Consider the following 70,486-nt stretch of genomic DNA (forward strand, 5'->3'; position numbering starts at 1 on the left):
AGGTAGCCAGCTGCATGTATGTGAACACATGTGGGCAGACACAGAGATCCACATTGAATCACACAGCGATGGACAGGATTAAACTGCCTTCAGAGAGGAATGTAAACAGAAAGCTCTCCACAACACTGATGGCCAGCCCATCTATTTTGCGCAGGAAACTCCCACTACCTCCCCCCTAAACAAACAAACAATCAAACAAACAAACAAATAAATAAAAGGGCGTGCTTGCAAATAGAGACTCAGCTTATAGCCTTGGAACACGCACCAGGTGGTCTGGTGTGTGTGTGTGTGTGTGTGTGTGTGTGTGTGTGTGTGTGTGTGTGTGTGTGAATGAGTGTGTGTCCCCTCAGCCACCTTCCAGTGCACCCCTATGGGCTGTGCTTGTTTGTGTATGTGCTACCCCCCTTTTCCTCCTCCGTTGCCCCCCCCCCCACCCCCAGTCTCCCCGCGCCTCCTGTAATTGTAACACTGGGAGGCGAAGGAGAGATGAAGAGGAAAGACAGAGAGGAATGAGAGACAGGCAAAGGGGTGGGAGGAGAGAGCAGGGAGGAGGAAGGGAGAGGAGGAGGAGGAGGGATCCAGGGAGGGGAAGGAGGAGGGAGGAGGGAAGGCAGAGGAGGCGGCTGAGGCAGAGCAGCAGCGGGGACAACACAGACAAGGAGCCGGGAGCTCAGCTGGGCAGCCGGAGAGGAGGCGCTGCAGCCTAGCCGGGGCCCCGACTCATACACACCGGCCTGGCTGGCCTTAGCCAGCCGCAGGTGGGAAGAGGGGCGGGGGGGGGCGGGTAGGAGGCGGGGGGGGGGTGAGAGGGTATTACCGGGGCGGGGAGTCGAGCCCGGGTCTGAGGCGCTCTCCATCCGTCCTTCCTTGCTTCCTCCCTCCCTCCTTCCCGCAGCGGCTGAGCTGAGCATGGAGCTGTCCCCGGGCAGTCCCCAGGAGATGCTGGAGCCCGATTGTCCGTCGCCGCTGGAGCTCAAATCAGCCCCCAGCAAGAAAATGTGGATTAAGCTTCGGTCCCTGTGAGTGCACCCCCCCCTCCCCCGTCCCCGGTGCAGAGCATCCCCCCCCCAACCTGGAACAGAGGCTGGGTCGGGGGAGGGGGACGGGATGCACCTCTGGAGCCATCCCAGGGTAAGGGGAGCTTGGGGGAGGACCGGTGGCCACACGTATTGGCAGGTACAAGGTGACATGGCCCTGACATGCTTGGTCACTCACACATGTGAGTCGTGTGCAAGTGGAAGGGGGTAATAGAGTTATAAAGTGAAAGATGAGGGAGACAGGAGTGCTTGTCTCTGGGGGCATGAGTGACACATGTAGCAGGGAGCGAGGTCCTGGTATGTACCTGTGACAAACAGCAACAGTGAGGAAGACCCTCTGTTGATATGGTATAATCAGGGATGGCTAGATGTGAGACAAATGTGTATATGTGTCTATACATGCTAGTGGACAGGGGAAATGTATGGCTGCACTGTGGACCCACAGTGACATACCCAAGGCATGCCAACCTGTGGGTAATATGTAGTTGCTTGGAATTTGACTTCCAGCTATCTCACCCCGGGGTAGGGGAAGTTGGGAATTGGGTAGGGAGAGCTCCATACTGGACCCCTCCTCTTTCCTCAGGGTTCACGGCCTGGGGTGTCAAGGGCAGAAATAGAAGTATTTAGTATGTGTGGGGTCGGATGAATGGAGTTACCCTTCAGATTCATGAAAGAGGCTATCAGGGAGGAGGGGAGGGGTAAAACCCTCCTCAGAGATGAAGGGAAAAGAGATAAATCATCTCAAAGTTCTGTTTTGATGATCCTCAAGCACTTCCAAACCTCTCGCCTTATTGTGGCAGGGTCATCAAAGGGTGGAAAGATGTGAATGGAGCAAGGCAGAACCCAGGTGTCCTCAATGTGGCCAGAGATTCACTCTTTTTTGCCCCTGGGGGGTGGGGGAGGAGGTGGATGACATTAGACTAAAGCAAAGCCATTCTGTGTATTAATCCACCAGCTGATAATCACAGCATCCTGAAATGATTCCCCATGGTTTGTGAAGGGGAATGACTGGTGGAAAAGGTGAGGCAGCTCCACGTAAACATAACTCCTCACTCTCTTTTTGCCTGAAAGCACCAAGTGGATTTAAAATGAGAGGATGTGGGTTCAAATTCCAGCTGCTACTATTACTTATGGGCAATTCATCTTTTGGACCTGACTTTTTCAGCTGTAAAATGAGGGAATTGCCTTAGATGATCTCTAAGGTTCTCTTCAGCTCTAAATTCCATGATCTTACAAAACTCTGGCTCCCCTGGGGGGGATTAAGTTAGACACATACCGGGTACTTACCAACTTTCAGGGCTGGGTAGACACACACAATTTCTGGGTCCGGGCTCTAAATATGTTGACTGTGACTATATTGCCCCCAAGCATCCGTTTTTATCAGTCGTCTGTAGGAAATCTTGTAGGGAAAACTGAGGCACAGATGGGTAACATGTGAATGAGAGAACCTGGGACTTATCCATCCCTCCCCATCTCCTCTTCCTAACTGCCTCAGGCCAAAGCAATTTTCTAGACTCAATGGAGCACAGCCCTGGCTGGAATGAGGTTTGGGACAGAGAAATGGCAAGCAGGATTAAATTGATTTGGGGTGGGGAGGAACATTGGAGAATTCTTAATGGAAAATGAAATTCAGTTGATGAGAACCAAGGGTGAGAGAGGTGGATTAGAGAGGATAGAGAGTAATCTGAAACACTGCAGGTTGGAGGATCCAGGTATCTTAGGTTGGTCTACCCCATCTTTCCAAGGATATCAATTCCTTCTTCCTGTCCTGATTCAAAACGATCTTTCCTTCAGTCTGGAGCAGAAATATCTTTACCTGTTTCTATCTAGCCATCAGGAAGTCTTACCTGAGTTCATATTTCCTGCTATATTCTCATCAAGGGGAGCATTACCTCCAGCCTGCTTAGAGGTAGCATGAGGAGGAGTTGGGGTCTCTGGTAGCATGTGATTGAGCTCGGGGGAGCAATGGGATTGGAAGGAGTGGTCCTTAGAGAGATGATGGCTTAGGTGACATCAAACTATCATTGTGTCATCACTAATCATAGTGATTTTTATTGTGAAAGCTATTCTAGCCTTTCTGTTGTAACACAGTTTCAAAGGGGAAATACTATCCCATAACCAAGGCTGGGCTCCTGCAGGTGCTATCCCAAACAGAGGCCAGTCCTACTTTAGTGACATATTGTTATAAGTGAAATCTCCTGATGACATGGCAGCTATCCAGAAAAGGACCTTGATTATTAGCCAAGATTCAAATCTCAATTTTTCGAAAAGGTAAAAAATTCTTAGAGGGAGGAGGGATTGGGGATGAAAATAATTACCTTTTCTCAACAGCAGAGAAGGAGCTGGGTGTCCTAGTGGATTCTAGACTTGATTTGCTTCAGAGCCTGGACACTAGTTGGTGTTTTGTGTATTAAAAGTGTTGGGGAGGCTTTGGAGAGCCATGATGGGAGAAAGCCAATATAGAATTACAGAGAGAAAGAAAATGGGGTTCTCACCAACTTTCAGGGTTGGGTGGATGCTGAATTGGTAACAAATAGAGCCATTTCTTTTGGAATCATAGAATGTCAGAGGTGGAAGAAACCTTAGGAACCATCTAGCTTGATCTCTCCATTTTCCAGATGAAAAAACTGAGGTGCAGATGAGTGACATGATGTGTGTTGGGTTGTGCAGCCAATTAGTGGCAGAGCCCAAACTGGGACTCATATCTCCTCACTTGTTAATAAATATTCTTTCTACCATAGTGCTTCTTTAAAGGGGGAACTTTGTCCCATAGGCTAGGCTGGAATTCTGGAGGGGTGATGTCCTGTGAGGAAGAAGCCATAACCTTGGAGTGCTAGACATGGATAATGAGGACCAAGACAAATGGGCTGGACAGTAATGAGCAAAGGCCTTGGCTCCTGGAGCCCTCCTCTCCTCTACCATCACTACTATTTGACCTGGTTGGGAGTGGGGTTGGGGGGGACAGTGATAGCTGTAACACAGGACACTTGTATCTTCTTCTAAGGGGTTTGGGGTTGGTGTCTCCTCTGATGGAAAAATCCCATTTCCTAGTGTAATGTTGCAGGAGGGATTTTGGTTGGGAAGGGGAACTAGGTGTCCTGGTTCCCAATATAGGGAGGGCTCTGCTGGGATCATAGGGGTGCATAAGAGGGAGTCTGGATAGACAGCAGAGCCAGGGCAACGATGCTATGGGGCTTTAAACCCCGAAGAATTTCTCTACTATTCCACAGAAGAGATTGTAGTTAAACATCGCAAAGGCTTTCCTAACTGAGAAGGCTGGGAGACTGTAGATGAGGGAGAGTAGAATTGTCCAGCTTGGACACAGGAGACTGGCTAAGATGGCCTCTGGAGTCTGTGACGCTGAAGTGGAAGGAGTTGGGTTGCCACCTACTTTATCCTGATACTACATGGGCATAGTGGTATGGGACGTTTTTATATGGTGAGGTTTTTGCTTTTTGCTTTTTCTGGTTAAGCAGTGAGTAAATGAGCAGTGGTAAATTGATCCAGCTCAGGCCTGGGGCAGGGGCAGGGGCAGGTCACTGTGCCTTCTCTATTTCTCCAACCTTTTCTCCACCTCTACCAAGTGGTGAAATTCCATCAGGCCATTATTTCTGCTTTCAAATTCTGCCTAATTTGACCCAGGGGATTTGGGGCAGACTACCCCTACACCTGTGGAAACAGCACTAGATGATTCTACTAAATTCCTTCCTCAGGGCCAAGTACACAGTAGTCTTCTCTGACCCAAGATTGTTTAGGTTTAGCTTCTCTCTCTTCCAAGGACAGCGTAGGCATGGTTCCTCTCTTCCCTGCAGTCTGGCGTAGACACAGTTCCCATAGCTCTCAGGGGAAAGTAACATAGCCCCTTGCTCCCCTCAGGAAATTATGGACACAGTTCTCTTTTCTCTTTCTCTCTAACCCAAGTATAATGAGAGATTCTTTTTTTTTTTCCTTAAAGAGGTGGGAGACTAGTGGAGGGTGTCTGGGCTCAAGGTCATGGACTCGGGCTCAAGGTCATTGCAAAGGGGGGTTGGGACATGGAATCAGGTACCTGGGAGTCCAGTACTATTCCTAACCCTGGGGCAGATTGAGGGCAAGAGGATTGCTTTGGTGGGGTGGGTCATGAGAACTTTGAGTAAGTGATATCTGAGGGGCTTTGAGGGACAGACGCTGTTTTCCTAACACCGTGATCTCAAGACAGAGCCAAAAAGGGCAGGAGGTGCCCAGGGGAAATGAAAAGACTTGGAGTGTATTCATGTGTGTGATCATACATGTGACTATGTCACCATGGTGGGCGTAAGTGGTGTGCATCTGTGCTAAGTGTTGTGTGTGTATGTGTGTCTAGGTGGGTGGGAGGAGGTGTAAATGTGTGTGATTATATGTGTATGTTTTGAATGTTAGAGACAACACCGGGAGAGCGTGTTGGATGAGGTATATGTTGTTCTACGTGGCTCTGTGTGACTATCATTCTCTGTGTGTATGTGTGTGTGTGTGTGTGTGTGTGTGTTTTGACTGTAAGGGGGAGAGTTGACAGAAAATTCAGAAGTCCAATTGTTATAGCGTCTTCTCCTGTTTTTGAACATAGAAGGATTTAGAGGCACCAGAAGCCAAAGGGATAGGTGCCTCCTTAATGACAAATTCTTTGGACCTAGCAAACTAGAGCTGGATAGCACTGTAGAAGAGCCACTTGGGGTGGCCACCTATGATGCTCCTGCTGGTGGCTGGGAAGCAGGGGAGCAGTTCCCAGTTGTTTTAGAAAGCCGGAGTGTCTTCTTCATTCTCTCTCCTCCCTCCTCCCCCCTCCCCTATGGCTCTGGCATTGCTGCGGTACTGACAGAATGAACTCATTGCTTCCTGGTCCTCTGGCCGCATCCCTTTGTTTAGACAATGGTGGGAAGAAACATCAGAGTCCCTTTCTCTTGACTTGACTCCTTTCCTTTTATTCTCACCTATGGATGACCCCTTTTGTGGCTCTGAAAGGGCTCTGTTCTCTTCCAATCCTTCCTTTCACCTAGTAACTGTGTACAGTGGCTCTTATAGTCAATAAACTTGGGTTCAAATCCTGATTCTGACATATACCAGCAGTGGGCCCCGCTATGACACTTTGCCTTTTTTTTTTTTAGCCTCAGTTTTTTCATCTGTAAAATGGGCTAATGACACCCTACTTATTTCATCGTTTTTAGAAAGGAAGGCATTTTGTAAAACTGAACTATGGAGCAGCAGCATGGTGCCAGGATGAAGCTTTTCACCCAGAAGTGAGAGGAGTGGGCACCTACTATCACTCCAGGAGATGCTGAAGTCAGATCTCAGGGAATCCTTCCTGATCATGGGGGTTGTTGAATGCCAGGGACAAGTAACCAAAGGAGATGAGGGAACTTCATTCTCTGGAGAGTTCTTTGCACTGGAGGGATGAGACACTTGGAATAGAGGCATAGGAATGGGCAGATGGGATGACATTTAGCAGGGATAGAAGCTGTTGGGAGATAGGAAAGCCACAGGCATTGCTGTGGCACCTGCAGGATGAACTTACTGCTTCTTGGTTCCCCTGGAAGCATGATCCTTACATTCAAGCATATCCAGAAAAGGTCCAGAAATTGGGGAATTTAGTGGATGGAGTACCCTGGGGATAGTGAAGGAGCAGGGGCGAAGGGATAATGGAGGAAAGGGGATTCAGGTACCTTATGTCTCATTTCAGACCCTCACTGGATCCCAGGGAGATACAGTATAGTGGAAAGAGCACTAGTTTGTGAGCTGGAGGGCCTGGGTTCAAATCTGGATTCTGCTACATACTCCCTTTATGACCTTGGGATAAGTCACAACCTCTCAGGGTTTCCATTTCTTCATCTCTAAAATGAGGGGATTGGCATAGAGGGTCTCACCAAGCTCTAAATGTAGGATGCTACAGAGCTGATTTTCTCTGGATGGGAATGAGGGAGAGATCAGAGAAGCCCCTGATGAGTCTCCATCTTGCTCATTCCATGATCCTCAAAGAGACCACACAGTGGTTTCTACAACGGGAGAGAGGAAATGGGCTGGTGAATGAGATCTGTTGTTGCTTAATTAAGCTATAAGGGGAGGGACTGAGGTTGGCTATAATAACAGCTCCCCCGTATACAAAGCTTTAGGGTCTCCAGAGCACTTTCCTTGGAAGAGCCCCGTTCAAGCATGCGTGTTGGTGCTCACTCTCTATTCCACTTTGTGCAAATTAATCTGTTCTCTCCGGACTCCAGTTTCCTCATCTGTAAGATGAGAAGGTTGGACGGGTTGATCTGGAAGGGCTCGTCCTGCTCTGGATCTTCTAGATCTACAAAGGTAATAAAAAGAATTGTTAACCCCATTTTACAAGTTAAGAAGCTGAGGCCCAGGGAGTTTGTGACTTACCTGTAGTCATATACAGCTAGCAAGTGGCAGTGCCAATATTTGAGCCACGTTGGCTCAGTGGAGAGAGAGAGAGAGGGTCGGGCCTGGAGTCAGGAAGACCTGAGTTCAAATCTAGCCTCTGACACTTTCTAGCCGTGTGACTTTGGGTGAGTCACTTTAACCCTGCTTGCCTCAGTTTCCTCTTCTGTAAAATGAGCTGGAGAAGGAATGGCAACCACTCTAATATTTTTGTCAAGAAAACCATAAATGGGGTCATGAAATGACTGAACAACAAACAAAACCCACCCTTATTCAAGGCACAGTGCTCTTAAAAACATACATATATATAATATATGTATATATTATATGCATACATATATACATGCATACATGGTAGCATATAATACACACATAAAATATATACACATATATTTCTATATATGTAGATGTACACATATATAATATGTAATTCTTTCTTTTCTTTCCCCATATTATTCTGAACTTAACAAACATCCACAAACACGAACATTTCCATATACAAAGAACAGGAGAAAAGGACTGTGTGTGAAACCAGTGGTCTTTCTATTGCATTGCAGAAGGAAAGGACTGGCCAGCATTGAATGGGTATGACTGAGAAGATGGTGGAGACTCCTCCTTCTTGAGGATTCTCCAACACAAGAGAGAATTGAGGCTCAAAGAAGGAGCGCTGTCACTGAAGTCAAAGGATCTGGTTTCAAATCCCTGCTTTGAGGCTTTCTACCCTTGTGACTTTAGACAAGTCATCTCAGTTTCCTCATCTGTAAAGCGAGGAGGGGACTTCCAGTTCTAGATCTCTGATCTTATGAGATAAAGGTGGGCTAAGGATGAGATTGTCCTCAGTGTCTGGGACTTGTTGTTCCCCTCCTTGAAACCATGAGAGGCACCATAGATTGGATTCTTCTCCCAATTCTGTTCTGAAGTTAGTTCTATGTGAGATTAGGTTTTTCCATTGACCTATTTGGAAATATTTTATTCTTCTCATCCCTAATACATCTTTAGTTCTACTCTCTTTGCTTTGTGAATGATTCAGGGCTGTTCTCTCTCCCATTCTTAATTTTTTTTTTTTTTTTTTGCGGGGCAACGAGGGTTAAGTGATTTACCCAGGGTCACACAGCTAGTGTCAAGTGTCTGAGGCCAGATTTGAACTCAGGTCCTTCTGAATCCAGGGCGGGTGCTTTATCCACTGTACCACCTAGCTGCCCCTCTCTCCCATTCTTTATCCAACCTCTGTCTCTCCCAAGGCCCAAACTGGAAGAGACAGCTGCCGGTGCAGCAGGTGGGATGGAGGTTAAACATTGGGTGGGGCAGCTAGGTGGTGCAATGGAGAGAGCACCAGCCCTGGAGTCAGGAGGACCTGAGTTCAAATCTGGCCTCAGACACTTGACAGTTACTAGCTGTGTGACCCTGTGTGACTAAACCCCAATTGCCTCACCAAAACAAACAAACAACCCCCAAAAAACAAAAACAAAAAAATTAGGAGGAACTTATGGGGTGGCTAGTCACTAAAATAGACTCCTGAAGAATTTAATGACCTCTTTTCCTTGGAGATCTTTTAACATAGGAAAGACTTGGTGTTTGGGGTAGGGAAAGGGTTGGGAAGGAAGTAGAATATGAAAAGGTTATCAAATACCAATTGCTTGGGTTGAAGGAGTAAGTGGGTTTGGAAAGGTCTAAAAGGCAAGAGAAATTCTCTCTTTCATGATACTGAAATCCACCCAATATCTTCCAGTCCTTGCCTCTTTCCTCTAGTGTTCCTCCCTCCTCTCCACTTTGTGCTTTCCCACCCTAGCCCCTATTTCATCCTGTGAACTCAACTCTCACTAGGGAAAGTCACATTTGGTCCTCCCTCAGCTTCCCTGGCCAGACAGCAAACCACTGGGGGAAAGTTGGGAGCACGAGGGAGTGGAGTGGAGGGGTTTGCTTCAATAGGGTCAATCAGAGCTGGTTAGCCTTGGGAGGGCTTTGGGAGAGCAGGGCTGTCAGAAGAGCCAAGAAAGAGGCCCCTGGGGTGATGGTAATAAACACAGTCAAGCTCTGGGATGGTGAATTGTGCAATTGCAGCAAATTATGAGAGGGGTTTGCAAAGAATTCTTTTCTCTGCAAATGTGGAAGGGGGTAGTGAGTGCTCTGTAGCTTCTTGCCTTGGTGAGTGGAAGCTGAGTTATCTTCCCCTGTGCTCTTTTATCTTTCTGCTCCCAGCCCCGGGGAGCATCCACAATGACTCCCCTGCCCCTCCATACTTGTCCAGGTTGGCATCAGTCCTCTGGGAGGAGAATGGCTGACACTTACATGGTGTTTTATAGTTTACAAAGCGCTGGATTTGGAGTCAGGAAGCTATGGGGTTCAAATCATTTCTTTGATACTTAGCTCTGTGTCCATGATCAAGTCATTTAACCTCTCCAAGTCTCAGTTTCCTCATCTAAGAAACGGTAATGGTGAGTGATGGTGGTGGTGGTGGTGGTGATGTCATGGGGCCAATGAGACAATGTAAGTAAAGTGACTTCTGTGTTTAAAGCTAAATATGTGAACCTTAGTTCAAATGTGGCCTTAGATACTTACTAACAGTCATTTAACCTCTGTTTGCCTCAGTTTCCTCATCTGTAAAATGAGAATAATTGAATCTGCCACCCAGGGTTGTGAAGATAAAAGGAGATAATATATGTAAAACATCTTGCAAACTTTAAAGTGCCATTTAAATGCTAGCTATTATTACTATTGCTATTGTTATTATAATGATCATAAATGTCAGTTATTTTATTTCAGATCTTCACAGAAGCCCCATGGGGTAGGCAGGTAGGGATGAATATGCTAAAAGAGAGGCTCTTATCCTTCTCCTTGGCACTTCCCTGGTTTTAGTAATTCTAGGGGAAAAGGCTAACCGATACTTGGCCCAGCCTGGAAAGCTTCCCTCTCCCCCATTCTTTTAACAGTTTGCTTTCTCTTCCTGTCTCTGTTTGCCAAGGAAATTTGCTGGGATCATGATTTTAGAACAACTAATTGAGACTAGACTGTGAAGTGAACTTCTTGGCATTAAACCCCAACATTTATTGAATTGATATGTATTTGCAATATGTGCAAGGCACCTTAGGCTGGACAGGGAAGTTAGAGGTGGCTTTAACCCTAATTAACTCAATCTCTACCTTCTTTGGTTTAGGTCTATGGGCAGAAAGTCAAATGGGAGGAATAAACTTTGTAGCTTAGGAAAAGGGACCCAAGCAACCTAATCCCCAGTCAGGAGCTCTCTATGCCCACATGAGCTACTTTTCACCCAGGTGCTTTTCTACCTTGCCCAGAGAGAGGTAGGATCTCTTCCCCCCATTTCCTCCTTCTGCTCCTGTCCAGGATTGCCCTCTCAATGTCTGCTGGGCCCCCTGGGTCCTGGGCATCTGTTAGAAACATCTGCTAGGGATGAGGTATCACCAGCTGGGGGGGGGGGATAGTCTATGGGGAGGGTGGCTTAACAAGCGGTTAATTAGTAGCGGGGAAGAAGGAGAAGGGGCAACACAGGTGAGGATGTGAGCTGGAGGCAGATTTCCTCTTCTCTCTTGGCTCCTGAGGATCTGGTTGTTCTCCACACATCTTCCCTCGGCTCCCGGCCCCATCTCCCTTCTTCTAACTATCTTCTCCCCACTCCCTTCTCTCTCTAGCCCAGGCAAGGCCTTGAGCCCCTGCATGTGGTGGGTTCTCATCGCCCTGGGGCCTGTCCCAGGAGGCCGTAATTAATTGTTCTGCTCCCTAGCTCTTTAGCTGGCCAGCTCTCCGTCCTCATCTGGCCGAGCAGAGGAGAGATAGCGCTGAAGCCTGAGCCAGGGGACACTTGTCGGAAGCATGTTCTTGTCAAGAGGTAGATAACGGAGCTTGGAGGGCAGGGTGTAGCAGCGGGGAGAGGGTGAGAGGATCGCAGCTTAAAGCTGCTCTCATGGCTTGAATAGTTCCTTTTAGCTCTTGATCGATCTTTAGACTGGACTGCCCATATCTCCCAATATCCCCATAGCCCCTGCTCTTCTCCCCTCTTTCCCCCCTTTCCTTCAAGCCCCTCTCCCCCAGCCCCTGACCCATTCCTTCAATCTCCCTCCCACTGCAACCCCTACCTGGTGTTATCTTAGACCATGAGCGGTTCCCCGTGCTTACTCCCCCTCTCCCCCCCCATTACTGTGTTAACACTCACTACTGGGCCCTGCTGACTCTCAGGATGGCTCTCCTAGCTCTGCCACCAGGGGGGTTATTTTTATCTCTTAGTGCCGCCCCCGCCACTCTGCCCAACCAGCTGCCAGAGCTGGGGATGTGGGCACAGCTACGGAAAGTTAGGGAGTTAGGGCACTGTGTGTAGTGGTGGTGGTGGTAGGAATGGGAATCTTGGGCCCAGCTCCCAGCACCCCAACCCCAGATCTTAGCTCTGCCCACCTTCTAATGGACCACCGACACTGTCTTATTTTCTCTCCCCCCTCAATCCCATCAGGACAGGGAAGGACAGTATAGAGAGTAGAAAAGGAAGTCATGGGTGGGTGGGTGGGGTGGGCTGGCTTTATAGTTCTGCCATTAAGCACCAGTGTGCAAATAAAATGCAAACAGATCAGCTTGGGAGGGGACTCTCCACTCTCCAGGCTGTGTCCCACCTTCCTTCATCTTCCCCTTCTTAGCTTTGTTCACGCACCCTTGTCATCTGCAGTTTGGGGAACCCCTAGCTCCTCTCACTAACCAAGACTGCTTGCTTTCTTTTTAAACCCCTTCTGCATCTGAATTTAGCTGTTTAATCTCTCTGAAAGTCTTGGCTTTCTCAGCTGTTAAAATGACAATAACAATGCAAACCTTGCCTTCTTCACCTTTATTTGCTGTTTAAAAAATCATCTATTATTATTATAATCATTGCTATTAATAATAATAATAATAATAGCATGTATATAGCACTTTACAAATATCCCCTTTTATCTTCTTAATAACCTGGGGAGTTAGGTGTTAATATTATCCCCATTTAACAGATGAGTATACTGAGGTGGACAGAAGCTGACTTGCCCAGCATCAAACTGGTAATAAGAGTCTGAGGACAGATTTGAACCCTGGTCTTATTTATTTATTTGGTAGGGCAATGAGGGTTAAGTGGCTTTCCCAGGGTCACACAGATAGTAAGTGTCAAGTGTCTGAGGTCAGATTTGAACTCGGGTCCTCCAGAATCCTGGGCCAGTGCTTTATCCACTGCACCACCTAGCTGCCTCCAAACCACATCTTCTTGACTCCAATTCCAGGGCTCTACCCACTAGGCCACCTAACTGCCTCTATTCTCAGGTCTCCCACAGGTGGAGGATTTTGGTTTTGGCTATAATGAGGAAGACACCCCTAGGTCCATCTCTAACTTTAGGGACTGGAAAAAAGTAGTATATTTGACTTTGTCTAGGGTTACCATATCTATCCCCCTGCCTGTAGGCCAGATGGCATTTTCCTTAGTACAAACAGAACTAGACATCCTAGATTCAAGTCAACAAACATTTATTAAACACCTACTGTATAAGACCCTTCTTTTTTGAGGTTTTATTGAATTGTTTTTTTTGTTTTGTTTTTTGCGGGGCAATGGAGGTTAAGTGACTTGCCCAGGGTCACACAGCTAGTAAGTGTCAAGTGTCTGAGGCCGGATTTGAACTCAGGTACTCCTGAATCAAGGGCTGGTGCTTTATCCACTGCACCACCTAGCCGCCCCCAGTTTTATTGAAATGAATGGAGCTAATGTTACCCTACTCTAGGTATGAAGAGAGATCAACAACAGTGTTATCAGCAGCCTAGATAATAGCATTACGTTGGCTAAGCAGATTGTTTGCTCTGGGAGCCATGGATGGGGTAACTACTGGGGTGGGGGGGGGAACCTAATACTTGATAATTACAGCAGGGCAGATTTAAGCCAGATATAAGGAGGAACTTTCTAGCAGCAGCAGGCTTTAGGATCATAGATTTAGAGCTGTAAGGCACCTGAGCAGCCATCAAATCCACCCTCTGTGTTGTACAGATGAGAAAACTGAGCCAAATTCACACAATTAGTGATTGACTGTGGCAGAATTTGAATTTGGGTCTTCTCAACTCCAAGTCTAGTGTTCTCTATCCCCTACCCTAATCCATTTCTGGGCCTACCAGGTAAAATCAACATCTTGCAGGATTAAAAAAATTTTTTTTAAGTGGGGCAGTGAGGGTTAAGTGACTTGCCCAGGGTCACACAGCTAGTAAGTGTCACGTGTCTGAGGTTGGATTCAAACTCAGGTACTCCTGAATCCAGGGCGGGTGCTTTATCCACTGTGCCACCTAGCTGCCCAGGATTTTTTAAAATATGATATCTCATCTTATGGGAATTATCTGGGCATGTCAGCAGAAGGTTGGACAGGATGATCTAAGTCTCTTCTAGACCTTCTGGGCCTTGCTGCCTCACACCTGGAGGGCTGGAGGTTAGCTGCCTCCCTTGGTGGTTTAGGAATAAAGGAGCAGGTTGGGGGCTGGCCTGGCCTGGTCATGTTTCTGGAGAGGCCCAGGTGGGTCTCTGTAGTTAGGATGCTGTCAGTGGCAGAAGCCAAGAAAGGCCGTTTTGTTTTCCTCAGGGCTTCCTACCTTCCTAGGCCTTCATTTACCTCCTAAGTAAGCATTTTGGTTATAGCAAAAGGTAAGTCCTAGAAAGGTCCTGGATCTCTGGCAAGCTGATTACCTTCATAGCTCTTCCTAAGGGATCCTTTGGTGTGTGTGAGTGTGTGCTCTCCTGCTTTCATCACTGAAAGGGAGCTCCTGCTGTGGAAGGTCTCTCCAAAGATATAAAGCCGCCAGGTTCTATAACTTACAGAGACTTCCCTGGGGAGTGGGCCTGGGGGTGGGTTGGGGGGAGGACTGAGAGACTGAATGACAGTGTCACATAGCTAGGATGAATGAGAGGCATGATGTGAACCCAGGCCTTCTGAACTCCGAGGCTGGCCTCTTTTCGACAAGGCTATTTACCCCAGGAGCATCCTCTGGCCAGGCATTCTGTCCTTCATAATGTTCTATGTTTCTTCATTGGAGCCAGTTCCTGCCTCCACCCCAGACCAAAGAACCAATCAAAGCATCTTATTATTCAGAATTAGAGATCTTTATTCCAATTGCCTCAATGAGAAATTGATGAGAAAACTGATGCCCACGGTTGTTTGGGATTTGTCCAAAGTCCAAGGTCCCAACAGGTAGTTAGGTAGCCGAGTCTGGATTGGAATTTAGGTCCTGACTCTAAATCTAATGCCTTGATAAGGTCACACAGTGTACCCTGAACATAACTGATACTTTGTGTGTATGTATATATATGAATGAGTGAGTGAAGGGGCAGAGAGGGAAAGGGGGTTTTCTTTTTCTTTCTTTTTTTTTGAGGCAATCGAGGTTAAGTGACTTGTCCAGGGTCACACAGCTAGTAAGTGTCTGAGACCTAATTTGAACCTGGCTCTTACTGACTCCAAGGCTGGTGCTCTAACCACTGTGCCACCTAGCTGCTCCTCTTCTTTATTTTAAAACCTTTCTGAGCCCGACCTCCTGTTACCAGTTGACCAAAAAGAAATTCTCCCTAAGGTCCAAATGTAATCTCTCTTGCCTCCCTTCTGTATTACTATCTGGTTCTTGCATGCAGCTAGGTAAATGCACTCCTTACCCTGTCCCCATCTCTCTCACCCTCCATTCGCTGCTTACAGCTCTTTGCCCCTTCCCTGTCATCTGAAATGAACACTTAACCCCTCTCTCCATTTCAGTTCCTACACTAAAAATCACCCCTGCATCTAGTTTAGTTTCCCTCGTCACTCTATCCTGGCCCCTCCCATGCCACGGACAAACCAATCGTAGACAACATCTTGGTTCCTAATAATGATGTCATCTCACAGACAACCAGAGGATGGGCGGGGCTTGAACCCCTCAGCCAATTAGAAGACAGACTGGGATTCCGGGCTAAACCGGCTCACAATGGGTCTCTGATGCGGTGCGTACTTCGCTGTACCCCCCTCCCCCAACACCTCGCTCCGGCTTCAGAAAAGACCTTAGGTTAAGGCTACAAAGCGTCCTGGCTCCACGTCCGCTGTATCCCCCTTCTCGAAATCATTCTGTTCATCCATTTGCCTTTGGCTGAACAAACGCTACTGTAGCCAAATGTATCTTCTTCCCTACCTCTTTTTCCCCCCTAGGTTACAGGGGAGGGGAGGAAACACTCTGGCTACTTCTAATTTCACTCCTCCCGCACTCTACCAGTTTTTGCTAATCTCAGCTGGGATGGGGTGGAGTGGGGGAAGTTCACCCTCAAGTCTCATCTTCTCCCTTCTAGCTGCTAACAAAGCCTATTTCTATGTCTCCAAACACAAAAGGCTGGCATTCGGGGCTTGAACCAAGTAAAGGAGTGGGTAGGATCGGTTGAACTATAGCTGATCACTAACAACTGGAAGCTGGGATACCCGGGTCTTCAGTCAGACATTCTGGGCGACACTTCCCCACCCTGCACCTTGATTCCTTGGGCTTCTCTAATCTCTGACTCTTAGACCTTCCCTGCTCTTCCCCCTGCTCCCTAAAGAAGAGCGATCCCCTGTCTCTGCAGTTGGGCTGGGCTGGGCTATTTTTGTCCTTTCTGGGATTCTTCTGAGAACAGTTTTCTTGTTTTTGGTCTGATTCAGATGTGAAACTCTCCTCTCATCCCAAGCCTCTCACCCAGTTCCTGTGGGTTGGGTCTCAATAGCCCTTACTCCCTACCTCCCCACCCCCTTGTAGCCTGGCCTTTTTCTCTTCCCAACCCCCGAGTTCTCCTCTGTCTCAGCAAAGCCTTGTTGAGGAGGGGACTCCGAAAGGAAGCCAGGGGGCTGAACAGGAGCCACTTCCCTTAGGGGCTGATGGCCCCAGAGGCAGTGTTTTGACCTCCAGAGAAGGGATTTGACTCCCATGGCCACCCCTATACCTGTGCAGAGGAGTCATCTCCAGGGCCCCATTCTCAGGTAGGAGCTGGGAAGGAGAATAATTGGGGGGCTGCAAGTCCCCTGTGAGCCAGACCAGTGATGTAGTTTGGGTGAGATCCAAGGTCTAACAGCTTCTAGCAGCTGGGGGAAAACATACAGAGAATCTGGCAGTGATTTTATCCAGACTCCTGTCTTTGTCCTTCCTGCCTCTCAACTTTTTCCCACTTTTCCCTTTCCCCCTCTGTCTCTCTCTCACTGGCACTATGAAAACTGACTCTCACTATTCTTCTTAGCAATCCTTTCTCATCTGGCTTGTAGAACTCCAGAGGAACCCCAAAGTTTCCCTAACCTAAGACAATCCTGACCCACATCAAACAATCCTTTGTTGGTTTATAGCTGTACTCTTCACCCACAATGACCTGACTTAGTAGGGGCTTAACTTTAGTTCAACTGTTTAGTTCAAACATACAACAAATATTTATTAATCATTTACTACAATAACTTAGGAGAGTTTAGATAGTAGAGGATTCAGAGAAATGGAGGACTTGGGGCTAGGGGAAAGATCCCCTAAGGAACAAGTGGTATTCTCTAAGGGATAGGGTTTTCAGAACTTTATGTCCTGTCCTCCCTTCTTTTGGGTCTATTTCAACAGTTCTGTTACTTACTACCATGAACTAGTCATTTAACCTATCTATGTAGGCCTCAGTTTCTACATTTATTTGATTTTCCATTTTTCAGTTTCCCCATTTATTTGATATTCTACATGTTATTTGATTGATTGATTGATTAGATGACCTTTGAGATCCCTTATTATCCTCACTCTTTTTTTTTGTCTTTGTTTTTTTGTGTGTGAGGCAATTGGGGTTAAGTGACTTGCCTAGGGTCACACAGCTAGCAAGTGTCAAGTGTCTGAGACCAGATTTGAACCCAGGTCCTCCTGACTCCAGGGCTGGTGCTTTATCCACTAGCGTCACCTAGCTGCCCTTATCCTCACTCTTGATCTTTGGACCTGGAGTCAGGAAAACATGAATTCAAATCCTACCTCAGATTTTTGTTTAGTCATTTCCAGTCATGTCTGACTCTTCATAATCCCTTTTGGGGTTTTCTTGCCAAAGATACTGGAGTAATTTGCCAATTCCTTCTCTAGTTCACTTTATAAATGAGGAAACTGAGTTAAATGACTTGCCTAGGGGTCACATAGCTAATAAGTGTCTGAGGTCAGATTTGAAGTCTGCTTCTTCCTGACTCCAGACCTGGCACTCTATCCACTGTGCCACCTAGCTGCCCTTTCTCAGAGACTTACCATTATTATCCTGGGTAAATGTATCTGAAGGAGAACCAAATTAATGGGCCCTTTAAGATTCCCTAGGTCTATTATTCATAGAGGAAGGGACACTACTATTCTCTGAAGGCTTCTACAGAAGAGAATGGATTGAAATGGGAACAGTTGGGGGCAAAGTGTAGATCTCAGCAAAGTTTTTTGACCAAGAACATTGTGAAGTGAGCATTTTGGGGGATGGGGAAGTGAACGCTTCTTCCTTAGAAGGCCTCAGGAAGAGAATAGCTTACAAACTTGTACCAGGCAGGAGGATGGATGAGATGACCTTGGAAGGACCATGTTTGGGATCTGAATCCGTCCAACCGCCTGCATTGTCCTTCCTAGACTCTCTTCTCCCTCCACCACCATCCATAGCCTTCTTCCTTCTGTGCATCTGGATTATGTTATGTTGAAATTTCAGCAAGAGCCAGACAGACAAGAGCTTCTGGGCAGGATCAGGAAGAAGATTAAAGGGAGTAACCAGAAGGTGGAGAGAATTGAAGATGAGTCCTCCTTCTGCCAACCATCTTGCCCTAAGGTCGATGGTCTCTCCTCTCAGCTTCCTTTTTGCTCATTGTGCCTTGGCTGGAAGGATTGAGGAAGACTGCAGAGGCAGATGCCCAAAGAGGTTCCATAGATCCATAGGCAATTGGAAGGAATTTAACTTCCTTCAAGTTGGTAGAGACCTTGAAGATATGGAAATCATGCAAATTCAAGGCAGAGTCTGGGCGAATGGTACAAAGCGAAACTGAGATGGCTTAGCAATTGATTAATGCTCAAAGCCAAGAGGAGCATAGGAGGGAATGGGCAGATGCAGCCAGGGATAGAGTCACATGTGGATTCCCTTGCCTCTGCTATCTTACTGGGCAACATGCCGAGTGATATTGTGGATGCAGAGTGGGATGCATGCTCCAACAGAAGGCCCAGAGCCACTGGAGCCTGGGTTTCTATAGGGTTTTCATACAAAGAGTCTACCGTGGCAGCTGTCACGTTGCTGATGGGACACTGGGGTCAGGGAACATGGACCAATAGCGGTTTCTATAAATTAACCAGAACGGCCTATTCTGGATGAGGAAGGTGGAATTATATTGATGCCACATCAGCATGCATGCTGCAGTTTCAACAGCCTAGATATAACTAGAATTATTTCTAGTTATCTCCAGTTATCCCCTCTACACAGTGTCTTTCTCTATCACAGTTTTAATATATTGCAGGTCAGCATAAGCTATTAAATGGGAATTTAGGGGAAGTTTTGCAGAAGCAGCAGATGACACAGAAAAAGTTTAGAAACTCAGAAATGCATAAAATATGTGTGTAGTATTGTATAATATCAACACATTTTATCTTTTAATACTAGAAAAATTCATATTTCTTCTCTGGTACGAAGGGAGGGCCAAAAATTTTTATGTGGATTTTCCAGATCGAGGGAGTCCTGTGCCCCTAACCCTGGAGATGTGGAAGGGATAAATGTGGATGCAGTTTAAACCTTAATCATAGCAGGGTTGTGTAACAGGAGTCATTTTACAGATGAAGAAACTGAGGTCCATTGAGATGAGGTGACTTGCCTGAGGCAACACAGATAGAAAATGCTTATTGTTGATTTGAGTAAGAAGCAAAGTTGGAATTCAAACTCAGATCTTCAATCTGGCATTCTTTTCACTGTAGCACACATCATCTTCCTAGAGGCATCAGAGCCTCTCTGAGTTAATTAACTATTACCATAAGAAGTTCAGCTTTTAAGGTCCTACTGAAAGTATTTTGTGCTTCCTGGGGTCATTGATGCTATCTTGCTTTAAGGCAGAATAATTCCTCTTATTGCACCCTGTAGATATCTCCCTGAGTCACTTACCCCCACTGGCTCTAAGACTTGAGGTCACCTTGATTTGAGATGGAAAGAGACAGGGGCTCTTGGCCTTGAGAGGGGGGAGGAGAAATATGGTAATATACACAAATAGGCATGGTTAATCCTGACAGTTTTCTTTGGGTATCAACAGCTGGGTGCCTATTGCAAAAAGCAGTAGTTGTAGTTCAAGTTGTGTCCACCTCTTTGTTGACACCATTTGGGATTTTCCCGGCCAAGATATCCAAGTGGTTTGCTATTTCCTTCTCCAGCTCATTTTACAGATGATGATATTGAGTAAGCAGGATTAAATGACTTGCCCAAGGTCACCCAGCTAGTGTCTGAGGCCAGATTTGAACTCAGAAAGATGAGTCTTCCAGACTCCAGACCTGGCACGCTATCCACCATGCCACTTAGCTGCCCCTAAAAAAAGCAGATAGAGAGTTGCCAAAGAAATTGGCCTTTGCATCGTTGAAGAACAAGGGCACTAACCTTCAGGAGGGGCCTGGGAGGGATGAAGGATGGGGTTTAGGAAGTGGAAGATTCTGATTACATAAGGAATACCACTGGAGATGGCTGTGTAGACTTTCTTTTTCACCTCTCTGGGATGTGTTCCCTAGGATAGGTTGGGTGCCTGGGAAGGGGGGGCAGGTAGAGAATAGTAAAACGTCCTTAAAGTTCTGGTCATTTGGAAAGGAAAAGTTATTCCCCTCCTACTTCATACTCTCTAGAGTGAGCTCCAGAGAGGTGCTGTGGTCTTTCTCATTGTGGTTCTTCTACATGGTCAGGTGGGCCATTGCTTCTTCCTCAATATGAGTGTTTATCTGTGAGAAGCTTGGGCATGGGATGAGGAATGAGCTTCAAGCCTCTGATGCACATTTTCTTTTTCTTTTTCTTTTTTTTTTTGGTGAAGTAATTGGGGTTAAGTGACTTGCCCAGGGTCACACAGCTAGTAAGTTGTCAAGTGTCTGAGGCTGGATTTGAACTCAGGTCCTCCTGACTCTAGGGCTGGTGCTCTTTCCACTGCACCACCTAGCTGCCCCCATGCACATTTTCTTCCTCTTCCCTTTTCTTTTTCTCCACAAGGAATAGCGCAGGTGTAGGGATGGAGGTGAGATTTCAGGATCACTCTCTTCCAAAGGCAGAAGTAGGGGGATGATTGCGGTGTCTTCTCTATCTCTTCTCACTTATTATCCCTCTCTCCCTTCACTCTAGAAATGTTGGTTGGGGGGTTGCCTGTTAGGGAGATTTGGGAGCTATTTGGAACATGGCTTCTTTTTTTCGGGGCAATGAGGGTTAAGTGACTTGCCTAGGGTCACACAGCTAGTGGCTTCTTCTTAAGTGACTGGGATTGTAGGATTTTAGAGGGGCTTCCAATTAGCAATACCATTGTTCTTTCTACCTCCCTTCCCCCAGCCTCCGAGAGAATGGCAATTTCATTTTCCTTCCCTGACTCATTCTCTTCCCTACCCTGACTCATGAAGTTACTTGGACCTCAGTCTTTCCCCTCCCCTTCAGTGGGAAAGGATATGTGCCTGATGTGGATGATCCCTTAGTCCCTCACCTCATCTCAGAATCTTTGCTGGTATTGGATGACAATAGAGGCTGAAAGAAATTGACCTCTTTAAGGTCTCTTATGGACCAGACCCAAAAGGATTTCTCCCATCTTCCCCTGCTTCCACCCTCAGCCCACACCCTGTACATGGTAAGGATTGAGTTTAAATGTCAGAGCAGATTCCCCAGTGGACCAAGCCTTTGGAATGATGTATGGGTGTGAGAAGATTGGACTTTTAGGGAGAGTCTCCAAGAGAATAGACACTCCACCCTCACTCTGCAAGGAACAAACAGGAATATTCAAACATGTACAAACTAAGAGGGGTGTTTGTGTGTGTGTGTGTGTGTGTGTGTGTGTGTGTGTGTGTGTGTGTGTGCGCGCACACGTGCACCCTCGAGCTTTGGGGAGAATCAACAGAGGCAGAGGCAGGTGGATGGCTGCAGTGACTCAACCCAAATGGTCGTTTGTCACGATATGGATCTAGCTGGCAAGGCTTAGGATGCTCTTTGGCTGGTTGCTAGATAATAGAATCTTAGCTTGTAAACTCTCTTGGGCAGGAGAGAGCAGTTTAGGGGTATGTGTGTGTGTGTGTGTGTGTGTGTGTTTCTTCCTGGGCTCTAAATGTCTAGGGGCCAGTGGCTTGGAGATCCTCATGCCCCATAGGGAACGTTTTTTTCCAGATGGAAAGGCTGTTATTGACTGTAGGAGGAACCTCCAGGACATTTTTATTACAGAGTTTACAGGTGGCAGTAACTCATGTAGGATTAATAATAATAATAATAATAATTGACCTTTATAAAAAGAGCTTTTTTGAGGTCAAAATCAGTGATATTTTTTAACCCAAGTAGGTTTATAAGAACCGTAATTATCTCTTTTAGTCCCCACAATAATGCTATTTAGGTAAGAGTTATAAGTATTGTTACCTCTATTTTCTACAGATGAAGAAGTTGAGGCTCTGTGAGGTTAACATGATTTCAGTTTCATACACACATCTCTAAGTATCCTTGGTTATATAAATAGGAGGCAGATTTCATCTTAGATCTCTCCTAACTCTGAGCTCAGCCTGTCTTCCCACTAGATCAGGCTGCCTCTCTAATACCTTTAGACTAACCTGTTTTTTTTTTCTAAATTAAAATAAAAAAAATATATCCAAACCAACAGATGGGGCATTGTATTGTAGTGGAAAGTGCACCAACTGATCTTAGAATCTAAGGATTTTGGGGTAGCCAGGTGGCACAGTGGATAAAGTACTGGCCCTGGATTCAGGAGGACCTGAGTTCAAATCTGGCCCCAGATATTTGACACTTACTAGCTGTGTGACCCTGACCAAGTCACTTAACCCTCATTGTCCCACCAGAAAAAAAAAAAGAAAGAATCTGAGGACTTGGGGATCCAGAATTCATTTTGACACCTGCTAGCTGTATGACCCTGGACAAGCCACGCAAGGATCAATCAGCAAATAGACATTTATTAAGTACTTACTATATGCTAGGCACTGTGCTAAGTGGAGCAGAATGAGGTTTATCATACCACACTGCCCACTTCCCAGGGTAGCTGTGAGGGAAGTACTTTGTAAGCCACAAAGTATTATAGAAATGTGAGTGGTTATTATATAATCCTGAAGGAAATTTTGTTTTGTTTTTTTTTCTTTTTCTTTTGGGTATACAGTTCAGGTTAGAGAAGCAGGAGCAGAGCCAGAAGCAACCTTGCTACTCAAACTCTATGAACCTTAGTTTCCTCATCTGTGAAATGGGAATGATAGTGACACTTTCATTGACTCCCTCACGGGGAATCATGTAGAAAAATTGATATAAAAATGAGGTGTTATGGGTAATTCTGTTTTGCAAAGGTTCTTACTTGTGTGAACTTGTGGGTGTATATTGTTTTTTTTGGGTGAGACAATTGGGGTTAAGTGACAGTGACTTGCTCAGGGTCACACAGCTAAGTAAGTGTTAAGTGTCTGAGGTCGGATTTGAACTCAGGTCCTCCTGACTCCAGGGCCAATTCTCTATCCACTGCGCCACCTAGCTGCCCCATGGGTGTATTTTCAGTGAAAGGAGATGAGGGTAAGTGGCTCAGAAGTAGATTGGAGGCCTGAAGGAGCCAGTATGGGATTTAACCTTAGCCCTGGATAAACCACATGCTTAGCTGAAGGTTGCAGGATGGTCAGACTAAATGCACCCTGACCGAGAGCCTGGGCCAGTGACCATGTATGGGACAGTTCCTGAGATTTGCGCTCCCTTCTTCGTTCTCTCCTCCCCCCGCAGGCTGCGCTATATGGTCAAACAGCTGGAGAATGGGGAAGTGAACGTTGAGGAGCTGAAGAAGAACCTGGAGTACACAGCTTCGCTGTTGGAAGCCGTCTATATCGATGAGACACGGTAAGGGCAGGCTAGGGAGAGAGCAAGGAGGGTGAGCAGTAGAGTCAGAAGTGGCTACACAAGACTAGGCAGAGTCATAGAACAGAGGGAGAGGAGACAGAGACAGAAAGGCAGCTAGAGGGGCAGCCAGGTGGCATAGTGGATAAAGTACTGGCCCTGGATTCAGGAGGACCTGAGTTCAAATGTGGCCTCAGACACTTGACACTTATTAGCTATGTGACCTTGGGCAAGTCACATAACCCTCATTGCCTCACAAAACCAACCAAACAAAAAAACCAAATGGATCTGACCATGTCACTCCCCTGCTCAGAAAGGTAGCTAGATATAATAGATAAAGACCAGAGATACAGGTTGGCAGAAACCAGAGTTTAGAGAGAGACAGAATCCAGGAAGACAAAAAGAGGGAAAGGCAGAAGGAAATACATCGAAATGGTGAATACAGACACATATTCTCTCTCTCTCTCTCTCTCTCTCTCTCTCTCTCTCTCTCTCTCTCTCTCTCTCTCTCCCTCTCTCTCCCTCTCTCTCCTCTGTCCTCTCTCCTTGTCTCTCTCTTCTCTCTCTCTGTTTCTGTCTCTCTTTGTCTCTGCTTCTGTCTCTCTCTCTCCCTCCCTCCTCTGTCTCTGTCTCTATTTCACACATGCACACACACACACACACACACACACACGGAAGGAGGAAGAAATAGCTAGAGACACATAGAAGGAGAGATAGAAACTGAAACTACTAATTTATGTTTCTTAGCATTCCCATGGGGTAGTTGGCATCAAGGTGGTGTTGGGGGTGTAGTGGTGATCCTTCTCTGTCCATTCTTCCCTCCTTATGTTGGGTTTTAGACAAATCCTGGATACTGAAGATGAGTTACAGGAGCTCCGCTCAGATGCAGTGCCCTCAGAGGTTAGGGACTGGCTGGCGTCCACCTTCACCCAACAGGCTCGAGCCAAGGGCAGACGAGCAGAGGAGAAGCCAAAGTTCCGAAGCATTGTCCATGCTGTGCAGGCTGGGATATTTGTGGAGCGGTGAGACCCCTTCCCTACAACCCCTTCCCACTTTCTCTTTTCCTCTTAGCCCCACTGACTATTCAACTTATATATTTCTTATATTCCTTCTAGCTCTTTTACCATACATGTAGACCTCTCTAGACTCTTAGCTCTTTCTGAACCTAATTCCTTCTGCCTACCTGCCTCTTCATTCCTTTCCACCCTTAGACCCTTTGTTTATACTCTTACAGCTCCAGCTGTGTGTGTGTAAAATGGTGTAGACTCATCTTCCTGAGTTCAAATCTGGCCTTAGGCACTTACTAGCTGTGTGATCCTGGGCAAGTCACTCAACTCTGCCTCAGTTTTGTAAAATGATCTGGAGAAGGAAATGGCAAACTACTCCAGTACCTTTACCAAGGAAACCCCAAATGGGGTCAGGAAGAGTTGGACACCACTGAAATGACTGAATAACAAAAGCATTTATACATATATGTATGTGTGTGTGTGTGTATACAGATATATATCTGTATACAAATATTCCTCCCCAACCTTCTTTTCATATCTTCACACACACTTCACAGAACTCCCTTTACTTACCTTACTCTTTACACCCATGTCCCCTTAACTATTCTTCCCTCTACCCCTTCTTTTTATATGCCACCTTTCATTTCCCAACCCTCATTCCTTTGCCATCAACCTCTCTTCCCATTATTCTTCTGCTCCCTCTCTTTCTATGATAGAGTGTCATACTGTCCACTCCCTAAAGTGTCCCGCCAGCCTCCATATCCTCATGTATCCCCATCACACCTTTTCCTCCCCTTCCCCTAGGATGTTCCGGAGAACCTACACCTCGGTGGGTCCTACCTACTCCAATGCTGTTATCAGCTGTCTTAAGGTGATGTTCTAGGAAGCTGGTAGGGAGCTGGGAGTGCTGGGAAAGAAGGGAGGGGATCAAAGTTTGTGCCTATTGCCCTGTTTCTTAGAGGAATGCTCCTATTTCCTGCATGCTCTTTCTAGCTTTCCCACCATCCTTCCTTTCCTCTAGGAGGCTGTGTCCCTCCATGGAACCCTGCTTCCATCTATCTCCTGTCCTAGGAGATAGCTGGGGAAGGAGATGCTGGGCTTTTCTTTTTTCCCCTCCCTTCATCCCCTACTCTTTCTGTCCATCAGGAAGCCATTCCCAATGTCCCTCATTTCTGGGAGCTTCCCCTGGGATGGCTTTGGGATTACCTCATTTCCTAGTCTGCTTAACCCATGGTCTTCACACAGACTCTGGACCATTGGTGCTTTGATGTCTTTGCCCTAAACCGGGTAGCAGATGACCATGCCCTGAGGACCATCGTCTTTGAGCTGCTGACTCGACACAACCTCATCAGTCGCTTCAAGGTCAGAAATCAGTCCCATATTCCCTTCTCAGATCTTTGTTTGTCTCTGTCTGTCTCTGTCTCTCTCCCCCCCTCCCCCGCCCCCTGTCTCTGTCTCTCTCAAAATATCGCCAAGATAGGAGATTTTCTCAGCCCCCTCATTCACCCCAGATCAGGAGGAAGGGACCCTCTGACCACTAACATCCTTGTCATATGCTGCTTTATCAGACCCGTCTCTACTGTTTTGTCTTTCCTGGTAGTGGAGAACAGTGGGCCCCTCTCCTGAGATTCCTCCTTCAGAACCTGCCCAGAGCATTGCCTTTACCTTCACTTTCTTTTCTCTATGCTGAATTTTTGGGCTGCCTTCCCTGTTCTCTACAGCTTCCCCCCTGCTCCCCAAGGAGCTCTTGCAGGTTTCCCTTAGACTTGGTTGAAGGCAGAGGCCAGATGTTGCCAGCTGGGGCCATCAGACTATTTCCAGATGTTCACCAGGAGACCTTTCTCTTGAATTAAAAAAAAAAAAGAAAAGAAAAAATCTAGTAATTTTCAAGCTCTGGTCTCTGTCCAAGAAACTTTCATGAAGAGTAGACCCCAGGCTGAGTTGAGGATGTGCAGAGGCCAGAGCTAGATCCAAGTCTACTTAGCAGCTGGGCCAGAGAGAAGTATTCAAGGGTTAAAACCCTTCCTCTTTTGGATCCCAATGGAGGGAGCATCTCTTGGGAATCTAGGCAGGAAGAACTTCATCCTCATGGAAAAGTCATTTGGAAGGGCAGGAAAAAAAATGTGTGTGTGTGGGGAGGGGGAGAGATGGGGGAGGGGGAAGGCTGTCTCTGAGCCTCACAAGGGCGGAGCTATTGCTATGGAGATTATTTGGTAAACTTGGAGTCTAAAGGGGGTTGATGTTAGCAGCTAGGGAAGTTGTGTGTGTGCATTTATCCAGTGTGGGAGGTCGATTGGAGAGGGGAATTAGGTGGAGTACCTCTACCCAGGAACCGTAATCCTTCCAAGGGGGTTAGTTAAATCAATCAGTTTATCTTTCTGCTTCCACAGTGGGGATAGACTCTGTGTGTGTGACAGAGAGGGGGAGAGAGACAGAGACAGAGATAGAGAAACAGAGAGACAGAGACAGACAGACAGAGGCAGACAGACAGAAGCTGACAGAGACAGAGACAGACAGAGAGACAGAGACAGACAGAGATACATAGAGACAGAGAGAGGCAGAGAAAGAGACAGAGAGACAGAGACAGAGAAAGAGAGAGACAGAGAGGGATAGACAGAGACAGAGACAGACAGAGGGACACAGAGAGATACACACACACAGACTCTAGTGTGACTATTGAATGTATGTGTTTGTGTATGTGTCTCTTTTAGTAGCTGGGCCAGGTATATCTGTCATGTCCAGGATTAAAGCTCCCCCCCTTAAGCCTAATTCCATTATCCTTACAAGAGAATGGGAGTCCATAGCTTTCTATGGTCAGTGACCAGCCTTCAAGACCACAGAGTTCCTCTTGAAGGCTGACCTTCATCTCTCCTGCTGCAGCCTTGCTTCCTTTTCTCCAAATCCCTGCCCCACCTCCTGGAAGCTGTCCTGTCAGGCCGAGCATAGATAGCATTGTCTTGGGTTTTAGTCCGATTCTCTCTTTTGTTAGTCATATGACCTTGGGCAAGTCACATAGCCCCTAAGAGCCTTAGTTTCCAAATCTAAAGAATGGGGATGGTAATAATAATACTCTAATTATCTAACACAAAGGGTTATTGTTAAGAAAGGGCTTTGTAAGCTCTAACACACGATAGAAATGGGGTGCAGTTATTATTTGGTAGATCCCCTCTCAACCTCTAGTCCTCACAAAATCTGTGTCTAGTTCTTCAGAGACTGTGCTGGCATGAACCCTCCAGGATAAAAACACAACTATTTGCTGGGCTCTGTCTAGATTCTTTCGCCCCAGTCCCCATCTCTAGAGTTCAGATTCTAGGACCCTCTTCCGCTTTGGTTTTTCTCTGAGCACCATTATTCTAGTCTCCCCCTCCAAACTGCAGAAACCTTGGTCTGAACCTTCCTTTCCCATCTTTGTTCCCTCCCGAAGCACCTGGCCTCTCTCTGGTCCTCCCTTCTCTTCTTTCCCACCCTCCCAACCCAAGGGACACCATGGCAACGTCAAAAACCATTGGGTAGTTGCCATGGAAACAGTTCTTTTGAATTCCCTGTATTTGGGGCACAGCCCTCCAGGGCTTGGGGGGGGGGCTGGCTTTGGGGTCTGGAAGACTGAATGAAGGGAGGAGTAGGTCTGAGGCTTTTCTATTCCTTTTATTCCTCACCCACCCATCCACATCCTCCAAGTCAATCTTCCTAAATGCAGGTTGACACCTCCTCAGTTCACCCCTACCTTAGATCCTCCTCAGATTGTTATGGTAAAAATAGATGGGATTTGGGATAGGGGTTGGGGTTTGGGATAGAGGTAAGGTTTCTTAGGAATTCCTCTTTAAAGAATTACACCCTCTTGCACACAAATCCAATAGAATAAAATAATAGTTTATTTAGGGGCTAGGGAAGGGAAACCAAGAGAGAAATCCTTGGACTTCTCATGGAAAGAAGGCATGGCACAGAGGTGTGGCTTGTCTGACTGTGGAAAGTTCCCCTATTGGGGGAGGACCATCCCCCACTGGTGGTGGCTGGGGGCATTTGGGTGAGGGGTGGCTCTGGATCTCTCAAGCCATCTCTCTGCTCCTCACGCCACAAAATCAGTAGCCACACCCATCCTTATTCTTTGGAAGCTTTTGGTATAATGGGACATTCACGCAGGGATGGAATCTAGGAGAGGACAAGGAGCAGTTGAATAGGGCACCTGCTATTGCTGGAGAGATAGGGAAAACATTGAATGAGGGGGGATTAGTTCCATAGGTCTCTTAGGTGAAAAAATACTTTGCCAAGGTCGTGATGTCCTTCCTTCTGCTGTGCCCAATAGAAACTTGCACAATTGAGTGTTGGGAGGAGAAAGAAGGCTCTCTCTTTCTTTTATTTTTATTCTTTTTTTTCTCTCTTGCTTTTAAAGACCCTCTGAGAGGAGATGCTCTTACTTTTCCCTTCCCTTAGCCACCTGTCACTTGGACAATTCTTCAAAAAGTCTAACTTTTATTTTTCCTGTTGTAGCTTCCCACTGTGTTCTTAATGACATTCCTGGATGCCCTGGAGGTGGGTTATGGGAAGTACAAGAATCCCTACCACAACCAGATTCATGCAGCTGATGTCACTCAGACGGTCCATTGCTTCCTCCTCCGAACTGGGATGGTGGTAGGTGTCTCTGAATATGCAGCCCCCAGAGCACATCAGACTTAGAAAGCAGCATGATCTGCTTGTCTGTATTTCAAGTTTCTAATTTGTTTCTTAGCTTAGTGGTACCCCGCCCCAAACTGTCTCTGACTGTGGATGAAGTATGTGTGTAGGTGGGGTGGGAGGCTATACAGAATAACCAGGGATGTTGAACCCTTCCCAGGGGAGTTGAAACCTCAGGGAATCTGAGGCAGTGAGGTGATATAATGGATTGTGTGCTGGACTTTGCATCAGGAAGAACTGAGTTCAAATCCTGCCTGGGGCTATTACTGTGTCACCCCTGGGCAAGGCACTTAACTCTCTGTTAGCCTCAGTTTCTTCATCTGTAAAAAGGAGATAATAATGGCACCTACCTTCCAGAGTTGTGAGAATAGAGATAATATTTGTAAAGCACTTTGCACACCTTAAAGCCCTACCCTGGGTTTTCTAAAAGTTTTTATGTTGTTTTAAGTTACCAAAAAGAAAATTGCATATGGACCCATCGTGCTCTTCCTTAATTTTTTAGTTTTTTTATTATTTAGAATTTTATTTTTTCCCCAAGTTACATGTAAAAACAAATTTTAACATCGATTTTTAAAAACTTTGTGTTCCAAATTCTCTTCCTCTCTCCCTTCCCACCCTGCTCTTAAGAGCTCAAGCAATTCAATGTAAGTTATATGTGTGTAGTCATGCAAAACATTTCCACATTAGTGAGGTTGTGAAAGAAAACAGACAAAAAACTATAGAAAAAGGAACAAAAAAATTCAATCTGTAGATACCATCAGTTCTTTCTCTGTAGATGAATTGCATTTTTCATTAGTCCTTCAGAGTTGTCTTGCTGAAAATAACTGGGGCAGCTAGGTGGCACAGTGGATAGAGCACTGGCCCTGGAGTCAGGAGTACCTGAGTTCAAATCCGGCCTCAGACACTTAAAACTTACTAGCTGTGTGACCCTGGGCAAGTCACTTAACCCCAATTGCCTCACTTAAAAAAAAAAAAAGAAAATAACTAAGTCATTCACAGCAGATCATCTTACAATATTGCTGTTATTTTGTATACAATACATTTCACTTTGCATCAGCTCATGTATGTCTTTCCAGGTTTTTCTGATAGTGTGCTCTTCCTTAACATAAAAGTTGGTCTTGCAGAAGGAAATGAAGGTGTCTGAGAGTTTTGCCCCAGGGGTGAGAAGTATGTGTGTGTGTGTGGGATGTTGTGGTAGGCAGCCTGAGGGCTATTGGGGAGGAGGATTCTGTCAGCTCCTGCTGTACCGCCCAGTATCCCCAAGCCCTGGCTTTTCTGCCTCATTTTCTCCTCCCTGATCTCCAGCACTGCCTGTCGGAGATTGAGGTCCTGGCCATCATCTTTGCTGCTGCCATCCATGACTATGAACACACGGGCACCACCAATAGCTTCCACATCCAGACCAAGTGAGGGGCCTGGGCCTGCAGTGTCGGGGTGGGGGGGGGGAGGGCCAGGGAGGTGTAAGAGCTCTCTCTCCTAGGGCAGGGGGCTGATGTAGATTAACTTTGGCACCCAGGTCAGAGTGTGCCATCCTGTACAACGACCGCTCAGTACTGGAGAATCACCACATTAGCTCTGTGTTCCGAATGATGCAGGATGATGAGATGAACATCTTTATCAATCTCACCAAGGATGAGTTTGCGTGGGTGACCACTCCTCCTCCCTCTTAGAAATGCTGAGTTCAGCACCCCTTTCCCTTTTCTATCCTCTCTCCCTACCCTTACCCTGACTACTCTTTGTGGAGTCTAGGGCTTGGGGAAAAAGCTCTCTACCAAGGTCAAATCTGTCCCTTCTCCTCTGGGTCAGTTACCTAGTCCTTCTACTCCACCCTTCTCCCTCAACCTCCCCAGGCTAAAGCTGGGCCTGAGGTATGGACCTGAAACCTGTCTGTCTTTCTGCACAGAGAGCTTCGATCCCTGGTCATTGAGATGGTGCTGGCCACAGACATGTCCTGTCACTTTCAGCAGGTCAAGTCCATGAAGACTTCCCTGCAGCAACTGGAGAGGTAGGGCTAGCAGGGAAAGGCTGGGGGTTGGGGAGCAATGGATATATAGCAATGGGGAGGTTCATGTTAGGTCTGGCTGTGCACTTGCAGGGACCAACCTATGGGAAAATGTCCATGACATGGATCTATGGGGTATGCATATATGGGTGTGGCCTACCAGTGCTAGGGAGAAAGAATATGGACCAGTGGGAAGGGCGCAGATCTGGGGGCTAGGAGAGCTGAGTTTCAGTCTCAGCTTCACCACTCAGAAGCTGAATTACCTTGGACAAATCTTCTCAGTTTCCATATCTGAAACTGTGTTTGACCTGCATATTCCACAGGACTCTTGCAAAGGGCCAGATGGGGGCATATAAAAAACCATCCTGTTGGCTTCACTTGAATATGTGTGTGTTTATTCTGGGTGCAGGGTTGGATAGGACCTAGTTCTCTTATGGGGGTCTCTTTGTATTTCTGGCACTTACTACAGTGCCTGGCACATAGTAGGTGCTTAATAAATATAGATTGGGGGGCAGCTAGGTGGCGCAGTGGATAGAGCACCGGCCCTGGAGTCAGGAGTACCTGAGTTCAAATCTGGCCTCAGACACTTAACACTTTTTTTTTTAATTAATAAAGTATTTTTTTTTCCGTTACATGTAAAGATAGTTCTCAACTTTTGTTTGTACAAGCTTTACAATTTCAGATTTTTCTCCCTCCCTCCCCTCCCTCTCCTTCCCCCCTCCCCTAGACAGCAGGCAATCTGATATAGGTTATATATATATATGTATATATATATATATATACACATAATAATATTAAACATATTTCTGCATTAGTCATGTTATAAGAGAAAAAATCAGAGCAATGATGAAAAACCTCAAAATAGAAAAAAAACAACAGCATCAAAAACAAAAGAAATAGTATGGTTCATTCAGCATCCATACTCCACAGTTCTTTTTTTTTTTCCCTTGGATTTGGAGATCCTCTTCCATTCACAAGTTCCCTGGAACTCTTCTGTGCCATTGCATTGGTGAGAAGAATATAGTCTATCACAGTAGATCAACACTCAATGTTGATGATACTGTGTACAATGTTCTTCTGGTTCTGCTCATCTCATTCATCATCAGCTCATGCAAGACCCTCCAGGTTTCTCTGAACTCCTCCTGCTCATCATTTCTTACAGCACAATAGTATTCCATTGTATTCATATACCACGACTTGTCCAGCCATTCCCCAATTGATGGGCACCCCCTCAACTTCCAATTCTTTGCCACCACATAAAGAGCAGCTATAAATATTTTTGTACATGTGGGTCCCTTTCCCCTTTCCATGATTTCTTTGGGAAAAAGACCCCAAAGTAGTATTGCTGGGTCAAAGGGTATGGACAACTTTATCGCCCTTTGGGCATAATTCCAAATTGCTCTCCAGAATCGTTGGATCAGTTCACAGCTCCACCAACAATGGATTAGTGTTCCAATTTTTCCACAGCTTCTCCAACATTTATTATTTTCCTTTTTTGTCATTTTAGCCAATCTGATAGGTGTCAGGTGGTACCTCAGAGTTGTTTTTATTTGCATCTCTCTAATCATTAGAGATTTAGAGCATTTTTTCATATGGGAATAGATAGCTGTTGTTTCTTCATCAGAAAACTGCCTGTTCATATCCTTTGACCATTTCTCAATTGGGGAATGACTTGGGTTCTTATAAATTTGATTTAGTTCCCTATATATTTTAGAGATGAGGCCTTTATCAGAAGTCCTGGCCTCAAAAATTGTTTCCCAGCTTTCTGCTTCCCTTCTAATTTTGGATGCATTGCTTCTGTTTGTACAAAAATTTTTTAATTTAATGTAATCAAAATCATCCATTTTGCATTTTATAATATACTCTATCTCTTGTTTGGTCAAAAACTGTTTTCCTTTCCAAAGATCTGATAGGTAGACTATTCCTTTCTCTCCTAATTTACCTATGGTATCACCTCTTATGTCTAAATCATGTATCCATTTTGACCTTATTTTAGTATAAGGTGTAAGATGTTGGTCTATGCCTAATTTCTGCCATATTATCTTCCAGTTTTCCCAGCAGTTTTTGTCAAATACTGAGTTCCTATCCCAGAAGCTGGAGTCTTTGGGTTTATCAAACACTACATTACTAGAGACACAACACTTACTAGCTGTGTGACCCTGGGCAAGTCACTTAACCTCAGTTGCCTCACTGAAAAAAAATACATATATATATATATATATATATATTGATTGAGTGTGTGTGTGTGTGTGTGTGTGTGTGTGTGTGTGTGTGTGTGTGTGTGTAGGAAGGTGAGAACTGGCGTGGACAGAGTGAGCATAGCATTATTAGATGAAGTATTACGTTTAGAATTGAAAAATCCTGGGTTCAAATATTACCTTGGACACTTACTAGCCCTGTGAACAGTGGTCAAGTCACTTAGCTTTCTTTGCCTCAGGGCAATCCCTGAGATTTATCTATTAAGTAGTGATGGAGGGATCTGTATTATTAGGAGTTTCCACACTGGTAATTCCCTACCAAATGAAATTATAGATGCTTTTTGTATTAGAATATAAGAACATGATCTGAGCATGTGTGGGGACCTTACCTGAGGTGGTTAGACACACGTGTATATATGTGCATATGTATATATGCAGTAGCTGTATACAATGCGGTATATATACCTAGAGATATACACAGGTGCACATATGTGTATATGCACACATGTATATGTGCCTATACATATGTGTATTGTGTGTATACACACATTATTCCTAATTCTGTGTGCAGACAGGCCTCCAGTCTCTGTTGTCTTTGTAGTGTTTGTATGCAGAAGTACCTGAATGTCTATGGGGGTTCACCTTTGAGTGTCTGGATGCAGACAGGCTTTCCCTGAGACTGTGTATGAGTGGGTGCCCTAGGGTTTCTTCTCAAAAATCAATCTTTCACACCTCAGGATTGACAAATCCAAGGCCCTGTCACTCTTGCTCCATGCTGCTGACATCAGCCACCCTACAAAGCAGTGGTCAGTCCACAGCCGATGGACCAAGGCCCTCATGGAAGAATTCTTCCGGCAGGTATGTGATCGACTTGTCGATCTCTCTCTCTGTCTCTGTCTCTGTCTCTCTGGCAGTAGGACCTTTCTCTTGCCCATACTGAGTAGGAATGAGAGGGAGACAAGAAGCAGGGAAATGGGTGAGGGTCTGGGCTTTTCTGATGAATTTTGACCCCAGGTTCCTTCCCTGGACCTCCAGCCATTATCCTTCCAACTGCTCTCTGAGGATTGGATCCTCAGCAGTGGGAATAAACACTTTCCCTCTGCATACCCAAAGACAATTATAACAATTATAATTATAACTCCTTTGAATAGCACTTGAATGTCTTAGATTTTCAAATGAAAGGCACAGAAATTACTCTGTGGACCCTCTTCTTCTTTTCCCTCCCCCAACCCTGCCCCTGAGCCCTTGACCTTGCCTCCCAGTGTCCCCCTAGCCCATGCCTGCAAGAGCTTCACTTTAGCCTGGAATGTTCTCTCCCCCTACCTCCCCTCTTTCTCCTAGGGGGACAAAGAGGCAGAGCTGGGCCTGCCCTTCTCCCCACTCTGTGACCGAACTTCCACCCTGGTGGCTCAGTCCCAAATCGGTGAGTGACCACCAGGCTTTGCAGGGAGGAGAGGTTGGGGGGTGGGAGGTGGTAGTGGGGAGAATGGAGGCCAGGGCTGCCATTCTAAACCTTACCTGACTTCACCTGAGCTGTGGTCAAATAGGGCTCTGTGGGGCTGATGGGTCATGAAGTCCTCTAGGATGGGAAGTCCCTAGTCACCGAGGGTCAGTATCTTCCTCAGCTTTGAATGAGTCAGGGCCATCGCCATACCGTCACCCACTGGTCCAACCTCTGTTCTCCCCGCCCCATGCAGGATTCATTGACTTCATCGTGGAACCCACTTTCTCTGTTCTGACTGATGTGGCTGAGAAGAGTGTCCAACCCTTGGTAGATGAGGGCTCTAAGGCAAAGACAAAGCCCAGGTGAGTGCCTCTTGGGGGAAACCTTCAGTGTCCAGGTCTCAGGGGATTCCCAGGTCCTTTGGCTTTGGGGTATTAGGGAGGCTCACAGAGAAGGCAGGTAGATATGAAAGATACAGGGGTCAAGTTCACTATTACTCTGATAGTTGATTTCCACCTATTTCTATGAGTTTTTGTCCCCTCTCCTCCCTCACCCTTTCCTCATGGCCATGTTCTATGGTTGTGGGGGTGGCATGGGGAAAGGCAGTGAGTTAGAAAGTAGTCTCCCATTCACTTGGCTTGGGGGCCAACCCTGTGGGAAACATCCAGGATCCATGGGACTGGTTGAGGATGGGAGTAAGGGGAAGGGATCTTGTTCTGGGAAGGGATTTCCCATATGTGGCTCCTAGTGGTGTCAGCCCTCTCTGGATGGTTCTAGGGAACCAGGTGATCTCAACCCTGACCTGGTCAGCTTTCGCACCACCTGGACCAAATATATCCAGGAGAACAAACAGAAATGGAAAGAACGAGCTGCAAGCGGTAGGTATCAGGTCCTGATTGGGGGAGTGGAGCAGGAGAGAAAAGGAGGTGGGGCAAATATTGATTCTACCTTTACTTGAACTGGGGGGAGGAGGGGAGGGAGGGGTCTTGCCCTCCAGGGATCCTAGTCCCTTTGTCCCCTCCGGAGGGCAGAACAAGAGGGAATGCCCTGCAAATGGAATAGGACACAGTCAAGCTAGATTTCAGGAAGGACCTAACAGAGACAGCCAAGATAATCACGATAATACTACGAGTAATAGCTAATGTAAATAGCAGTTTAAGATGAACAAAGTCTATGGGGCAGCTAGGTTGCGCAGTGGATAGAGCACTGGCCCTAGAGTCAGGAGGACCTGAGTTCAAATGCGGCCTCAGACACTTAACACTTACTAGCTTTGTGACCCGAGGCAAGTCACTTAACCCCAATTGCCTCACAAAAAAAAAAAAAAAAAAGATGAACAAAGTCTGTCCTTCCAATCCGCCTTGGAAACAAGCACTTGAAGTGTTCCTGTCCACTATTTCCAAATGGGGAAACTGAACCTCAGGGATCCTTGTCATGGGGTGAGGACTGGAGAGAAGACTGAGCAGATTTTTAAGCTGCTGGAAGGATTCTCTCCTATGGGATGTAGGTGAAATAGGTGCCTGCCTAGAGGTTATGCGGTTGAATGAGGTGACCATGCCCTGCCCTGGATCTGGAGCTCGGGAAGGTAGAACATCTCTCTCTCTTATCGGTCCCTACCCCAGGCATCACCAACCAGACTTCCATCGATGAGCTGTCCCCGTGTGAAGAGGAGGCTCCTTCATCCCCTGCCGAGGAGCTCAACCAGAATGGCAACCTGGATTAGCTGCCTGGGCCCAGGCTCAGGTGAGGCAGGGCTAGGGTTGAGAAATCCCAGAATCCCTTGGGGAAAGGCCATCTGCTTCTGTGATTCTCCCTGTCATAGAACACTCCCAAGTTCTTGGAGATTCGAGTCTTTCATTTCACAGATTGGAAAACAGAGGCCCAGAGCACTAATAGCATAGCAGAGTATTAATAATAGCAATAGTGGGCAGCTAGGTGGCGCAGTGGATAGAGCACTGGCCCTGGATTCAGGAGGACCCCAGTTCAAATCGAGCCTCAGACACTTACTAGCTGTGTGACTTTGGGCAAGTCATTCAACCCTCATTCCTCCCTCCCAATACAGCCAGCGGTCATTGACTACTGAAAATAATAATACCTAACATTTATATAGCACTTTAAGAACATTATATAATATCTCATTTCATCCTCACAACAACCCTGGGGGTAGGTATTATTATTATTATTATTATTATTATTATTATTATTATTATTATTATTTTGCGTGGCAATGGGGGTTAAGTGACTTGCCCAGGGTCACACAGCTAGTAAGTGTCAAATGTCAAGTGTCTGAGGCCAGATTTGAACTCAGGTACTCCTGAATCCAGGGCCAGTGCTTTATCCACTGTGCCATCTAACTGCCTGGTAGGTATTATCTCCATTTTACAGATGAGGAAACTGACATTGAGGGAGGTAACTTGTCCATAGTTACACAGCTAGCATCTGAGGCAGGATTTGAATCTAGGTCCTGCTGAGTCCACGCTCAGTAGGGGGTCACTTAGCTGCATGACCTTCCCAAGGTCAGAGCCATGACTGTAACCAGCAGGTGTCCTGATCCATGGGCTAGGGATCTTTTCCTCCCACCATGTAGCTTCTCCCATTTTCACAGATAGTAAGTGATCCCCTAATGGGCTTGGAGGGAAGAGTTGGAGGACAGGCTAGAAGGATCCAGGAAGAACCTCCCTTTCCTTCCTCGTTTCGCCCTTCCCCTCCCACCCCCATCCTAGGTGAGATAGCAGCCTTTCTAAGCTCAGACAGGCATTCTTGTCCACGCAGAAGAGTGGCGTCAGGGTCTGGCAGAACGTGTGTAAGGGGGAGGGATGGAAGGACCTCAGCCACCTCTCTTTGCACCCTAGGTTTCACTGTAGCCCAACGTCGTTGACGCCATCAGCACCACTCACTGGGACTGGCTCCCTCGAATGACAGATCGATCTGAGGCAGGGGAACCCGAGGGTGAAGAGAGCAGACGGATGACCCTGAAGGCCAAATGTCAGAGATTGTGGGGTTGGGGGAAGGGGACATTTGGGCCTTGGCTGGAGCCTCCCTCCTAGGAAGCCCCTTGCCAGCCCCCATAATAGGGTACACTTTCCTCTCAGGCAGTAGAACCCAGGGAGCTTTGTCCAACTCCTCTTCCTCTGGACCAGACTTCTCCCCCTTCCCCCCAATAACCAGGTGTCTTGTTATGGGGGAGAAGCTTCCTGGACTGTCTCCCACCCCGAGGGTCGGGGTGGGAAAATCAGTGATGCCAGCCCCCTTCAGTGCAATACTCTTCTTGCCTCCAAGTTTCTGAGCAATACATTTTGGGGGTTCCCTTGGGACCCCCATCCCAGATCTTCGCTGGCAGGTCTGGGCCCCGATTTCCTACCCCCTGGGAGGGGCCAGAACAGGACATGTGGGTGTCTTAAAGCTGGGGAGGGAGACAGTTTCCCCATTTTTCCCTCATTCACCAGGCTCCTGAACAAGATGGCTTTCTACCTTTGCCCCAGATTGTTCTATCCCAGGTCTTTCTCTTCTCCTCCACCCTAGCCCCATTTATTCCTGGCCTCATTCCCCTATGTCTCTCTCCTCCTTCTACCCATTTTGAATGTGATACTGGAGCTAGGGGAGAGCTAGCTGCCTGTGTTTATGGGTATACCCCGCAGGGGCTTCAGCAGCATGAGAAAGGCTGGGGACCCAACTCCTATTTCTTTTACTTCCCCTACATGGAGTTCAATGTACCCCTCTCTCCCACATCAGACACCTTGGTTGGGGTGGGGGGCAGCTTCCATCTGACCAATGTCTGTAAAGTGCTTGGAGATTTCCTGACACGAGTACCCCCGTGACGATACCTTTAAACAGCACAAGCTCTCACGCTCCCCATACTCACTGGGGGGGGGGGGAGAAACCAGGCCTGGCCACCCTCAACCACGTGCCCCAGAGCTTGGTTGGGCTGGTATTTGTGTAACGGGAAGAGGGACGTGCAATCCAAAATTCCACTCTTGATGACACACCTACAATATAACCAGTCCGAGGGCCCACTCACCTCTCCCAAATGGCTACCCCTTTTGGGATAGTAACCCAGGGTAGTCATAGGCAGGGGGCTTGGGTAGGACTTGGGGAAAGTGCCCCCCTACTTCTCCCCTCCTCTCACCCCCAAAGGAAAAACCAAACTTGAGGTGACCCTGCCCTCCGTGTAAATACTGCTCAGCATATCTGTACAGTGGGCTGTGTTCCATGTGTCATGTATCCATGCTGGCCGCCCCTCCTGCCCCAGCACCCTCTCCTACCTGGGGACTGGGGACAGAGGCGCATGTGACTCTCCCTCCCCCCCTCCCCCCCTCACAGACCACTGCTACATCCAGAGACCAATAAAGGAGGGAGGCGGGTCTGGTGTTGTCTTCATCTTTCAATCTCAGGGGTTAGGTGCAGATGTGGGAGAGGGGGAAGGTAAGGATATACAAGGGCAGGGATTGGGGTGAGGGGTGGGGTGGGGTTTTACCCTGGCTCGTGAAGAGATGGCCTAGATTGTGGGGAAGGAAGGAAGATGGTTCTGAGGACTCACTGTTTGGGTCTTGGATCTGTCTCTGGCAAGCCTGAGTTAGATGAAGGAAATGGCAGGACATACTTATTACCTCCACCCCCTTCCAACCTCCAATCTGATAGTTACCCATCACCCTCCTGACCAGGAGTCTGATGGCACAGGATGTCTCTGTGGCATGTTATAATGGAAAGCACAATGGAGTTAGAAGAATTGGGCCCAAGTTTGGCCCCCTCACTGGCCCTGAGGGATTAGGGACATCATTCCGCTGAGCTCGTCATTTCTGGTGCTTGCATGGCCTACTTCACAGGGTCATTGTGAAGAAGGCTCTTTGTAAGCTGGAAAACACAGGCTAAATCATTTGATCTCCCTGCCCACCCAACTGGAGGCATGTAGGGAGGGGAGCATAGGCCTAGCTTCATCTTTTTGTGCTGGGTGACTTTGAGGACACCGGCTCCATCTCTTTGGTCCTATCTCTTTCATGTCTTGGAGAGTGGGAGGGGCTGTTAGTGGGGGTGGGTTTTTAAATTTAGAACCCTGAGAGCCCGTTCACGTGATCGTCCCCTTCCTTTGTTAATGCGTTTGGCTTCCATGCTGGTCATCTCTGTTGTAGAGGTATATAATGGCCCCTGTCTCCACATCATGGCTGAATCTGGAGCACGGGCTAAGACCCGTGCCGCACCCCCCCCCCCCCTTCAGAGTTCTGGCCTGGACCCCATAGAATTGTAGAATCTTGAAGTCAGAAAAGGTCTTAATGGTTACCTAGTTCATCCTCTGAAGCATGAATCACCAGGATTGTTGGCAAGGAGAAGAGATGCTGATAAACCCACAAAGTGGATAACAGTGGCTAATTGATCTGAGAACTCGGTCTCTTTCCTGCTCCCTGACTAGGATGCTTGGCACACCTTCTGGATTTAGACAGAAGAGGTGGCCTGTGTGGAGGGGCGTCATGCCCACTTTTGACCACCAGAGGGAGGCCCCAGCTCGGTTATAGCAAGGCAGGGTTTTCTCTTTCCTTGACTCTGCAAAGAGCTTGCTGGGGGATTCCCAAGGTCATTTTGCCCTCCCCCCTGCCTTCGGGTATAGGGCCTGGCCTATTTTCCAAAATGGCCAGGGAGACAAATTCCAGTAGTAGTTGCCCCTGGCGAATGCATAGCTCTTGTGTATGTGATCCTCACCCCTCTGGCTGGGAAATAAAAGCTGATGTCTGTCTTCTGGCTTGAGTGACAGGGCTGTCTCTGCAGTCCCAAGAGGCTTGCTAAGAGGTGGGGAAGGGAGACAAGGACTCTGCAGGCCCTCATATCTGGGAAAGAAGAAAGGCACCAAAGGCCCAACACCAAATTTATCACTTTTTAGAAACAAGAGTTTTCCCCCAGAAGTGAAGAAACGAGAAGAAAAGACCCAGCATTTGCCAGGGCCCCAGCCCCAGCCTCGATTCCTGGTCAGCAGCTCCGTGGCCCTTGGACCTGTGGGGGGTGGGGAGAGGGAGACAGTGAGTCAGGGGTTGGGGAATAATCTTCTCTGGAGATTACACTTTGGGGATCATCTTGTCCAGGCCCAGGTTGTTTCCTGTTTTTGGACCAATGTCTAATTTCCCTCCTTTTCTGATACAACTTCAGCCTATTTCCTTCTAGTCTTCCCATATGTTTCACCCTGGGGAAGACCAGAGAATTGGACGTGGAGGGTACACTGGGACTCAGAAGGTGGATCATCATATCCATGTCCCTTCCCTGTCAGGACCATTGCTCACTCCCCTTCCCCTCTGCCGAAAGATGGAAAGGAACTTTGGTGTTATCTAGTCCAACCCCCTTAGTTTTATAAGATGAGGAAACTGAGGGCCAGCGAGATGAAGTGATGGGCCCAAGGTCACTCAGCTAGTGAGTGACGGAACTGAGATTAGTGTTTGTGGTTGTGGATTTGAACCCAGCTCTCCCCACCCCCACACTATTGCTCTTTCCACTATCCCAGCATTGCTTCCACAGATCTATCTTTTACCTATTCCAGAGGCAGGAATTCCTTCTTGATGTCTAACCTCAATCCCTCCTGCTGTAGCTCCAGGCCACCTACTTTGGTTTGACCCTCAGAGGTGGTGTGGGCACCTAGAACACCCCATTCAGAGGCTGAAACCCATCATTCCCTCCTTTCCCTCCCCACTCCCCACCGACCCTTCTGTTGGGGGAGCCTCCCAGTTCCAGGGCTTATTACCTAGTCTGCCCCCCTGGAGCCTGAAGGTTGTATATGAACTGTTGGTGCCTCTGAGCTAGGTTCCTCACTGCCAGTGTCCTGGATCTTGGGGATGGATTCTGGAAGCCCTGGGGAAGGGAGAAGGGTGTGCCTTGGGGAGGGGCCTAGGGGAGATTGGGCCATTGCTGCCCCAGATTCCCCATCTTTCCTGCCCTCAGCTTTGGAGAGAAGCCCAGGATCAAGTTGGGCATACTCATAGAGGTCTAACCTAGAGTTTTTCCAGGGGACAGGGCAATGGAGGAAAAGGACAGACCTGCGCTAGGAATGATATGTAAATGAGATGAAAATGCATGTAAATCTCCCTGCATTGCTGAGATCCTTTAGCCTTGGGACTAGGTCTCCCCTCACCCCTTCTTTCTTTCTTTCTTTCTTTTTTTGTGGGGCAATGGAGGTTAAGTGACTTGCCCAGGGTCACACAGCTAGTAAGTGTCAAGTGTCTGAGGCCGGATTTGAACTCAGGTACTCCTGAATTCAGGGCCGGTGCTTTATCCACTGCGCCACCTAGCTGCCCCCCTCACCCCCTCTTTTAAAGGGAAATCTCTTTTGTTCCTCCCACTCCCACAGGGCTAGGGGACCAGGATGTTCCCTGGTGTCAATCTCTCCCCATCCCTCACATACTCTGGGCACTTCCAGTGAGGCTCAGCCTTGAATCCATTGCTGCGTCTTCAGTCTCAGGCAGGCAGGACTCCTGTGTTCCTTCATTCTCAGCTGCTGCAGCCTCAGTTTCGTCCCCCTGCTGCTTTTGCTGTCCCAGGTGATGTTCCACCATCATCTGCAGCTCTTCAGAGGGGAGGCAGTGACATGGAAGGAGGGGTATGTTGGATGTGCTCTCCAAGATAGTGCCCCTTGATCCATCCAATCCCACACCCCGAAATTTAACAATTTAGGGATCCTGACATCTTGCCAGGATCCTCATGCTGTATGATGTTGGACCCACTGAAACTCTTCCCCTTCCAGAGGACTGAAAAACAAGTCACGAAATATCAACGACAGCGGGAGGGATTGGGAAACCACCACTGGATTTGACACCCACAGGGAAACAATGGTAAATTGAGGGGAGAGGTTTTAAGAACTGACTGGGCTGGATTATAAAATCCTATAAGATCCAAGCTTAGAGAGATTATTGTTCAATAGCCTCCTTTTATAGGTGGGGAAGCTGAAGCCCCAAGAAGTGAAGGAATTTGCCCAAAGATGTGTTGCCAAGGAGAGGCAGAGGGATGGGGCCAGTGATACTGCAGATTCTCTTTCCAGTCTTGGGAATCATTTAAGCAGGTCTTCTCATTCATTTCTGATCCTGAAACTTCACATTTAGGCAGAGATTTACCTGCCTTAGGCTCGATAGATTTAAAGACCTGAAGAGAAGGAGCAGAAGGGGAAATGGAAGGAGGCAAGAGTAGGGGGTGTGGAGGGTCCCCCAAACCTTTCATCGTGGGTGTGGTCCGAGTCACCTTCTTCCGCTGCCTTGGAGACATGGACAATGTGGACTGTAAGGGACACAGAATGAAGCTGGGACCTCTGGCCCTGAGGCCTGCCCCCCTCCTCCCCACCTTGTTTAGATTCCCTGGGGGCAGCACTAGGCCCCTGCCTGTTACATTGCCCTCAGGGTACAGGGAGAAGAAGGCCTTTGGTAGCATGTGGAGGATCCACTCACCTTGAACAGAGGGTTGGGAAGCCGATCTTCGTCGATCTCTGGGGAAGGAGTGATGGAGGAGGAGAGAATCATAGAAATAAAGTTGAGAACTAGAATGGAGGTTAGAAATCATTTTAGTTCAGCTCCCCCATTTTACAAACAAGGAAACTAAGGCTCAATGAAAGGAAGTGACTTGTTCATGAAGTCAAGGAGCCAGAACTAGAACTCAGGGCTCCTGTTTGACACCAGGACCCCTGTCTTGATGCCTTGAAGGGAAGGGGAGAAAAGGCACCCAAGGGGCTTGCCACTAGTAGCAACCTTCACGTTGTCAGGATTTGAATTGGTCTCCTTCTAAATGCTGCTTCTTACTCTCCTCCTCCCAGAAGCCCTACCTACTTTCTCCAGGCTGCACTACTCTTTTTTTTTTTTTTTTTGGTGGGGCAATGGGGGGTTAAGTGACTTGCCCAGGGTCACACAGCTAGTAAGTGTCAAGTGTCTGAGGCTGGATTTGAACTCAGGTACTCCTGAATACAGGGCCAGTGCTTTATCCACTGTGCCACCTAGTTGCCCCTACTCTTTTTTTTTTCTTTTCTTTTCTTTTTTTTTTTTGCGGGGCAATGGGAGTTAAGTGACTTGCCCAGGGTCACACAGCCAGTAAGTGTCAAGTGTCTGAGGCCGGATTTGAACTCAGGTCCCCCTGAATCCAGGGCCAGTGCTCTATCCACTGTGCCACCTAGCTGCCCCGGCTGCACTCCTCTTAAGCCTCAGGCCTGAAGTCTGGGATTCCCATTTCTTCTGTCCTTGGTCCCTATGTTTGGGACTTTTTTGCCCATCAGCCTGGGAGCTGTGTGGATGCCGGCCAGTGTCTTGTCATTGTTGCTCTCCTTCCACCTGGTGTCTAGGATGGGGCAGCTTGGACGGGGGAAGGGAGGAGGGGGGTCAGACAAGGCAAGCTTCTTCTGGCTGGAGCCTGGGCTAGGATGCAGAAGATGACTTAGAAGTTGCTTCCCGAAATGGGGAGTGAAGCTCCAGTCTTACATTTCTCCTTTCACTCTCCCCTGAAAGGAGGCCCTTGGAGGAGATCCCGGTGGCTTGGAGTCCAGCTTCTTCCTGGCCTCTCTCTTGTCATTATTTTACTCTTTACTCTCAAGTCTTTAGGAGCTGTGAGAGGGAGTAGGGAGAGAATGGGCCCCCTCCCCCACAGATGTCACTGCTTCTCTCCTGGGGAAGGGGGGAAGGGGAGGAGCAGCAGTATCTCAGTTACTAGAGAAACCTAGTAGGCTGTTGCTGTGGCAACCAGCAATCGGTTGACCGGCCCAATTCCTGGGGGGGCTGAGGAGGCAGGTGGTGCCCCTGCCCCTCCCAGCCCTTGCTCTCATCACTGAGAAAGCAATGGAAGTTTTCCTGCTAGCTCAGCCTATTTTCAATGCACTCACTAGGATCTAGGATACTTTTCCCAATCTTATTTCTCTCCCAGGAACTAGGTACCTCTTCCCACCCCCATGGAATACAAAGATCCAGACCCCTGCCCATTGCTTTCCCCTACTCTATGCCCTACCTAGATTTTACCCTATTCCTAGGGCCCAGGTACTTCATCCTCAACCTCACTTTAGGAGCCCCAAGAACCCCACTTCCTACCTCCAGCCCTCCCTTTTTGCCAGGGCCTTAGGGATCCTGTTCCATAGTGGGATCCAGGCATCATGCTATACCCCGTTACTGCCCAGGGGGCTTCTGAGTTACCTGGAGATGACTGGTCACTGGTCAGTACCAGGGTGGCAGGTGTGGGACGACGCCTCCGGATCTGGCAGGGTACAAAAGAGGGGGAGGTGAAATCTTGCCAGACAGACATATCAAGTGCCAGTAACCAATAGTGCAGTACACAAATGGATTTAGCCCAGTTCCATTTAACACACACCCAATATAACCACAGCTGACTACACATGTCTGCTCCGTACAACACACAACAAAGAGAGTCAATGCGGTGAAATGGAAAAAGTCCTAGATCTGAAGTGAGTTTGAATCCCAGCTCTGCCACTTATTCTCTCAGTAACCTTGGACAAACAGTTTCATCTCTTTAGGCCTCAGTTTCCTCCTCTGTAAATTGAGGGGATTCGACTGGATGACCTCAAAAGTCCCATCCAGTTCTAAGACTGTGATCCTATGATAAGTCATTTAAGTTCTCCAAGCATCAGTTTCCTAGTCTGTAAAATGGGGAAAGCAATGCTTACACTACCCACCTCACAGGTCTGTTGTGATCATCAAATGAGACAGATAATATAAAGTGCTCTTACAAACTGAATCATCTATTATTATTATTAACTGTGCTCCGAGGCCACCATGATCCATCTTCATACAGTACAATAGTCACCACAATGCCTCCTTTAAGGTTCCCTCTAGGGTTGGATCTATAACCCTCCAATACCTTCACAATACAGCTCATGGCTGTACCAGTTCCAACCCCAGGTTTCGCTTCTCCTGAATAACCTGGAAGTCCTTCCCACTGCCTCAATTCTCCCTTCTTGGCTTTGGCCCCTCCCTTCTCAGTAGCTGTATCAGCTCCAAACTACTGTCCAGGGATCGATGGCCAGAAATAACCTGGGAGATCATGATGTTTTTCCCACCAAGCAGAAATCTGTATCCTCGGTGTGCCAGCATCACTAGAGAGTCTGATCATATCTTGGAGGGTGACATGGGAGGAAATCCAACAGGACCCTAAACATGCTAGAACAGGACAAATCAGCACCAACCACTTTTCATCTCATTCTCCTAGCCCAGGCACATTTTCTCTTAAAGTCCTTTCCAGGCTCTGTCCCCATCCCCTTGTGTTTCATGCAGTCCTTGTCCCTTCCCCTCAGTGTTTCCAGTCTCACTCCCACCAGGACCTTTTAGATCCTTTCCCTGAATAAATAAAGCAGATCCTGCTCCTTTCCCAGTGTTCTCCTAGTCACTGCTCTTCATCCTTTATGTGCCTTGCAGTCACTTTCCCCTATGACCCCCAAACCCTTTACAACTCTTTCTCTTTCCTCCCAATTATCTCTTCAGACCCTCTTTCATCAGTGTCTAGCAACCCCTGATTCTCCTTCACCCCTCGTATCACACTCAGTCTCTGTCGTTCCCCTACCCTGGTATCTCCCAGCCTCCTTTCAGTTGATTTTCATCTCCTCCTGGCCACTCTTTTGCTAGCATCTCTCATCCCCTTCCTTCCTTCCCCAGTGTTCCTTCTTCCCTCCCTATCCCCTGACCGGCTTTCCAAATGGCCCTTAGCAGCTCCTTATGAGACTTGCAGAAAGGACCCAGAATCCCAAATCCTGATAATAATAATAGCTGCTTATATTTCTATAATGCCTTCAGGTTTGTCAAGTGCTAAGACTGCATACATCATCATTTGATCCTTACAAACAATCCTTTGGAGTGTGGAGTAGGAGTATTATTATACCCATTTTGTAGATGGGGAAACCAGAGTCTAAGGAAGTTATGTGCCTTCCTCAAGGTCATACTAGTAGTGTCAGATTTGAGGAGTTCAGCCCAGGTTTTTCCAAACTCCAAGTCTAGTGCTCTTTTCATTCTATCAGGACCTTGGTTAGGGCATTGAGTGTGGCTGGAAAATCCTGTACTCTGCCCTTGACCCTGTCATTCATCTAAACTCAGTTGAAACAGCCCCTTCTCTGACCATACCCAAACTACTGCTCTTTTGCCAAGCTACCAAAAGGCCTGGCTACTCTGAAAGGGACCCTCGAAAATGCAGATTTCCTACTTTCTGGGCACTATATTGGTGTAAAAAATGTGAGAGAAAGGGGCTGGACAGAACTGGGAAGGGATTATCCTGTCCTGAGAGAAACTGGAGAGGGGAGGTGGTGTTGAGGTGAGGGCAAAGACAATCATGAAACCAACTGATGGAATGACTCCCCTGGACCACTGTGCTGGCATACAAAGACAAATGAATTTCTATTTTCAAGTCTCTTAATAGTTTTGGATCTTCATCAGCACATATAGAATCCCCTTCTTCCTATCCACAAGATGCCCTTCTGCTGCAGCAGGAGGGGCTGAAGTTAGAGGCAGGACATCTTAACTGCACAAGACGGAGAGTAATGGAACAATTGCGGGGACGAATGGGGAATGAGAGATGGGGTGGTAATAAGCCATTTCCCCTCCCTGGGGGCATATGTCTTTTTCACTGAGTCCAGTGCCTGGCTCACCTTTTCTGTACCAACTGATGTTGTTCAGTTGTTTTTCAGTCATGTCTGACTCTGTGACACCATTTGGGGTTTTCTTGGCAAAGATACTGGAGTGGTTTGCCATTCCCTTCTCCAGCTCATTTTACAGATATGGAACTGAGGCAAACAGGGTTACTTGACTTCCCCAGGGTCACACAGGCTACTCACCAACTCATGTCCTCATACTGAGGACACTTCAGCATACGTGTAGACTTCCCAGTTACTCAATCTACTCATCTTTGGTGACCTATCCCTCCATGCCATCTCAGCTACTCAAAAGATGGCCACACCCTTAATCTTTCTATCATTCATTGTCTTCCATCTTCATGATCAAGAACTAAAATTCTTTGATGATAATCCCCTATCATTCCATCTACCTAAACCTCACTCCTCTCAAACCTCTCCTTCAGCTTCATCACGACCTTCAATCTCTGCACCATATTTGGCCAGACTATCTCCCCCATTCTGGCTACTTTCTTCACTTCCACATCTAGATCCTTTAGTGAACCACACTATCCTCTATTCTTGGCTCCCATACTCCCTTGTCTTATTGATAGCTGCTTGAGCCCTGGCAAACCCTAACCCTGGATGACTCCTCCCCCACCACATTTTCCTCCTTTTCTACTTGTGTTACTGAATGGAGCTGATGGAAGTCTTAAAACCAACCCCACTGACTAGTTCCACCACAAATTTATGTTTTCTAATCTCTCAACTGGGCTCTCACTGAAGCAAGACAGTCCTTTTTCCTCTTCCCTAATGGCTTCTCTATTCCACTTACTGAAGAGGCTCTACCAAATCCTATCTTCTCTCCCACACTACCTCTATCCCCCCTCCCCTTTTAGCTGAGACTCTTGTCTCATACTTTATTGAATTGGACACTAGTTACTGAGAACACTCTTTCCTCTCCCCCACATCTGACAATTCATCCTCCCCATCTCACAACCCCTTGACTTCATTGCCCTCATTTTTTCCTATATTCCAGTCTCTGATGAATATGTGGCCCTTCTCTTCACCACTTCCAACCCCTCTAGATGGGCCTTTGATGCCCTATTGCCTTCTCCAGCAGATTAACCCTATTATCATTCCCCCTTCCTCAAGAACCTTCCCTCTCTAACCCCACTATCTAAGCCTTCTTTCCTTGCTGCCTTCAAGCACACTTAACCCTCATGTACCCTTTGACAATCCTCATTAGGTTCCACTATCTTTCCTAACTATCTTCCTTATAGATAGTGTGGGACAATGGAAAGAACCATGACTTTTGAATCAGAGAATTTGGGTTCAAATGCCTCCTGGTCACTTCCTTTATGACCTTGAGCATATTGCTTAATCTATGTAGGCCTCAGTTTCTCATTCGTAAAATGAGGAGGTGAGACTAGATGGCTTCTGGGGTCCACTCATGCTCTAAACCCCATGCAATCTGGCTTTGGACATTATTACTCAATTGAGGTTGCTCCCCTCAAGTTACAATGATATCTTTTATTTAATTTTTTTATTAAAAAATTTTTTTCGGGTGAGGTAATTAGGGTTAAGTGACTTGCCCAAGGTCACACAGCTAGTAAGTGTCAAGTGTCTGAGGCTGGATTTGAACTCAGGTACAGTGATATCTTAATTATCTAATCTAATGATCTCATCTCAGAACTCATATTCCTTGACCCCTACATATTCTCTTCTTTCTGGGTTTGCTGCTTTCTCCTGATTCCCCCACCTTTCTGTTCAATCCTTTTCAGCCTCCTTTGCTGATTCATCATCTGTGTCATATTCCCTAACTGTGAGCATACCCCAAGGCTTTGTCCTGAGCTGTCTTCTGTTTTCTTCCTGCACCCTCTCTGTTGGTGATCTCATCAGCTCCCATGGGTACAATGACCATTTCCATACTGAAGACTCCCAGTTCTAGCCTAATCTCTTTCCTGAGCTCCAATCCTGCATCACAAACTACCTTTTGGATGTCTCAAAGTAGATGTCCCACAGGCATCTCAAACACAACGGGTCCAAAACTGAACTCATGATCTCTTTCCCTGTCCCCCCCACCCCCCAGCCCCTTCCCAACCCCTCTAAATAGTCAGCATTTCAAACTCCTCACAATCCAGTTCCATCCTCATTTTCCCATCTTCTTAGACATTATTCTCTTCCTATTCTGTGATTCTGCCAGCCGTACTGGCCACTTTCACTGTTCTACACTTAGTATATTCTATCTTCTGTCTCTGCCTGGGCTATCTATCATGCCTAGAATTCACTCCTTCCTCCTTTTGCTTCTTGGAACCTTCAGTTTCCTTCAAGACTTACCTTAGGTGCCACATTCTATATGAAGCCTCTTCTGATCACTTTTTCCCCCACCCCCAAACTATTTTACTTTCATTTTGCGTATATTATGTATATGTTTATACATTCACTATCTTGTCTTCCTTACTTAGAATATAAGCTTCCTGAGAGCAGGGGTTGTTTCATCATTGGTTTTGTAACCTCATAACTTTGCACAGTGCCCGGGACATAGTAAGTAGTTAAATGCTTGTTGATCGATGGATGATATTTCAAAATTTTTTGACAATACCAATCCCATTTAAGTGTGTACCCACACAAACAGCCATGTGGTCAGTGGTGTGTGTATCTCTGTATTTTTCACTTGTGTGTATGACTGAGTGCCAGAAGCCATTGAGGGATAGTGGAAGAATACTGGCTTTGGAGGCAGAGGATCTGGGTTGGAAGACTAGCTTTGGCAAGTCATTAAATCTCTCTGGGCTTCATCTGTAAAATTACAGGTTGGATTAGGTGACCTGTGAGGTACTTTCCAACTATAAATGGATGATCTTTTGTGGAGGAAGGGCATATTACAACCTGATGAACATCCCTTCTTTCCACAATCCCCCAGCTTGGGCTGGGGATAAAGATCTTTCCTATTCTAAAAATCAAACACCCTTCCTAGCCCCTTACTGTAATACAATTAAGATTACCCATGACTCTTCTCCTTTTCTCCTCTTTCTCTTCCCTGGCTTCTTTCTTTTCCCCTACATACTCTCTCTCCCTTGTCTCCTCTCTCTCTTTTTTCTTTCTCTTTCCCTTCTTTTTCCTTTGCCCTATTCCTTCCCTTCCCTTTTTGCCTCCTTTTCTTTCCCATTTCTGTCTCCTTTCTTTTCTTTTCCTTCTGTCTCCTTTCTTCCTCCCTACCCCTCTTCCCTTTCCATTTTCTTCCCTTCTCCTTCTTACTTTCTTTTCCCTCTTTCCCTCCATTGGATCATAGAGCTTAGAGTTGGGTTTGATCTTAGAGGTCATTTTGTCAAACTTCCTAATTTAGCATATAAAGAGGTTTTGGGTTGAATGACTTGTCCAGGGTTACTCAGGGAGTGTCAGAGTCAAGTTTTGAATCCAGGTCCTCTCATTTTAGAGCAGCCTGTTGCAAAGAATTCAAATTTTGAATAAGATCACCTGGGTTTAAATCCCAGTTCTGCCACTCACTACTTATGACTTTGGGTAAGTCACTGAACTCAGTTTCCTCATTTGTAAAGTGAGAAGGTTGGACTGGAGCTCTGAGTCTTAGGATCCCCATCTATCCTGCTCCTTAGCTCATGCCAGGAATCAATTCTTGCCCCTTGCCCCCCAGCTCTCATTTCTTTTGAGTCCCTCTCTTCCATCAAGGCCCAATTTTGGTGCTATTTCCTCCTTGCAGCCTTTCTTGATCTCTCTAGTTATCAGTGTACCCAGCTAAAATGAAATTCTCGATTTCTAGAATTCTTATTGCATATTGTCTGGATTTCCCACTTGTTCTTGCCACATTCCTCCCATTTTCAAAGTTTTTTGCAAACAGAGACCATCATATCTCTGTCTCCCCAGGACCCAACGAAGTGCTTGGTACATAGTAGGCTACTTCTATTACGGCTTTCCATTGACCTGAACTATTCTGCAGACTTCCAGAGCTTCCTCAAATCTCCCAGAAATGTCCAAGTCTAGATTTATGTCCAGACTAGTCTGCAGATGCTTGACAGACCACATGATAACTTTGTGGTCTTCTTCCTACCTCTTGCCTCATTGGACAGAGCCCACTAAATTCCTGATTCCTTCCCCTGGATTTGTAGCCAGGAGACAAGCTTAAATCTCTTGCCCTGTCACTTAGTGACTGTGTGGCAACGAGCAGGTCACTTTGATGTCATAGAAAGGCAGCTGAATTTGGAGTCAGAAGCTGTGGGTTCTATGACTTTGGGCTAGTCTTTTGCACTTAGTTTTGTTACCTGTAAAATGAAGGGAATAAACTTTGAACTGATAATTTAACCTTTCTGGGCATCAAAATCTAGAAAATAGGGATAATTACACTTATACTACTTTTTCGCTGGGTTGTAGTGAGGAAGAAGCTTTGTTAATCATCAAATATTATACGAATGTATTATAATTATTATCATTATTTCCCTTCCAGACTCTCCTCTTAGCTCAGCCAGCTATTCTTCTAAAACCCTCGGTTCTTGATACCCCAGCAGGAGAGAATGAGGTTAGACTGGAGGTATAATTTTAGACTAAGAAGACACAGGTTTCCTGAAGACTGGAGAGAAGGAGCTTAAGTCTCTTGGCTGGCTCCCCTTACTTTTCATCCCCACTAGCAAGGACCCTTAACCTGGCTCTTGTTTGTACCTCTGTAAGACTCCTTCCCTCCCCTCTTTCTCTTCCTTTCTCCAACCACACACACCTGCCTCCCCCAACCACAAACAAAGAATAAACCCATGACAGTGGGATGAGGAGACCAGCTGGAGGCAGATCATGTTAGTTCTGCCTGGCTCTCCACCCCCAACACACATGGCCTCTTATCATCAGTCCTTTCATTCTGAGCCAGAGGTCATCTTCTCTATCCCCCTATCTTTTGGAAAGTAGAAGACAAGGAAATGTTCATTCCTCATTAGGGATAGAGCTTTCCCTTCATTCCCCCCCCCCCAACCCCACCCTTTACACTCCAGGAGTTCTTCCTGAGGCCTGATCACACACTTTGCAGCTGGTATGACTTATTCTATGGCTGGTAGAGAGAAGGCTATAAGAGAATTAGCTATTTGACCATCTCTATAAGACAGAGAAGGTGGAGAGAAGGGGCCAGAAAAGATCCGACCTAGAGAAAGCATCTGTCCTTCCCATCTTACCTCCCTGCTATTCAAGGGGGCATCTGGGGAATCCCTGCTTTGGAGACCTAAAGAGAAGTGGGGGAGGGGAAGGGAAGGAGAGTGGGAGAGAGAAATACTTCTCCCTTCACATCTGGGCTCTGTTTTGCCAAACAGCTGGAGCAGAAAGAACATCCTCTCTTCAGGGTCCCAGAGAGGACAGCTGGGAGTTTTTCCAGGTAGAGAGAACTCTAGACCCAACAGAGAGAAGGGGGATAACCTATGTATCAGAAACCAGAACTTAGATCGGATGGATCCTGGATTGACTGAGGGCAATTCTGAGAGTTTTAGGGAGAGGGTAAATGAGATACAAAACTATGCAAATAAGCTTTGGCGATTTGGTGGTGCGTGTGTGTGTGTGTGTGTGTGTGTGTGTGTGTGTGGAGCTATAGTACTGCCTAGAACCCTTCTGCCAACACAGTGGCCCCAGCCCTCACCCTTTGGCCTTCCTGTTCGCTCTACCTCCCCTCCCTTCTCTGCCAGGCTGCTCTGAGCTAAAAATAGCTCAGGTCAGGCAGCCCAAGGCCTGACTGTGTCACCTACTCTTTTGGCCAGGTCCAGAGGTGGGGAAGCTCCCAGAGATGTAGGCATCATTTGCAAGTAGCATCCTTCTCATCTGCATGTTGTTTAACTCAGACCCTTGCACTCCCTCCCAAGGTCCTGCCCCTCTCCAATCGGGGCCCACAAGGGCCCTTTTCCCAGTGAGTCAACTATTCATGACATCCTTTTGGGATGAGGGTCCAGGTGTTCCTTGCTCCACCCTAGGAGAGGGGAGCTTCAGAAGACAGACCACATCCCTCTGCAGAGCAGGGAAAAGATCTTTTCCCATCCAGTTCCCTGCTCAGCTCCCTGCCCGCTCCAAGTCTTTGCCCCCCAACTCTCCTTCCCAAAAGGCTGGGGCTACATTTCCCCCTCCTTCCTTACCCTTTCCCCCCCAACAATCCCTCCCTTGTTATTTTGGGTTCTCTCATCAACTTAATTCCTTTCTGGCCCCCTACACTTCCTGTGAAACTGTGGGAGATCCTTAGTCTCCCCCCCCCAGTTCCTTTAAAAACCGGGGCGGGGTGGGGGGAGGTGCATGGTAAACGAAGGGAAAGGGGTTGTAGGGACAACCAGCATCTCTTCTCCCATCCCCCACCGCCCCCAACAAGGCTGGGGAGGGAGCCAGTCTGAGCCGTGATTCTGAAGGGGCGGGGGGGAGCGGTGAGAAAGAGAGTGGGAACCTCTGTCCGTCTGTCTCACAATGGCCCAAATGGGTTTGTGGCTCTGAGTATAGGAGGGATTGGGGGGCGGGGGGGGTCATCTAATCGTTAAACAGGAATTCTTTCCCATCATTTCCCTCTTGTGCCCACAAGAGCAGTCAGAAGGGGCAAGAGGGGCGCCCCCTCAGGACTATGGAACCTCTTGCTCCCCGACTTCCCCAAAGAGCAGATTCTTGGCTCTGTCCAGCCGAGTCTAGCCATGCCTACCCCCAGCCCTGGGGATGCCACTCCGCCCTCGGTCTCTCGGCCCAACAAAGCCTCCCAGCGCCCCACCTGCTCCGCCGCCTCCGGGTCCAGGTGCGGCTCTAGTAGCGGGACAGTGAACTGGATCTTCCGGGGACTGTTGTCTTGCTCCATGGCTGGGGCGCCGGGGACGCCTGGGTCCTTCTGGCCGAAGAAACCTGGTGCTGCAGTGGAAGTGGGGGATGGGGCGGCTCCCGGAGCGCACGAGGGACTAGCCAGCTGCCTTTCGTTTGCTGCTCCTTCCCCTGGTCGCTGCCCCAGCCGCTGGCCCGGTCGCTGCTTCGGCTCTGCTCTCGGATCCTCACTCCCCGGGACTCAGCCGCAGCCGATTGGCTCCGTACCCCTTCCTCCCAGAACCCCCACCCGCCCCAAAACCTTAACCCTGTCGAGTCCGCGCCAGTGGGGGTCACCGCCAGGGTGCCACGGGCTGGGGGTGTGGCCTTTTACCGAGTTGTGGGTGGAAGGTAGAGGGCAAGAGCTTGGGCGGGGACCCAGGAATCCTCTGAGTCCAGCCGGGGCGGAGCCCAAACCCGAGTATTTATCCAGGTTGGGCAGGTTTTTAAGGGGACACAGCTAGGGCTGGGGGCGGGGGCAGGAATCAATGGATGGTTTGGTAAATGTTCTTTAGGGTTATCCTATGAAGATGCAAGACAAAAGGGGGCTTCGGTTTGTAGCAGGAAGGACTGAGGTTAGACATTGGTGAGGACTTTCCATGAAGGGGCGGGGGCTTTGTGTTTAGTCTCCTGAGATTTTCCAAGTCCGGCTCTAAAGCAGAAAGCTGGATGGGATGACCTCAGAAGGATCTGGTAATGCTGTAGTGTCACCCCTATGAAGTGCTCATGCCTCGTGCTGGGATCGGAGGAGGAGGAGGAGGAGGAGGAAGGATAGGGGATATAGCCATATAGGAGAAGGAGGAGGAGGGTGTGTGTGTGTGTGTGTGTGTGTGTGTGTGTGTGTGTGTTTTGGGGTGGGTGGGGTTTTGTGGAGAGAGCTAATGGTGCTTGTGAAATGGATGGATTCTTTTCCTCCTTTATTGAATTATGGGGCTTGGAAAGTGGGTAAAAGGACGAACTGGGGAGAGGGGGAGGCTATATCAGGTCCAACTTGGATCTCCTTGTGATGAAGTTGGTCCTTAGTAATACTAGGGACAGAATGAGGGCTATAGCATGAGAGATGGCGGGTTAGACAATCGGAAGAACTTTTTAGCTGGGGGTGGGGGGGGGGGAGAGGGTAGTAATATTTAGCAGCACAAGGGAGGAATATAGGGGAATTTCATTCCCCAGAGGAGAAGGAAGATGATGGAATCTAGGGAGGAGCCTGCCTTACAAGGCTGTTAGAAGAAAAGTCCTTTTCCGTATTGTTATCTTGAAGGGAGGACGGGCCCCGGCACCAAGGACAGAGGCGTGGGGGGAGGTGGGGATTTCTGTTAATTTGACTTTAAAAGGCCAATATAGAAATGAAATGTGGAATATATGCAAACTGAAACTCACAAGTCACAGTTTCTCTCAAGTCTTTGGGGAGCAATTCTCTTTTCTGTGGGGTTTATTGCACCCCGCCCCCCTGAACTATTCCCACCTCCCTGGCATCTCCTTGCTCTGAATCCCCTACCACACCCACCTCCCAAAATAACCTCTGCTCTCCCTCCAACCTGCCCTGGTCATATCTCTTTACACATACCTCTGGGGGCTCAGTTTTCTTCAGTATATTGTGGGCTCTGGGGTCAGGGCAGAGGATCCCAGCAGGACTGTTGACTCTCTAGGGACTGACTCATTTTTATATTGATTGGCACCTCATTTTCACCTCATGAACTCAAAGCACAGGTTCACAGGACTTTTCCACGACCCACATTTCCCCTGAAGAGACCCTACCTCTCTTCTTTCCCCTGGATCCTGCTGAGTTTCCCCAGCCTGGGGAAACAGCTGGCTGGGCCTGGCAAACTGGGCATGACCAGCTTTTGGATCTGTCCCCATCCCCCCATCCCTACCCTCCTTCTTTCTCCTACCATCATAACTGTGAACTGTTCTAGCATTCCAGCTGTCTATTACAACACTAAGGATTCAGGGGAGACCTTAGGTAGGCAGAATATTTAGGGTGGGTGGAGAGCCACTGAAATGGAGTGGAGGAGGGTTGGCTCCAGACTTCCCAGGGGAGTTGCCTTGATGTCTGTCCCCTTGGCTCTATTCCTTTTCTCACTTCCACCCCAGATAGGACTCACTACTTCAGGGTAGGTGTGTGTGTGTGTGTGTGTGTGTGTGTGTGTGTGTGTTCAGAGATATCCTGCTTATAATCCGCTTAGTCACAGATTCACAGAGTATGAGAACCAGAAGACACCTTAAAATTATCTTGTTCACCCTGGTCCTTTTGTAGATGAGGAAAGGTGATTCAGATATGTGATGTGACTTGTCCAACATCACCCAGCTGTTCCCCTCTCTGATTCCTGTTGTCCCATCTCTAGGTTGGACAACTACAATTGGGGGTGATGGATTGAAAGGGTAGACTCTTAATGGGGTTCTTAACCTTGGGTTGAGAGTCCATGGATCCATCTCAGAGGATCTATCAGTTGTATGGGGAAAAATTACATCTCTCTCCCATCCCCTCCCCACACCTTTGGTTTCTTTTGTAATCCTGTGTATTTTATTTATTCTGAGGCAGGCAGGTTCCATTGATTTCACTATACTACCTTTGTGTGTGTGTGTCTAGGACACACAAAAAGTAAGAACCCCTGGTCTGGGGTCTCCTAGGAAGGGATACCTACTGTCTCTTGATCTTTCATTACTTTGTCTTTGCAATGTCTAAAGCAGCCTGGAAGTTCTGCCTGGGGTCTCACCTTTATCTTCTCTGCTGTGTCCCAAGCTCTAGTTTTTCACAAAGTTCTGAAGACCAAATGACAGAGAGAAAGGAAAACCACACTCCCAAACCCAGGATATTCAAGGTTTGATATTGCAGGGGAAGATGTGGTGGGAATAAGGGCATTCTGACAACAGCAGGTGCAGGGGTGGAAATTGGGAGAGCTGATCTGGGGGTGCTCCTAAGAGTACTTTGGGGGGGTGTACAGTTAGGGATGGGGGAAAAGGAGTGTGGGAGGGAGGGATATGAGAATATGAAGTGAAGCTGTGGAGGAGTAAGGGTGTGTGTGCATGAGCACATGTGTGTGTTTGTGTGACTACGTGTTGTGGAGGAATTGAGGAGATGTGTAATTAGTTGGGGGAGAGATTTAGGTTTTGTGCGTGTGGGATCACAGGAGTTAGGAAGCGACCTTAGAGATCAAGTAATTCAGCCCTATCATTTTACAAAGAAGGAGAGTGACTCGGTCAGTGTCATACTCCTGATTCTGCATTCAGTGCTTTCCGTGACATTTAGTGACCACTGCTCTGTGTGTGTGTGTGTGTGTGTGTGTGTGTGTGTGTGTGTTTAATGGAGTCATGTGCTCATGTCCTGGGAGTGCAACTGAGTACAAGTTTGGGCTTTCATTTGCCCCAGGGAGCCATTGTTTTTGAATTTGTCTCCATGTTTGTCTTTGTAATGGGGGTCTTGTTAGAGGCCTGTCTATAAGGGATGGGGGGGACCCTGCTCCGGCTTCATTTAGCAAGAAATCTTCTAGCTCCTGAAGTAAGTTAGAAATAACAGGAGGTCCTCATCACTCAGCACCAAAGGGCACCCTCAGGCAAAACCTGCACCAGCTCTTCCCTCCCACCAGGCTTCTCTTTACTAGCCTCTCTAACAGTGGGTTCAAAGTGTAGATCAATTTGATCTAATCAAATATGTATGCATCTGCACTGTGCAAAATTATTTAAAAGAGTAAATGAACCTTTCTCATTGGCTCTGCCCTTACCCAGCTGTTGTGGAGGAAAAAAATCCCTTCTCTCTCAGTTCTGAGCAATACAGTTATAGACTGACAAGCTCATGATGAATGGCAGTTTGCTATTGTATTAATTTTTTTTTACTAGAAATAACATAGAAACAAAAGCAAGCAATTAAAGAAATATACTTTCAAATGTTAGCTACTATGACTGGCAGCTGGGTAGGGGACAAAGGCTTTCTCCCTCTCCACTCATCCCCACTGAATCAGAGGGAAAGGGAAGAAGTGAATAATGGACTGGTGGATGGGAAGTGGTTCTCTGATGTAGGGAAGGAGTTCTGGGTTATTCAAGGAGAAAAACCCACAAGGGTTATGGTCTGGGCTCCAAGTGTCTAGCCAATCACCATGCTTACCATGTGTTGGTACCTAACCATTACTCTATTCCACCCCCTATTTCCATCTCTTTGTTTCTACACTCTGCCTGGCAACCATAAGCAATTCAGGTCTGTCCTCTGCTCTGCTCCTTTCCAAGTGTCCTGGCAAAAGGATGTGTCCTGACCTATAGGGATGCTCCTCCAATATCCTGTTCCATATGCCTGGTGATCTGGGCTTGTCTCACCTCCTTGAATCAGGATATTCTTTTCAAAGCTACTAGTGCTTGGAAATTTCTGCATCTTCTGGGAATGATCCATTCACTTCTTCTAGCTTTTGGGTCCTCCTGAATCTCAGGGCCATGTTTCTGGGGCAGGATTTCGTCTTTATTTGGTGTGTCTATGGGAGTGAATCTGTTTGTGCAGATGAGGGCATTGGGTATGGATGTTTGGGTCTTTATCTGTGAGCTGGCTGGAATTGGGGTGTGTGTGTGCATGTATGTGCATGTGTGTGTGTGTGTGTGTGTGTGTGTGTGTAGTGAGGGTGGGGAGGGGGTCTCATGAAAAGCCTGTCCTTGGTTTTGTAGGGAGGGACTCATGGTCTCACAGTTCCCCTTCTAGGTGCTGTCTGGGTTACAGCCCATCCTGCTGGTAGAAGGTGGGGCTGCCCATTTAGAAGGCCAGCTGGCTCATGTGTGCTTAGAGTGAGGGTGCTGGTGGGTGCCTGTATGCTTGCACACCCCACTTTAGTCATTGCTAGTGCTGGAGCAGCACGCAGAAGCTGCTCTGAGTAGGAGCATTCCCAGGTCTATAAAAAATTTAAAGCGACAGTGACAGTCATGCCAGAATGCAGTCACTTAAATAGCCTCTTCTGTCCCCATCTCTGTCCTCTTTTCCCTCCTCTTATTTCTACAGAGGCTGCTGGGATGAGGAGGAAAGCCCAGAGTTAGGCTTTGCTTTGCTCCATCATCCCAACCCAAATCTTTGAAATTGCTGCCAAACTCCCTTCAGTGAGTGTCTTCCCTTACCGAATCCAAACCAAATGCCTTAGCTCACCATTCAAAGCTCTTTGCAATGTGGTCCCAGCCTACCTTTCCAAACATCTCCCTGTACAAACCTTTTATTATAGCCAAACTGGTCTCCTTTGCTGTTTCCTAAACATGGCCAATACTTTCCAAGCTCTCTTTTCTTCCTAGAGTCATAGGAATTAGTTCTAGAAGAGACCTTAAAATTCATTTAGTCCAACTGCCCTTTTTCACAGATGAAACCACTGAAGCCCAAAGAAGTAAAATAACTTGCCTAAGGCCACACAGCAAGTTAGGGGCAGAGCTCAAACTTAAATCCAAGCTGACTTCCAGTCAAGGACCATTTCACTGTGCCATGATGTTATCTGGGGCATCCTTAATCCTCTTTGCATCCCATCCTCTGACTAAACCCCTCTTCCCTCCCTCCACAGCACAGTGCCTTTAACAGAGTTGAGGTGTCTTCTGGGTACATCTTGAGTGTTTTGTACTCTGGTTGCCAGGTTTTAGGAGGGACATGGACAAATTAGAGCTAACAAAACAATACATTTGTAAGGGAGCCATTGAAGGTTCAGGACCTAATCATAGAAAAGGGCCAAAGCATTAGCCACCTCCAGGTGATCCCTTTAGGAGGTACCTGAAAGCCTTTGAAACAAATTAGAGAAAGCTCAACCATAGGATGTACAATCATTGTCCCTACCTCTGGATGACCTTTAAAAGTCAGTTTGTTTAGTCCAAGTGGAAGCCAAACTCTGAGGAATCCAGTTTCTGATAGGACGTCACAATAGGTGCCTAAGGAATGGTAATTGACAGACTGACTAGATGTGTGGAAGACAAGTGGAGTAGGAGAAAGGGAAGCTTTGAGGAGTCCAGTGGAGTGAGTGGTAGGGGGATGGGAAGTTCCAAGACACCAAGTCAAGCTGGGGGATCAGAAGGATGGGCAGATCCTGCCACTAAAAGGAGCATGCTGGGCATAAGGAAAGATGTTGTCTTTCAGGTGAGAATTTTGTCTCTTTTCTCTACTTAGGCTTTCTCATGGAAGACTGAAGCGGTTCCCTCTGGACATGTAGAGAGTTTGCTTACCTCTCTTTGTTTAAATGTGTCCTTCATCTTCATAAATATAGTTAAACACAGGCATTTGCTAGCCTGGATGTACTGTTGGGAAAGAGTTAGGAGGAAGCAATTAAGGGGAAAACATCCCTACAGAGGAGAGGAAATGATTTAACCAGAGCACTGTCTCTGGCAGGCGTGTTGGAGCTAAAAGATAGAGAGAATTACAAATCCCTTGCACTTCCTCTGGGGAATTGCAATTCCCCAAAGCAGGGAAGGAACATTCATACTGGGAAACCCATTTAGACAGTAAATCAGTAGTGAGGCATGGGAGGCATAAATGGAGATGGTTAAAGATTCCCGTTCCCCCTCTCTGCTTTCCCCAAATGGCACTATGACACAACCCAACCCAACCCAAATTAAGTATCTTCTGTATATAAAGCAGAGTGTTGGGTTTTTTTTTTTTTTTTTTTTGGTGAGTCAGTCGGGGTTAAGTGACTTGCCCAGGGTCACACAGCTAGTAAGTGTCAAGTGTCTGAGGCCGGATTTGAACTCCTGAATTGAGGGCAACTGGATTCAACAATCCTTTATCCACTGCACCACCTAGCTGCCCCCTAAAACAGAGCTTTAACAAGGCATTTTCACACCCAGGGCAACTACAACATATCAAAAGCTGTCCTCAGTTAAAGATTCATTCACCAAAACCCATCACTGTCTGGTAACTTCCTCAAATGGATCTATAATCTCACTGATTTAGATGTTCTTTCAAATGATGCAGCTCCCAAGCCGTCTATACTTGCCCTTCTTGCGCAACTCTTGTCTGTGTCTTTCTCTAAGTTCTCCATAGGATGTTCACTCAACAATGTGGGGGGCCTTCCTCATTTTCCCTTAATACATTGCTTATTATTTTTTGTTATCTTGAACCTGACAAACGCCAGCAAATAAGAACATTTCCATATATGAAGAACAGAAAGAGAGGATTCTATATGAAATTGAATTTCCATTATATACAGTTTGTTTTTCAAAGTATGTAATCCATTCAGCACACTAGATAGAAAGATAATAGATTAAATACTTATTATGTGCCAGGCATTGCACAAAGTGTTAGTATATATATAGTATAAGCAGAAAACAAAAGATGGCGCTGCTATTCTAATTGAAGAAGACAGCAAATGAAATGAAGAATGAGTGAGAGAGCGTGTGTGTGTGTGTGTGTGTGTGTGTGTGTGTGTGTGAAAGGAGGGAGAGGGAGGGAGGGAGGAAGAGAGAGAGAGAGAGAGAGAGAGAGAGAGAGAGAGAGAGAGAGAGAGAGAGAGAGTGAGAGCGATGACACTATCTTTTCAAGGGCAAGGGTGATGTTATCCTGGAGAGTTAGGGTTAGAGGCCAGTTCATCACACAGGGACTCCCCCAAGTGGAGGCTCTGGACAGGAGCTCTTCACCTACTGCAGGAAGGGACTGATGCATCTCTAGCATGGGAAGGCAGTTGGGTCCAGAGAATCAGGCGTAAGGCTGCATTAGGAGTCAGTGTTATTTGACTAAAGCTATCCTGCTTGTTTGTATTTCCCGCTGAACTTCCTTCTGTTGTTGTTATTTTTTAAAAAATGTACTTTAAAAATGCTTCAAAGGGGGCAGCTAGGTGGCGCAGTGGCAAAAGCACCGGCCCTGGATTCAGGAGTACCTGAGTTCAAATCCGGCCTCAGACACTTAACACTTACTAGCTGTGTGACCCTGGGCAAGTCACTTAACCCCAATTGCCCTGCAAAAACAAAAAACAAAAAACAAACAAACAAAAATGCTTCATTGAGGGGCAGCTAGGTGTACAGTGGATAAAGCACTGGTCCTGGATTCAGGAGGACCTGAGTTCAAATTTGATCTCAGACACTTGACACTTACTAGCTCTGTGACTCTGGGCAAGTCACTTAACCCCAATTGCCTAACCCCCCCCCCCCCCGCAAATGCTTCATTGATTCTTTCAAAAATTTTTTTGGGCATCACTATTATGAGCATTCCCTTCCATAAGTCTTCTCCCTCCTCTAATAAAAACAACTTTCCTTTGTTGCCAGTAAACCTAGACAAGCAAAAGAAATTCCCCACACCAATCATGCCTGAAAATGTATGCTTCATTCCTTGCTTTCAGTCCATCATCTCTCTATCAGGAGGTGAGTAACATGTTTCATCTTTGGTCCTCTGGTCATTTTATCAATCAGAATTTTTGAGTCTCTCAAAGTTGTTTTTCTTTATAATGTTGTCATATAAATGGTTCTCTTGGTTCCACTTACTTCATTCTGCTTCAGTTCTTCCTTATTTTCTCCAGGTAGTGGAGCACTCTGGCTGTCTACTTATCACTCCTTACCCTCAGGAAGTGAGCCTCCCATCTTCTTATTTATTTCATTATAATTTTCTTGTTTTTTTTTTTGGGGGGGGAGTTTTTTGTGGGGCAATGGGGGTTAAGTGACTTGCCCAGGGTCACACAGCTAGTAAGTGTCAAGTGTCTGAGGTCAAATTTGAACTCAGGTCCTCCTGAATCCAGGGCCGGTGCTTTATCCACTGTGCCACCTAGCTGCCCCCTCATTATAATTTTCCCTGGTAACATTCCAAATTTCTCATTTATTACATGTCATAATTTTCTCCTACCCACTTTGTAGCTTCTCCATTGGCCTTTGAGTATAAACATTTTTCAGCTTTTCAGAGGATGTGTTCAATGTCTCACAGACATACAACAACACTGGCAGAATAAAATTCATCTTAATATTCTATTCCTGTTTAACTTGGGGACCAACTCATTGTCCATTTGCACTGTCTTCTTCACGTTTATATTCTTATGGACATGATCTGTAGTTTGTCCATCCAGGTGCTGTCATCTGGGCAAAATAAATTTATTATCCACTTGGTCTTTCCTGTGTGGATGATCACATCAAACTCTTGTGATGGTTATGAATCTCTTTCAGAGGGTTTCAGGATTTGATGAAACCATCAAGATGTCATCTGCAAACAGCAACATCTGGAGGACCTTATCATCCATAGTTAAACATCTTTCCATAATGGAAGCTCTACTTTGGTGTACATACATGCTCCTTTTTTAAAAAAACACCTTGACTAATGTTTTGATGAGAGGGTCATTGAACTAGGTCATCTCTGTTATATTTTTCAAAGATGAATGGGAAATACTTTGTGCAAAGAGAATCTTTAAGGTACTGTTTTTCTTTACTGAATCAAATGCTTTTTCATAGTAACAGACAATAAGCACAATAGGAACTTGTATTCTTTGTATATTTCAATCAATTGTATGATGTTAAATACATGGTCCATTGCAAAATGTTGCTTGTGAAACCTGTTCACTACTAAGACTATTACCAAGTGTTGATGAACTTCATAAAAATAGCTGATTCTCAGAGAAATTTTGTATTGTTGAGAGAGAGGCAAATAGACTAATAGTTGTTGACATTCTCTTGGTTGACTTTTTTCATTATTGTTTAAGTCCTAGATTTAAAAACCAAATACTTAACCCATTTTCCCCTTCTGCATTCAGACACCTTGCAAATTATTCCTTTAATGTCCTCACAGTTGTGTCATTTTTTAGCATGCTTCTTCTTTATGGACATTTGGTTCAATGTTTGTTCTCTTTAGAGCCATTTATACTTCCTTTATAAGCACACCCAGGCCTGTAGTGGCTTTACTATCCTTTATGGTGAAAACAGTTTATTATAGCAATCTACAGAATTTTTCATTTTTCTCATTTGCTGTCTTCTCCCCTTCTCTTTCCATCCTTAAATTTCCTTGGGATGACTTTCCTAAGTTGTATCTCTCAACAAGCTTTCTTTCAACTGGTTTTACCCACCACTGCTTTTCTGTTTATGAGGTGACATCATTTATTATCCTCTATTGCCTTTCTTTTTAAGACTTTATACCTATATCAGATTACTTGCTGTCTTGGGGGAAGGAGGGAACGGAGGGAGAAAAATTTGAAACAAGAAATCTTATAAAAACAAATGTTGAAAACTATCTCTACATGTAACTGGAAAATAATAAAATATTTATACAAAAAAAAGACTTTATGAGTGACTTTATATTCTAAAAAAATATTGTCTTTGGCTGCTCCACCACCTCTGTGCTTGGCAAATAAGTTTTTGCTGACTAAAGCACCTCACATCCCATTCAGCTGTCTATCCATTCCATCTTTGAAGTTCTTGCCCTAGGGTCCAACCTGCTTGTTTGGGAACTTATTATATGCAGATTCGGCCATTTAATCTCACTATATCAATTGCTGGACCTAGATACAAGGCAATGTTTTAGCTTCATATCCTATCCAGCCATCTACCTTGGCCAGCAGGTCTGATGTATGGCCTGCTCTTCCCCTTCCACCACCAGACCAACCCTGTCTACACTAGACTTGAGACTTGAACATCCCTATTCAATCTTCCCCATTTCCCCACCCACCAACCGAATTGGTTGGTGACTGAGTATATGCACACTAGGTCACTTAGCACAACATATCTACTGCTGGCTCTAGACAGAGAGTATTTTAGCTCTACATCCTATCCAACATCTCACCATCTCCCTCCTGCCACTGACCTGTTTCTTGCCACCTTGACAGAACCCCTTCCTATGACCTCGGAACAAAACTCTCTAACCTAGGAGCTGTTTTCCTATATGGGACATCTTCCCCTATTAGAATGTATGCTTCTGGGGCAGCTAGGTGGCGCAGTGGATAGAGCACCAGCCCTGGAGTCAGGAGGACCTGAGTTCAAATCTGGCCTCAGACACTTAATACTTACTAGCTGTGTGACCCTGGGCAAGTCACTTAACCCCAACTGCCTCACCAAAAAAAAAAAAACAAAGAAAAAAAGAATGTATGCTTCTTCTGATGAAACTGCAGAACCAACACGGCCACATCTTCCTGTAGGACATCAAGAAACCAGACCATGATGACTGGGAGAGCATACTGAACTCAATGGAATGTTCTCTGCACTTGGAAAAAAAATGTCAATCAGTCGTTACTGAAACTGCACAAGCTGGCAACTGACAAAAACGACCCCCATTTATGTGATTTCATTGAAACGCACTACCTGGACGAACAGGTAAAGTCCATCAAACAACTGGGTGATCACGTAACCAACCTGCGCAAAATGGGGGCCCCGATTCTGGCATGGCGGAATATCTTTTTGACAAGCACACCCTTGGAGACAGTGACAATGAGAGCTAAGCCACACAAAATACTACCACCATTTACATCCCAATATAGTAACTTGGTACTGAAAAAAAAAAAAGAATGTATGCTTCTTGAGGGCAGGGACTCTCTCTCTCATTGAAAATATTTGTATCCCCAGTATTTAGCACATAGGTAGTGCTTAATAAAATTTTGCTTCTCTCTTTTCTTTTTCTTCCTCCCTCCATCCTTCCCTTCGTTCCTTCCTTCCCTTCTCTTCCTTCTCTTCTTTCCCTCTTTTGTCCTCTTGTTATATGAATTAGTGTTCATTAATTAAAACACTGAAAATTATTGTAGTTGAGGTTGATGTCATTTCTACTATCATCCATTTTTTCATTATGAATAACTTATTTAAGTAGGTATATCAGGATTGAGTTGTTTCAATTCCATGCCATATATTTTTCTTATTATAATTCTTTCTTTTAGCTTTATACAAATTCTGATCTTTATTCTAAGGATGGTGGCCTAACTGAACTCAGACCAGTGATTTAGGGATGGATCTCATAACAATAACAAGTCTTTTCCTGTTTATTAAAATTAATAACATAATAGCTGATGCTTATATAGCACTTAAGTTTTTCAAAGTGCTTTGTGTGTGTATGTATATATAAATCTCATTTGGCCATTTTTAAATATTATTTAGTTTTCACCATGTTGAGCACATAATGATTCTTTTCTCAAAGAAAGTATTCATGATGTAGAGATGTGAGACTTCTGTATAACTTACAAGCCTTCGGCTTTTCTCATTCTTTATTACTGTCCTATGCTTTATGATATATTCTCACCATCTTCACCCATTTCCATCACTGCAATGAAGTCACTAAGTATCAATTGTATATTGACTTAATTTGGAGAATCTTATCAATTTCTTCACAGAATTTCTCTACATTTTCCTCTGAAGACTATATTGGCACTTAAATTACAATTATTTTCATGGAAGTCTTTTGTAAATGCTTCCACTGTGCTTTCTGGAATACTTGATTCACAGGTAACACAGTTGCATTCACCTTAAACTTTTTCCTTACTCATTCTTTCTGTCTTCTTATATTTACTAAGTCCTGGCTTCCTCCTAATAACATGGCATCAGGCTACCCTTCCCAGTACTGGTTGTACTGTAAGTCTTACCAACCCACTTGATGGTCATGGTGAGAGGGTTGGAATACGTTTTGCTTTTCTTTGCCACATCTTGATTCTTCCATTACTACCAACATACATTAACCTCTACTCCTTTGAGGTCCATTAAACTCATATTCATTACTGAATCAGAATTCTGGTGGCTGTTATCTACCAACCTCCAAGATACTTCCCTTTTTTCCTCAAAGAGCTCAGTGATTGTTTCACAGTCTTTCCTCTCCTCTTGCTCTTATATTCAGGGATTTCAAGAGACATTTTTTTTTTTGTGGGGCAAAGAGGGTTAAGTGACTTGCCCAGGCTCACACAGCTAGTAAGTGTTAAGTGTCTGAGGCTAGATTTGAACTCAGGTCCTCCTGAATCCAGGGCCGTTGCTTTATCCACTGTGCCACCTAGCTTGCCCCCCCTTCCACAGACATATTGACATTTCCTCCATCACCCTAACTTTCCAGTTCCTCAATTCATTTTTTATGAATCCCTTAATTTCTTTTCTACCACGTTTTCCTCCATCCCATCTCAGCTACAGACAGAGATGGTGATGCCTTTGGTCTTGCCATCACCCATGGATGTTCTATTTCCATGTTTATGAACTCTTAAATTCCCTTATTTGATTGTCAACTTTTGTTTCTCCCACTTTCCCTCTGCCTTATAATCCCTAACCCTATTTTTCATCCTTACTGTGACCACCAGTCCCTCCATCTCTCAACTCGTCTTCCCTTCCCCACCTTGACTCCTTGGTGACCCAATTGAACTTTACACTATCTTCTATTCTGGAGTCCTTTGCTTTGTTATCCTATCTTGCTTTGCCAAATCTCAGCTTTGAATTATTCCTACTATCCATTCGTCGCCTCTGTTGCTATTCATGTTCTCCTGAATAAAGCTGGAGAAAATCATGGCACCATGCTGATTGGGTACAGTAAAAATTTATGGTATGCCATCTAAACTGGGCCCTCATGCCAGCAAGGTAATCCTTTTTTGCCTCCCCAATCCATTTGCTATCCTCTCACTCCAGTTGTAAGTCTTTTCATCCTCCCTCAAACCTTCTATGGTGTCCTCTTCTCCTACCCTCTCAGCTGAGAACCTTATCTGATGTTTCACTGAAACAATTGAGGCTATTCCTTGAGAGAGCTCTTTCCCCCTACTCCTCATCTCTCATCACTCAGATGTCTTCTTCAGCTATCTGTGAGGATTGGCCTATTCATAGGCCCTAGCTGAAAGAAGTGACTTCATGTTTGACTTGACTATATGCTGGAAAGTTCCTATGAACTCAGTATTGGTTTAGTCAACTTCATTTAAACAAGGAATGAAAAGCTGATTATGCTGATTATAATCAGTTTAGCAAACTTCATCTAATCCAGGTATGCAAGGTTAGCAAACTTTCTTAAGCACAGTGCCCTTGTGGTCTATAAGGTGGGGTGGGGGGGTGTCCTCATACAGACCATTCATTCATTTACTTCCCCTTAGGTCCAGTCACTGTGAATCTGTGCAGCAACAATAATCAGATGTAACTGAAGAGATCAAGATATTTGGGCTCTTTTTTTTTTTTGGGGTGGGAGGCAATTAGGGTTAAGGTCACACAACTAGTACATGTCTGAGGTCAGATTTGAACTCAGGTCCTCCTGACTCCAGGGCTAGTGCTTTATCCACTGTACCACCTAGCTACTTGAGCTCTTGATTAGGGTACACATTCCATTGTATACCCATACTGCCATTTTTCATGTACTCGTAGGACTGTAGAGTTTGGGAGCCTTAGTCTTGAATGTCTGTGAGCAATGAACCTCCTGATTCGTGGTTCTTGATGGCTAATATTCCTTCTTGGCACCTAGCCTATGATCTCTGAATATTTCTTCTTAACCCCTGTCTCATATGAAGACACAGTCCTTTTCCAAGGCAAGCCCCTCTAAATGCACAAGTGACCCCATTCTATCATATCTTCTGCAGTAAATTGTCCCCACTCTCTTACTAATCACCAATCTCAATCTAACAGCTGCTTCCTTGTTACCTATGAAAATGCCTATGTCTCTCCCCAACCTTAAAAAAATCCCTGATTGATCAGACCATCTCCACTATCATCCTTTATTTTATTTTATTTTTTTGGGGAGGCAATTGGGGTTAAGTAACTTGCCCAGGGTCACACAGCTAGTTTTTTTTTAAAGTGTCTGAGGCCAGATTTGAACTCAGGTCCTCCTGAATCCAGGGCTGGGGCTCTATCCACTGCACTACCTAGCTGCCCCACACTATCATCCTTTATTTCTCCTGCTTTTCAAAATTAAAAAAAATTCTCTTGCTTTTTGGGGGCTAACCTCCTTGAGAAAGCCATCTATAATAGGTGTCTCCACTACTTTTTCTCCCTTTGACTTAAGTCTCTTCTGTCTGGGTTCTGATCTCTTCATTCAACTGAATCTGCCCTTTCCAAAGTTACCAGTGGTCTCTCTCTCTCTCTTTTTTTTTTTTTTGCTGGGCAGTGGGGGTTAAGTGACTTGCCCAAGGTCACACAGCTAGTAAGTGTCAAGTGTCTGAGGCCGGATTTGAACTCAGGAACTCCTGAATCCAGGGCAGGTGCTTTATCCACTGCGCCACCTAGCCGCCCCACCAGTGGTCTCTTAATTGCCAACTCTAATAGTCTTTCCTCCATCCTCATGCTTCTTCTTCTTCTTTTTTTTTTGTGTGAGGCAATTGGGGTTAAGTGACTTGCCCAGGGTCACACAGCTAGTAAGTGTCAATTGTCTGAGGTCAAATTTGAACTCAGGTCCTCCTGAATCCAGGGCTGGTGCTCTATCCACTGCACCACCTAGCTGCCCCCATCCTCATGCTTCTTGATCTTTTTGTAACCTTTGATACTGTGGATCACCCTCTTCTCCTTGATACTCTCTTTTCTCAGGGTTTGTGACATTGCTTTCTTGTGCTTTCCTAGATGTCTGATTGCTTCTTTGCTAGATCCTTATCCAGATCTTGCCTCCTAACTGTGGGGGACCCACCAGGCTCTGTCCTGGGCTCTCTTCTATTCTCCCTCTCAGCTGTTTCATTTGATGATATCATAAACTTCCATGGATTTAATTATCATCCCTATGCAGATGATTCTCAGGTATATTTATTTAGTTCTAATCTCTTTCCTGACCTCCAATCTCACAACTTCAACTGCCTATAAAACATCTTAAACTGGACGTCATATAGACATCTCTTCTTTTTTTTGTGGGGCAATGAGGGTTAAGTGACTTGCCCAGGGTCACACAGCTAGTAAGTGTCCAGTGTCTGAGGCCGAATTTGAACTCAGGTCCTCCTGAATCCAAGGCTGGTGCTTTATCCACTGTGCCACCTAGCTTCCCCCTCCCATAGACCTCTTAAACTCAACATGTCCAAAAGTGAGCTCATTACCTTTTCCCCAAAACCCTTCTCTTTAACTTCCCTATCACTGTTGAAAACACCACCATCTTCTCAGTCACTCAGGTTCACAACCTAGGTGTCATCCTGGACTCTGCACTTTTTCTTACCACCCATATCTAATCTGTTGTCAAGTACTGTTGATTTTACCTTTGCAAGGTCTCTTCTCTAAGCCCCCTTCTCTACTCTAACACTGCCACAACCCTGGTGCATGTCCTTACTCCTAGATTATTGCAACAGGCTGCTGATGGGTCTTTCTGTCTCAAGTTTCTCCCCATTCAAGGCTATCCTCCACTCTATCAAAATTATCTTCCTAAAACTCGGGAATGTTGATCATGTTACTCCACTATTCAGTAAAATCTAGTGGCTCTTAATTACCTCCAGGATCAAATATATATATATACATATATATATAAAATCTTCTATTTGACTTTTAAAGCCCGTCATGACCTTTCTCCTACTTCCTTCCATATACTTTTCAAACCAATGAAATTAACTTCCATGATGTTTCTTATACAAGATACTTCATCTC

The 70,486-nt window shown here is 46.3% G+C and overlaps 2 protein-coding genes across 4 annotated transcripts; one reads left to right on the forward strand and one right to left on the reverse strand.

The window, feature by feature from the left end:
• The first annotated feature begins 584 nt into the window (after positions 1-584).
• PDE1B (phosphodiesterase 1B) lies at positions 585-38,951 on the forward strand. The gene is made up of 16 exons (XM_043966924.1): positions 585-758; positions 896-1,019; positions 23,329-23,442; positions 24,279-24,461; positions 25,251-25,317; positions 25,692-25,808; positions 28,935-29,075; positions 30,423-30,523; positions 30,634-30,759; positions 31,021-31,122; positions 34,055-34,175; positions 34,659-34,740; positions 35,015-35,123; positions 35,539-35,639; positions 36,381-36,501; positions 37,611-38,951. The coding sequence occupies exons 2-15, from the start codon at positions 910-912 to the stop codon at positions 36,479-36,481; spliced, it is 1,575 nt and encodes a 524-aa protein (XP_043822859.1). The 5' UTR covers positions 585-758; positions 896-909; the 3' UTR covers positions 36,482-36,501; positions 37,611-38,951.
• A 132-nt stretch (positions 38,952-39,083) lies between these two features.
• Positions 39,084-54,769, reverse strand: PPP1R1A (protein phosphatase 1 regulatory inhibitor subunit 1A). 3 transcript variants are annotated; one of them, XM_043966926.1, is made up of 7 exons: positions 54,024-54,743; positions 44,886-44,946; positions 43,167-43,204; positions 42,936-42,999; positions 42,134-42,295; positions 41,477-41,583; positions 40,600-40,737 (listed from the first exon to the last, which is right to left on the reverse strand). In XM_043966926.1, the coding sequence occupies exons 1-6, from the start codon at positions 54,105-54,107 to the stop codon at positions 41,477-41,479; spliced, it is 516 nt and encodes a 171-aa protein (XP_043822861.1). In that variant the 5' UTR covers positions 54,108-54,743; the 3' UTR covers positions 40,600-40,737. The 3 variants fall into 3 exon arrangements, with proteins under 3 accessions (XP_043822860.1, XP_043822861.1, XP_043822862.1); XM_043966927.1 differs by lacking the exon at positions 41,477-41,583 and adding an exon at positions 41,267-41,370 and having other exon boundaries at positions 40,601-40,737; positions 54,024-54,753; XM_043966925.1 differs by lacking the exon at positions 41,477-41,583 and having other exon boundaries at positions 39,084-40,737; positions 54,024-54,769.
• Positions 54,770-70,486: the final 15,717 nt, after the last annotated feature.

This window comes from Dromiciops gliroides, chromosome 5, assembly GCF_019393635.1.
Source record: "Dromiciops gliroides isolate mDroGli1 chromosome 5, mDroGli1.pri, whole genome shotgun sequence".
NCBI classification, from domain to species: Eukaryota; Metazoa; Chordata; class Mammalia; order Microbiotheria; family Microbiotheriidae; genus Dromiciops; species Dromiciops gliroides.

What these genes read in the sequence shown, in the direction of transcription:
- PDE1B (XM_043966924.1), top strand. Translation starts at nt 910, where the DNA reads ATGGAGCTGTCCCCGGGCAGTCCCCAGGAGATGCTGGAGCCCGATTGT. An exon ending in CTGTTATCAGCTGTCTTAAG is followed by an intron (nt 25,318 to 25,691) that starts GTGATGTTCTAG and finishes GTCTTCACACAG; the next exon opens with ACTCTGGACCATTGGTGCTT. An exon ending in TCCTCCGAACTGGGATGGTG is followed by an intron (nt 29,076 to 30,422) that starts GTAGGTGTCTCT and finishes CCTGATCTCCAG; the next exon opens with CACTGCCTGTCGGAGATTGA.
- PPP1R1A (XM_043966925.1), bottom strand. Translation starts at nt 54,107, where the DNA reads ATGGAGCAAGACAACAGTCCCCGGAAGATCCAGTTCACTGTCCCGCTA. An exon ending in ACCCGGAGGCGGCGGAGCAG is followed by an intron (nt 44,947 to 54,023) that starts GTGGGGCGCTGG and finishes GTACCCTGCCAG; the next exon opens with ATCCGGAGGCGTCGTCCCAC. An exon ending in GACCACACCCACGATGAAAG is followed by an intron (nt 42,296 to 42,935) that starts GTTTGGGGGACC and finishes TCCCCTCTGAAG; the next exon opens with AGCTGCAGATGATGGTGGAA.